Source organism: Medicago truncatula, chromosome 5 (genome assembly GCF_003473485.1).
Source record: "Medicago truncatula cultivar Jemalong A17 chromosome 5, MtrunA17r5.0-ANR, whole genome shotgun sequence".
In the NCBI taxonomy this organism is placed as follows: Eukaryota; Viridiplantae; Streptophyta; class Magnoliopsida; order Fabales; family Fabaceae; genus Medicago; species Medicago truncatula.
In genome coordinates, this window is record NC_053046.1 from 34,781,446 (window position 1) to 34,853,534 (window position 72,089).

A 72,089-nucleotide genomic window follows, 5' to 3' on the forward strand; every position below is an offset into this window, starting at 1 on the left:
AATAAATTATATAATTTATATTTTATAAAAAAAATATGAGTACAATTTCAACTCCTTAAATTTTAGTCAAAAATACTCTAATTAAAAAATGAAAATATTCAAAATTGAGATAGTCTACATCAGCCAACCTCATCCAAAAGAACAAGCATGCAAAAGACAGTAGGTACCTCCAAATATTTCTGTGAACTAACACACCCATGCCATGTCATCAATCCATGTGATATTCTCCAAAACACAATCTCAACCATTAGATCATCATAATTTTATTGATTCCTAGCCGTCCATTTACTTATTCAGATGAACACAAGATATAGGTTGGGAAAAAGAGGAGTAAACTTTTTTTAATATATTTAATTTCTTTCCAATCTTTAATACATTTTTCTTCCTTTAAATTCAATCCTCAGATCTTGCAACTATCACACACATCAAAAACACAATCTCATTTCTCTTAAAATTTTCTATCTCTCTTAGAATATTTTTCTCTCAATTTTTTTAGCTCTTTTTTCCTCACTATTTTCAAGCTTCAATGGCTACTCAAGAGGTTAATAAGCCTCTTTCACTTCCTCCATACCCTGAGGTAAATTCACCCCCCTAATTCAATATACACCCCTTTTCTTAGTTTTTCAAGAAAATTAACCTTTCATAGTAAAGTTGCAATTTTTTCACTGATCTGTTTGATTTCACAATTTTTACTCACTTGGGTACTCTTTTTTTTCCTCACAAAATTGTAATCTTGAGCTGTTTTTGTAATCAAATAAGGAAAAAAAAATTAGGGTTTATGAAGAATTTAACCAAACAGAAAAAAGTTCTTTTCATTAATTTCAGCTCAATTAATCTTGGAATTCTTTGTTTTTTCACTAACCCATTAACATGTTGTATGATTTTCTCAACATGGTATCTTTATTTCTGAAATTTTTTTGATTTTGTTCATGTTTTTTTTGTAGATGATTATGAAGGCACTGGAAGCACTGAATGAACCAAATGGTTCAAACAAATCATCAATTTCAAACTACATAGAATCAATCTATGGAGAATTACCAGAAGGCCATTCAATTGTTCTTGCAAATCACCTTAACCAGATGAAGGATAATGGTGACCTTGTTTTTGCAAAGAACAACTACATGAAGCCTGATCCAAATGCACCACCAAAGAGAGGACGTGGAAGACCACCAAAGCCAAAGGATCCATTGGCTCCACCACCAGCTGCTGTTCTGTCCCCACCAAGGCCAAGAGGTCGTCCTCCTAAGGACCCTAATGCACCTCCAAAGACCCCTAAGCCTGCTTCAAGTGGAAGAGGAAGGGGTAGGCCAAAGAAGGTTCAAAGGACTGAGAATGTTTCAAATCCAAGTGGTGGAGATGGTGATGGTGCTGGTGCTGGTGCTGAGGTTGATGATGATGATGCTGCTCCAAGTGTTGCTGCTGTTGCTGTTCCAACTACTAGTGGAAGGGGAAGGGGTAGGCCTCCTAAAGTTAAGCCTCAGATGACTGAAGTGAGTGTTGAATCATAGATGATTGATTAGATGGAGTCTAATTAACTCTTAATCTTGATGATTAAGTAGCGATTAAGTGTAGAAGTGGGTGTGGTCTTATTATTAGATTTTATTATTATTAAGTTTCATGTCATTAATGTAATTGCATTTGTAAAATCTCCATGTAGTCGTTAGTTTAGTCTATTAAGAAGAGAGAGGCTTTGTTGGGTTATTTTGTTAATTGTCAAACATGACAGTGACTTTGGGCTGATGATATGATAATATGATCTTGTTTTTCATTGTTGTGTTGTCAAGATCTTACTTTGGATCTCAATTTATTTTCTAAACTTATGCATAATAATTCATTTTGTGGAAAAGGGTGTTTTTTAGATCTCAATTTGATTTTAAAAATGGTGTTATAATTCATATTGTGGAAAAGTGTGTTTTTTTATATCTTTATTTCAAAAGTGTGTTCTTTAGATGTCACTTTGATTTCAAAAATGGTGTGATAATTAGGTTTCATTTAGATATTAAAAACACAAGGTGTTGCTTCAAAAAATGAAAATTGAATTATGTAGTACTGTAGCTTTGGATATTGAAAGAAATGTGGACACTGTTTGATATTTCTGAACAAAATTCTATGAAAGAACCTCGTACGCCACGACCTATATTTTCTCTAATCTTTGATTTGGTTTGACCTCAATCTTCAATGTCACCTTTCTTGCATTATTTGTGTCTTACACTGACATTGATTGACTCGTTTGGTCAAATTTGTTAGGAGGTGATCTACTACTATAATTTTGGAATGTAAATTGAGTGACCAATGAGTAAATCTAAACGGTATTTAAATTCAATCTTATAGTGTTTCACTACTTTTATCTTTTTGATCCAAATGAGATTCAATTTTATGGTTGGACATCTTTTAACTTATTTGGATTGAGAGTAAGGATTGACCTCATATTGAACGTAGCCATAATTTGGTATTTTTTTTTTAAAGTTAACATAGTTTGTTGAAATTGATGTTGAGAAAAATCTAATACGAGACATTGAGAAGAATATACTTTGAGGCTTCAAACTATAACCTTGTTTTCCATTTGAATTTTGTTGACTACCATGAGAATCCTTCGTCATCATGATGTGGATGTTGAAGAGTTCACATGGATTAAAAGATTTGGTGTTTTTCCCCTTCATAATTCTTGCGCCCAAATCAAATTTTCATCCGTTTTACGAAAACTATAAATTTTAATTTTGAAGTTAGTGTTAATGCGATAAATATTGTATATGACTTTCATTTCTCATATCAAATCAAATTTTCATCCGTTTTATGGAAACTATAAATTTTAATTTTGAAGTTAGTGTGAATGCGATAAATATTGTATACGACTTTCATTTCTCGTATCTCAATGCAAACTTATTTCGGTTTTACAGACGCTACAAGTTGTTAGTTTAGATTTGACGCGTGATAAAAATGTTTTCATCGGGAATATAAACATGCGATTAAATAGAAATCCATCTATCATCATACAAAAAAAAGAAAAGAAATTCATCTAACATTGTCCAATATTAGTTTATAAAAAAAGTTGAGAAAAACATAAATAAAAGAAGAAAAAAAGGTAAAAAAATAATAGAAATTACCTTCATAGCATCTACAATATCACCCATAATGTGTGCCTATACACTTTTTTGATGAAAACTAAACAAAATATCAATATCATTAATGTTATGAAAGTTAAAGGAACAATTTCGTTTGCTCAAAAAAATAAAAAAAAGGAACAATTTCAAAATAAAAACAAGGGTTAATAGGTATTTACTCCCTGTAACATAGGTCATTTCCGATTTCCGCCCTATAAAATTTTTATCTTGAAAAATAAAATAAAATTGGTTTTTGTTTGTCCTATTAGGGAGATAAATCAAAACAAAAATATTTTACAGAGAGGTGAATCAAAATAAGAATTTACAGAGGAAAAAACAAAAAATAACTTAAAGACCTATTAACCCTAAAAACAATAACTAATCCATAGAGTACAATAGAATAACTTCAAGAACTGTGAGATATTCAACATATAACTTTTTAAACAAGTAAAAATATAAAATTACAATACATTTTCTTTTTACAAAATTACAATACATCTTATTTGAGTGGATTTTTTCTTAGAATTAAAATAGAGAGAATATATCCTAGAATTAGGAAATTATATTATATGTTGTTTCAATTCAACGGTTTATCATATTTAGTGCAAGTTTGGTACGTACACTTCTATTTAGTGCATCCATTGATAGGATTATTGGTGACTTGTTGAGTTAGGGGTGGTTGTCTAAGGTTTTGGCTATGAGTGGTTGTAAAATTACAATACATTTTCTTTTTATAAAATTACAATACATCTTATTTGAGTGAATTTTTTCTTAGAATTAAAATAGAGAGAATATATCCTAGAATTAGGAAATTATATGATCCATGTGTTAGTTTCAATTCAACGGCTCATAATATTTAGAGCAAGTTTGGTATTACATTAAACTTTTATTTCTCGCATCCGTTTTACAGAAACTACAAATTTAACTTTGAAGTTAGTGCAAATGCGATAAGTATTATATACAACTTTCATTTCTCGTATCTCAAAGCAAATTTATTTCGGTTTTACAGACGCTACAAATTGTTACTTTAGATTTGGCGCGTGATAAAAATGTTTTCATCGGAAATAATCTAACATCACACAAAAAATGAAAAGAAATTCATCCAACATTGTCCAATATTGGTTTATAAAAAAGTGAGAAAAACATAAACAAAAGAAAGAAAGAAAAGTAAAAAAAATAGAAATTACTATTACTTTTTAGTTGTTTAGAACGGTAGAAATTAAATAGTAAGAAATGAAGTTAAATTATTCATAGCCTTTTGTTTAATTGAACCTAGAAAGTATAAAATATATAGATTTAATTTTATACACCGATAATTTAAAACTTTTTTACATACGTATTCAATTAAATCATGAGCCGTGAATAATTATGGAGATATATGAAGAAGTAACATATAAAAGTGACAATATGATGTGATTTATTTTTTGTGTGAATCATGTATCTGCGCGTAAATGTAGAGATTAATCCCTTTGATCTAGATGAGATCACAATGAGTGACAAAACTTCCACTCAAAAGATTTAACTCTCATAGCTGGATTCAAACCCAAAACCCCTGATTAACCTGAAAATATCCAATATTGTCTCATTCAACTGCTCTTGGTACAATATGATGTGATTTGATTGAATCCACGTGTAAATTTTTAACACTATCAATGTATAGCAATTAATGTCAAAACATAGAGTGGATAGACCGGTTCATCCTTTAATTTGTGACGATCCGTCAAGTTCATTCTTGAATTTTTCAAAATAGCCAAATCTTACTGTAATTCGCTTCACGTCTATCAAATAAGTTTCTCTCTTTCAAGTTCAATGTTGATGTGTTTATCCACGCTACCTCTCACATATGTAGGAACCAATTTGATATCTCAAATTTAAATCATCAAAAGTCTAGAAAACTCGTCCAAAAACTCACAAAACTTCATAAAAAAAAAAATAAAAAAAAAAACATCTTCTCAATTTTTTCTCTTATCAATCAACCTTACCACAAAGTCCAAAAACATCAAATCCTTAAATAAGAAACGCAAATTTTCACCATCTTTCATCAATCAAAGGATATTCTTAAAAGAGGGATAAAAAGTTCTATTAACCCTATCTTGTTGAGAACCTAACATTCTCATTACTGCAAAATTTAATCCCTCTGTTACTACCATATTGAATACATACTTTTTGGGCTCATTTGAAGAAATATCAGTGAAGTTTAATTCCTCTGTTACTGCAAGTTTGGAATTATGCCACGCTACCATATTAAAATTTACAACCACATATCTAGCCACTAGCCAGTACATTATCAGTGAAGATATATCATAGTGGTGAAGAAATGGATCATCAAACTTTTCTTTGCCAAGATTTTATTTTTTTATTTTTTATGATTGAAGCGTCGACCTTAGTTTCCTTGCCACTAACTTGCATCTTCAATAGCTAGTTAACTACCTCTGGAGTGTTTGACAAGAACTTTGTAAAGAACAATTTTGTTCATAGGCTTTGCAATCATTATTATTTGATCTCGAATAAGTTTAAGTCGACCTTTGTTCATATGTTGAGTGCTTGAGATTGTCTTCAAATCTTTAATCAGTTTGCAAGACTCCATTCCTCTGTGTAACTACTCCCTGAAAAAAGTTGTATAAACCAACACAACAATAGAAGGGAGGAGAAGAAATTCAAAGTTCTTGATTGAACAAGAACATCATGAGGAAGGGATGGATACAACTTTTTCAGATATGGTTTTCCCTCTCATTTTTTTTAAGATCCCTTGATTGATAAAAGACGATGAAGATTTGAGTTTTTCTTTGGGAATTTATGTTCTTTGAGTTTATGGTTTGGTTGATTGATGAGAGAAAAAAATGGAGAAGATGAATTTTTCATGAATTTCTAAAATGTTTTTACGAAGTTATGAGTTTTTGGATGATTTTTTTGAATTTTTTATGATGTCAAATTGATACCTACATATATGTGAAGTGATGTTGGACCTATTTTAACATGTCTAACATCAACTTGATGTAGAGACTTATTTAATTGATGTGAAATAAATTGGGGAACAATTTGACTATTTTGAAAAATTTACGAGTAACGTCGATTGATGATAAAAAATGTTGAGAAATATAACATTCATGAAAATAGAAAGAAAAACCTTATAAAGATATTGTATTGATGATAGTTAAAATAATGATACAAAAATGAAAGAGATGTATAAATAAACCACTACTCGAACTAATTACATTCTCTAACTAACATTAATTAACAATTGAACTAAACTACTACTGGTTATCATTATTTATAAAAATAAATTCATGCATGTACCAGCGTCTAAAATAGTCCATGTCTATTTGGTCTTTTCAAATTGTTCAATTTTTTTGTCTTTGCCATTTTTAGGAGTCCACGTTCCTCCCTTTTCAACCCAAAATGGCAAGAAAACTTCTGTTAACGGGCTGATACGTAAAATTAAAAGATATTCATTCATTCAAATTGATAGAATACATCGATAAAATAAAAATTCGCTAAAAACAAAAATGATGAATCTGTGAACAAACTCACAACATCCACGTTAATAGCATAAAACGGCAAAGTACTAAAGCCTACACATATGACCATATTTAAGTCTCCAGAATACCCATGCCTCCGGATCTGCAACGTTGACGACTCCAAAGTCATTGGTTTGATCTGCACTGGATCGAAGCTGATTTGACAATCTGAACCGAACAAATACTTGAACGAAACAAGAAAGACAAACAACGTCGCACAAAGACGACGAACAAAACAAGGTCGCACTAAGACGACGAAATCACAAAAAAAGAAACGAAATAGATGTGTAAATCACTTATTTCAATAAAAGGGAAATAGAAAAAACAAGTTAGATGGGTGATTTTGGGTCAAAAATTGACCCTAAATCACCCCTCTTTAGTGGATGAAGGTGAAGAAATTAAGGTTTTGGTGACGGCTCCCAAGAGAGAAAAGGGGGAAGAGAGAAGATATTTTTTAGTTACTATGTATATGTTAAATACTATGTATAACCACATATATTTGTTCAATGAACGTAACTATGTATATGTTTATTCTTTTGGTAAACTATAAAATACGTACATTTTGTTTTGGAGAGACAAAACATATTCTTTTTTATCGGATAATTGTTATATACTTAAAGAGTAAGAGCAGAACTCAAGACTTAAAAGCATTGAGAAATATACTTATATGGTTATGGCGGTATAGCTAAAGTATGAATCAACTCTTTGGAGGCGTTTGTTTCAACTTTCAAGTCATATTTGAAAATTCCTGGGAATATGATGGAGGAAAGATATATTTTTATGTTTATTTCAAATTTAAAATTTTATTTCTGTGAATAAAAGTTGGAATGTTGTTTTGTTCCTAAGAAAATTGGATGGAATAAAGTTCCCATGAATGTGGAAATAAAATCAATAATTACTATCCATAAATATCGCTTAATAATTATTTTCAGGAATACTTTAAAGTTTAAATGATAACCAAACACATTTTCTCAGTAAACCCGAGAATAAAATTCTAATCCTTATATTCCAAGAAAAATTATTGCCAGAATTACATTTTATAAACTTCAAACAAACACCCCTTTTAAAAAAATGAACCAACCTTCCTTGATAAATATTAGACTATTACTTTTCCCACCCTGTGGGTTTCCTCGCGCGCCCTATTTTTTTTTTTCTTCAAAAATGTCCTTGAGTTTCCGGATTTCATAATCCGGAATGGTGTTTTCCTTTGTTACAGGGTGAAAAATGGAGTTACGGGTTTTTCCGAATTTTGTAATCCGAAAACTTCAAAAAATAGGGCGCGTTATATGATGTTTTCGGGTTACATAATCCGGAAACTCCCTAAACACCCCTTTTCAAGGTAAAACAGTTCGGATTATATAATCCGAACTGTATCAGCACAAATTCTAAAAATGTTTGTAACATGGATAGTCATTTTAGGGACAATATTAATCTTCCTAACTCTCATCCTTCAGTTTTTGGGTCATTGTTACATGTTCTTAGTCAAAAATCGAGTTTTCGGGCTACTTGATCGATTTGCTCCGAAACTTCCCCAGAAAATCAGAAAAAAGTCAAGGATCATGACTCCCTTAGAAGGGACTTCTTTTGGGACCCCGCCCCTAAAAATCCAAAATTCCATCGTTTAGACCCATTTTTTTTTTTTTTTAAATTTTTCATATTCTCAGAAAAATCCGAAAAAATTTGCATTAGTTTTATTTGATTTTTAGAATTTTTTGGTGCTATTTTTATGATTTTATTTGACAGATTTTTAGCATTTTTTACTTGGTGTTTTTTGTTGTTTTTAAAAGCAAAACTCAAAACTGTTAAAATGTGAGAGAGTCTGATGGCTGATTATACATAAGAATTGTCCGGATTATAAAATCCGAAATAGTAAACATGAATCCGGATTTTAAAATCCGGAATGCACAAGTGCATTTTTGTAAAAATTACAGGGCGCGGGAGAAGGTCATAGATGGAAAAAGTAATAGTCTAAATATTAAATAGTAGGTGTTAGATGGAGTATTATACTTTTGGGGAGTTGAATCCACAACATCATTTTTACTTCAACTTATATATTCACCCCCTCAAACCACCAAGTCATGCTACCAAACTTATGTGCAAGAGTACTTTGTATCAGATAGTGAGATGAAATAATCTTGGTCAGAAAATTAAGAAAAATAATTAAATCATGTAAAGTAATGTGACTGTTTAGTCCCTCTGTTAAATGGTCCGTTTATACTCTATAAACTATGAAATGGAGTATAAACTCGGTTTGTTTGTAAGGTTCATTCCACACCTTCATTATAGCTTCAACTTCTTTATTCGTCCCTCCAATCACCAAGCCATGGTATTAAATCTACGTGCAAGATTACCTTGTATGAGATGAGATCATTTTGGTCACAACATCAAATGAAAAATAATCAAAATATACAAGAGACTGCTTAAGTCAATATTATATAAGTATTTTGTTTGTTTTGATAAAATATTTGTTAAGAAGAGAGATGATGAATGATTACTCTTGTTGCCACATGAGATTGTTACACCATCATATAGAAGAAATTCAGCTGTTGATGATGCTTCACTTTATGCACAAACATATGGATGAAGTTTCAATGTCAAGATTGCCTTTCGATTCCCTTCGTTGTAATTCTAGGACTAGTCCTAGAACTTTGCTACCTTCAAATGCTAGAATCCCACAAGGAAATATGGATATGGATTCCATTTAAATTCGTACTTTCTTTATATTTTACCTAAAGAAATATTGTGAACTTGACTTCCTTTCAATTATGGTCAAACTATGAGTGTACATGCATTCAAGTAGCAATGCCAAGTTTAGTATCTTAGATAACATTTATTATTATACTTGATATTCTAAAGATAACATTTTATCTAAGGACATAAAATGATTTGATGTACTTAATTTTCTTACTCACTCATGATGTAGTGCAATGGTTAGCACTACCGGGACATGAGTGTGGGTGTGCGCGGGTTGAAACCCACGACACCCCTCCCTATCCCCGTTTATCTGTGTGTATGTGTGGGATACCATGTCTAGAGCAAAATACAAATAATAAAAATATTATTGAAATTTTCTTGATTAATACGCGATTCATTCATTTGTACTTTTTTTTTTATATAATAAATTGTTATGTTTGTGTACATTTTTTTGGTAAAGCTTATGTTTGTTTGTGTACATTTTATCATTCTTATAAAATTAAAAATTAAATGCAGCAGTGACGTGATTACCTTTGTTGAAATCTGCTGAGGATTCGATGATGATAAAGGAAACAGAGTCTTCTTTGGTGTAGAAATAAAGGGTTTTTTTTGTGGTGGTGGTAGAAAAATGAGATTTCCGGTAAGAGGAAGAAGGTGGAAAGAATGAATTTTAAATTTCAAAATTTGATGATTATGTTTTTTAATTCCGTCCCTATGTAAAAATGCGTTTTTGGTATTAGTCCCTCTACTAAGACCAGTTGCCAACTCATCAAGTGCCACATATGCGTCCGTTAGCCAGCAATGTGTTTTCTTGACGGAAATAGACGGCAGGGGCCAATTTTAAAAAGTTAAGTAAATACAGGGGTTGTTTCGCAACAAAAAAAGATACAGGGACTAAAACGAAAAACGCGCTAACTTACAGGGACATTTTACTTATTTAAGCCTTCTTAAAAATATAATTTTGGGAGAAATTCTTGTGTAGAAACACACTTAACACTTATCAATTACAAACAACGAATAAGAATGTGACACATAATTAAAACAGACACAAATTGAAAAATGATTGCTTAGTAAAAAAATGAAAAACTGTTCCTTCTCTCTCCCATCATCCATTTTTTCTGGCATATATGGTTCCCCCAACAATACTTTGCTATTTTTCCTTGGGATACACCATGCTTCTAAGGAAAATTCATCTTGTTAATGCAGCCTGATAACCCATCTAGTTTTTTAATTTGAAAATACTATTATGTTATCTTGCCATTCAAAAGAGAAAATAAAAATACTGATGTTTTTTTTAGCAAAACGGGGTTAAAGAAATAAAACAAAAAACTGAAATCTAGAACAAATAAATAAATTTGTAAGTAAGTAATGGCTAAAGTAGCAACAATACAGAATAATGCTTATGTGGACTAAAGTTTGATCCATCGATGGGTAAGGTGGTTTTGGGTACCCTTTGCATGTGTAGCCATGGTTTTGGGTAGTTAAGGTCCCGTTTGGATAAACAGCTTATATAGATGCTTATAGCATTAGTGTTTATAACATTAGAGCTTATATCATAAGCTCTTATACTTGATAAGCTATTTATGTTTGGATATGTACACTAAAAAGTACTTACATAAATTGAAGTGTTTGGATGTGACATTACATACGCAATTATCGAAATTTTAAATATTTTTAATTTAACAAAAAAATCAAAGAATTGAACCACAATTATCAAGATTTTTTTTTGATAAAATTAATCAAGGCGTAAAAAAACAATATTATAACATATTAATTATAATTATATATATATATATATATATATATATATATATATATATATATATATATATACTATAATCAATATTTGTCCTTAAAAAAAATATTAATATTCATATAAGACAAAATTAACATTAGAGGTGTAAATAAACATATCATATATATTGATATTAGTGTGCAGTTTGTTACCCAAAAAAGACAAGTTAAAATTTTTTTTTTATTCAATTTCATTTTGTTACGTAACAAAAAAAATAATAAAAATCTTCTTAAAAAAAAAATCTTAGTTACGTTTGTTACTTTAGTAAGATAAGTATATAACAATTTTGTTATTGATGCACCGCCAAAGATAACTAACATTATAATTAAAATATTCCTTCAAAAAAAATTATAATTAAAATATATGTTTTGAAAAAGTGAATCCAGAGAGAATCGAAGGAGGTTACATAAATTCATAAGCTCCTTGTTAAGCCAGAGGGTAAGCTGAAAATTTAGGCTTATTAAAATATGGCAAAAGCAGCTTATGAAACTATGATAAGCTATTTTTATTTATTTACCCAAACACCTTTAAAAAGGCTTATGAGAGTAGATAAACCCACATAAGCTCAAAATAAGCCAATCCAAACGGGGCCTTAGTCACTTGTCGCTATGAACTATGAAGTGAACAATGCATATCGAAAGATTCACGCCCTCCCTTTTCATTTGCGATATATAGTATTTTCATGGTCAAATTATGGTCCTTTTAAGTTTTTGAGGTCTGTAATAGATTGATCTTTAAATTATTTTGATTGCACATAAGTCCTTTAAGTTTAAGGTTTGTAATCAATTAGTCCTTTAAGTTATTTTGATCACAGATAAGTCCTTTAACTTTGTAAAAATTTTCAATTTAGTCCTTCTGCCGCATCATCTTTTTGGTTAACAGAAGAACTAAATTGAAAACGTCTACGAACTTAAAGACTCATGTGTGACCAAAATAACTTAATGATCAATTTGTTGCAAACTTCAAACTTAAAGACTCATGGTGTAATTTAGCCTATTTTCTTAAATAATATTCATCTTCGGCATAATAAAGAAGGCTATATTGTCTCACTATTGTATTTTAATTCTTAAATAATATTCATCTTTGGCGTAGAAAAGAATGCTACATTGTCTCACTATTGTATTTTAAAATTGATGATATGCGTTTTTTTGGTCACTTAATAATCATTTGAACAATTTTATTATTTCATATTTTCAACTTTTTCAATTGAGTATTTTTATCATTTTCTATTTATTAAAAATATTCAAATTATCTATTAAAATTGATAACAAATTAAATTGATTGATTTAGAGTTTACCAAATTTTAAGAGAAGGAAACAATATTCAATTACACTTTCTTTTTATAATTTTAATTGAATTTTTTTTATCTTACCCTCATCAAACAATTAATCAATCTATAATTTCCAATCTAAGTATGCATCTGGATCACTCTTAATATGAAAACGAAGAAAAATTGATTTTACTTTTCTCATAACTATAATTACTTCTATGATATATAATTTAAGAAAATATTAACAGAGTTCAAATATTAACTATACTGAAGCGAAGAGTGAAGAAGGAATCAAGAACACCATGGAAAACTCCAAGGATCTGAAGAGAAAACATCAAGATGAGGAAGGAACTGCGTGTTTGACTTGCAAGGAAGGAGCTAATGAAAACAATCCTGAGGCTACATTGTTTAATATACAACTATGGGTACAAGAGTATGAAAGGATCTCTTCTTTGATTGAAGTTAAAAGGAAAAAAATTTCAGTTTTGTCTGAAAAGATTAGAGAGATAACTATGATGAAATTAAGTACTCCCATCAAAGACCTACAATACATTACATGTTACAGGAAGGCGCGTCACATAGATAAAGTTGACCGTCATTCTACGGAGAGAAAGAAAAGAGGAAGAGTTGGAAGAATTGGAAGGTGACTTGGAGCGATTGTGGAATGGCTGTGAAGACTCCTAGATTTATTGTCATCTTTCTTAGTTTTTTAGTAAAGAATTTTTTCAGTTCCTAGTCCTGGTAATTCATTATTATTTTGATGGGATTTTTGGTTGGATGACTATAAACCTGCAGCTGCAAGAGACTTGCATAGATTAGTAGTGACGTTTAGAACAATAGACAATTTTCCTTTTTCATTCCTTTATTGGGAATATGGGTGAAAATTGACTATATGAATGACATACATAATCACTAACATTATTTCACTCGTTTTTCAAAAAAAAAAAAAAAAGAAAGATATATAATTTATAGTTTTTTACTCGGATGTTTAGAGGTACAAATTTTTTTTGTACTCGCGTGCTTGTAAATGTGTCTATTTGATTTTATGTATTTGTGCAAAAATAAGAAAATACAAGTAGATGAAAATTTGATTTTATGTATTTCTGCAAAAATAAGAAAATACAAGTAGATGAAAACAAATGCAAGATAACTTTTTTGATGTTTATTGTCTAATTTTAAAGTTTTCAATGACATAATTTATAATTTGTTCATAAACTAATAGAATGTTAGAAAATGTTATGCAATTGCTTTAAAAAATCAATTATTTGATAGATATTATACATAATACATGTGATAAGATTTAAAATTTAGATCCACTTTATATTTATAACAAATATAATATTAATTTTTATATGATATGCATGACTAAAAACAAATAATATTTAATACACCAATAACGAATGAAATATGTATATATGCAAAATATATTGATGATTCATATATATAGTTGGTGGTGGTGTTTGCGATTGAAATTCATGACTGACTCCATATGTAATATTCAATACATAAAGAATGTTGGAAATATGTATTGTGTGCAAGATATACTTGTGTTTCGTGCATTTAATTGATGGCGTTGTCTGTGATGGAATGAAATGCATGACACCAAGAGTCGTGTTGAATCATGAGAAAGATGAAAAATCAATTGTGTGTTTATATAACATTCAAAATGATTTTTTAATTTAAAATTAATTATTATTTTTGTTTTTATAAAAAAACTGTTTTTTTTTTTTTTTTATCATTTCTTTAATTAATTATGCATACATTTATTGACGTTTGGTAGATTTATTTGTATGTTACAAACGTATATTTCTTTATTTTAACTGATTATACATGTAAGAATTTTTCTAGTGACACCTCAAAAAAACTAGTTACAACTCAATATGGCTAAAATGCCCATATAATAAAATAAACGATCCATTGATTATGCAATAAATTAAGTCCGCGTAAATTGAGTTTTTTTGAGTTTACATACTTGTACGTAAACTCAAATTTCATGCATAATCGTAAATTGAAGTTACATAAATTATACAATGAACAAATCAATTCACCGAAGAAAAAAATATGAGTCTACGTAAAATTAATTTATCTAATTCATATAAACTGAATTTACAGTAATGAATGTAAAGTGAGTTTACGAATAGTTACATAAACCGAGTTTATACTATACTTCTGAAATCAAAGAAAAAGAAAATGAAATTGAAGAGAATGGAAGGAAAAACATGATAATCATAAAATTATGAATGAAGAAGCAAAATTTCATTTAAATTGAGTCACACATCCATAAATGTTTGTGAGAGAGAGAGCATGAAGATTTAAAGTTAGAGATGAAAAAGAGGTTTTAAAAACTAGTTGTACAAGGGAAATTTTGGTATTATCAATAAATTTTAATGAAATATGGGTGTAATCGAAAATTTTCGGGATGCACGTAGGAAAAATTGTGCATGTAGCCATGCTTATGTGACATTATATCTTGCACACAATACATGTTTCAGGAATTTAAATGAAATAATATATAAAATAATATATTTCTTTCGGTATTTAGTTAGTTACACTATACTCCATATTAGAGCATCCACAATGGAGACCCTCAATCTTGAAGTCTTAAACAGGTCCTACATTGACACGTTATTTTTTTTTAGAATTTTTTAATAATAGTACCTAATAGGTACTCAGCTACTCCAATAGAGACCTCTAACAAAAAGGTCTAAATGAGGCACACCAATAACTCTTTATTATTTACATTTCAACAAAAGTAATTCAACAATGACTGTTTTATTAAAAAGTTGTGTGAGATCTACTTAAGAATGGGGTCTTAAGTGAGACTCCGGGTCTTAAGAGACTCCCAAATTTTCCCCCCACAATGGGGGTACCTAATAGGTATCGGGTCTTAAATGGTTAAGACCTCACCATTGTGGATACAATCACAAAACTCTTTTTTTTTTTTTTTTTTTTTTTTTTTCCGGCAAAGGCAAACTAATTCATTTCATTCATAAACAAAGAGTACAAAGAAGATGGTAAATAATTGAAAATGTAGGGACTAGAATGAGATAAAAATGCTCTAGTTATACTATGAGTAGCTCTATTTGCTTGCCTCTTAATAAGCAGCACCTTAAAGCCGGAATTTGTAATCAAAAGATTCCTACATTGAGTAACAAGATCACCAAACTCATTGTGGTGGATAATGATAGAGAGGATGGCTTTAGTTAGGATCTTACTGTCAGTTTCATAGTACACATGATGGAATCCAGAGGAGATTGATAATTTCATAACGTCAAGTAAAGCAATTGTGCCTCGGCTTCTAGAAGAGATAAAGATGAATGAATGATGGAAGATTTACCCATAAGGAGTTCGCCTCAAGAGTTTCGATAACATATGCCATATCCTGCTATTTTGTTGTTTTGAAAAATCGTGGCATCCGCGTTACATTTAATCGTGCCCCCACGAGGTTTAACCCAAGAGATATGATGATCCGGGTTTAGTGGCTAAGTTTTTGCTCTTTGCATGCAATTCCATTCATGAAGAGTGTCATTTGCTCGAGAGATGGTGATTGTGGTTTCTGTCTCCGTGGAATCCCATAATTTGATGTTGCGACTTTTCCAAAGGCTCCACAAGAGCATGCCGGCTGTTTGTTGTTGTTGAGAGGATAATCTGTGCGTAAAGTCAAACAACAATGTAGTAAAGTTGTTAGCAAGAGGGAGAAGCTCACTTAACACATCATATAAGCCAATATTCTTCCAACAATCCATGGCTTTTGCACAAACAAAGAAGAGATTAATGTGGGATTCCGCAAAAGTTTCACACATAACGCATGATTCCTCGCACTGAATTCCTCTTACATTAAGATTGACACGGGTGGGCAAGAAATGATGAGCTAAATGCCACATAAAGGCTCGAACACGGTGAGGAATATCGAGAGTCCAGATATTCATCCAAAGAGAATTATTGTGGGCAGAATCATGAGGGTGGAGTAGATCAATACAAATAAGGGTGTTGTTATTTCCATATTCTGGTGTCAAACAACAGACGGTTATGGAGAGGGATGGAGAGTATAGCAGCATCGTCTTGGGGATTGAAAATGGATGTAACTATCTATTGGTTCCAAGAGAGGCCTTCCGATTCAGCAAGTAATTCACTGTAAGATCTTCATGAAGAGACGGCATAGGAGTTGAAGGTTTGTGAGAAGAAAGATTACGTATTCATGGCATGGTACATAGATTTATTTTCGAGCCATCTCCAATCTTCCATCTATGACCCAAAGTGAGCAAATATTTGAGTACTCCATGGACTCCTCCATGTGTAGCTTGGATTATGACCAATCGGTTCGTCCAATAAATCCCATCTAAAAAAGTATTTAGCTTTGAGGACATGAGTAAGTAAGGAGTTCACAAAACCCTTATTTATATGAAAATGTTGACAATAATTGTACTATTTCCAACATGTCACAGATCTAACAAGTTCATCAACTGCCTGTTTGCTCATGAATATTTTATGGTCACATGTCATTCATAACCTTCTTCTCCACCAAGTTGAAATCGACTTCTGCCTCAACTCTTTTAAAAGCTCTTTTATCCCACATATAAACTTTCAACTTTACTAGGGCTTTTTCAGTGGAACTAAATTGTTGGTTAATTGGGAAACTTCCATAACTATAAGTTAATCTAAAATGAGCCTTTAAACTTGTAGTTTCTCATGATGCAAATGCAAGTATTGAATATATAAAGCAACATCCAATTTGAACTTTTAAGGAAAGTATCTTTATCGTATATATAATGAGAGAAATGATTCATTATTTTGTGTGAAGTAGTTTACTGGCTAAAATTTATCAGATAAATAAGTGAGGTGTCCATCGTTCAAACCCGACCCCTGCATATTACAATGAGTTGTCTCTACCAATTAAACTATACTCATGAGCGACGAAAGAAATGACTGATCTATTCAGACAAAAAAACATGACACATCCTTAAAAAAAATGACATATGTACCACAAGCAAACTTCTAATAAGATTAATTAAACTTATGATATTATAATCAAATCCAGTTAATTAATTATTTGGTTTAGAATAGAAATTCAGATCAAATTTGAAAAGTTAAGAGTCCTACTACATTAAGCAAACTTCTCTAAAAAATAAAGAGAGTACTGCATTAAGCTAACTTAAGAATGATCCCATTTAAAGGTCCGAAACGGTAACAACTCATTCTCACTCTCTAATATTCTATATCATATATTCTTAAATCGTAAGTTTTAAAAGCATTTCATTAAGAGGAAAACGCCAGTTCCAATTTAGTCAAAAACACAACAAAAGCAAAAGAAGCAAAATAATAAAACAATTTTCATGCTTGAAAAGCCCATGAAAATTCCCCCCATTTTTTTTTTCAAAAGCAGTCAATTGAATTAAGAAGATAAATCAACCTGAAATTCAAGGAACTGAACCTTGACAAAATGCAAAACAAGCTGGGTTTTCTAGCACCCATATCCCCAACCTAAAATTGAATACACCAAAACAGTTTAAAATTAGAAAAAGTATAGGTTCAATCGAAGTTTTCCTATTTGATTTCAGATTTTTTTTGGATTTTTTTTAAGGTAAAATAGAATCAACCATTGACACCGTTATAATATTAAAATGAGCATCATATGATTTTTTTTTTTTTATTAAAATTGAAGTGGTAGTTAGACCATTGCATATGTAACTATCGACAAAATAAATAAATTATAATGGTTACATAGTTGTCATTGAAATAATCAATTATATTATGAAATTATCTTACCTAGAGTTACACTCGAAGTAGACCTCTAGCAATCATTTTGCGAAGAAGTTTCTCTGTCTTCTCATTCTCATCTTTATGAAAGAGAGACCGGATAACAATTTCATAAGTTACACTCTAAGGAATGATAGCATTGTCCTCTATTTTTGACAACTAATCCTCTACTTCATCAAATAAGCACTCTTTACAAAGTCCGTTGATTATAATATTATACGTCCAGATATTTAGGCTATAAACCTTATTCAAAAGATCCTGAAAAACATCACGAATTAGTCTATAAAAAGATCCTAAAAAAAAGCATATATAATTATTTCAACAAAAAAAAACATAAGTATATATAATTATCAAGCTCAAATATTTTATTTAAAACTCATAATAATTAGTTTATAAAATTATGTTTATTGGATATTTATTTTTATTCTATTCTATGTGTTATTATTTTAGTTTTTGGAGTGACCGAGTCACCGGTTCAATCTGATTTAATATGATTAAATACCCTATAAAACTACTCCTCCGTCCTAAAATATAAGCAAAAGTTGGCCAACAAAAATCAATATATTTGGTTCAAAATTTGTACAAAATACATCAACTTATGTTTACAAAATACAAAAGTCAATGTATTTGGTTTAAAACTACTTCCTAGGAAGTATGGTTTTAAATGCTCTTGTCAAGTATTGCTGCATTTACCATTAACATAAATGCAAAGTAGAATATGTATTAAATTGAGAATGAAGAAAGTTGTATTAATTAGAGTTATAATTAGAAAAAAATAATTAATATTGCATTGAAAAGTAAAAAAGATCAGTTATTTTATGATAAAATTTTATAATAAAGACTTACTTATCATGGGACGAAGGTTTTAACTGAAGTTATAGAATTAACAAGCACGGAAGTGTAGTTGTTTGGACCATTCCCATTTCTAGCTCTTGGATTTGGAGAGAAGAGACAAAGAAAATTGTGTAATTTTAAAGGTACTAATTAAAATATCGTTAGATAAAATACAGCATAAAAGTTAGAAGTGCAATAAAAATGAACTAGTACTTCCCCCTACATTGAAGTACAAAATTGATTCATTGATTACATCTTTAAATTGGCTAAATATAGGAAATGCAAATTTTATTTTCCGTGAGCTTCAATAATTTTATACATCTATTTCCGAAATGATAAATAATCATACTCTATAGGAAAAGATTACTTGTCTAGTATATTGAAATTGATTTGATGAATGTGATGACGAACATTAAAAGAGCCTAAGAATAAAACAACAATGTCCGACTTTCATGTCTTGGATGTAAACGTGTCTTCATTCTCAGCTGGAAAATTCTAGTGGCAAAAATTGTTGCTGAAAATTTGTGAGATAAGAGAAAGTAGTTTTGCTCAACAAGAAAGAGAAAGTAGTTTTGATTATATACACAACATATTATATCTTACATCCAATTGTATAACCAAATCCATCTCTAATCCTAAGTCTCTAATAAAAGTATAAAACAATGATTATGAGTTCTAGAGACTACAAAACTGGGTGGAAAAATACTCTAACATCATCTACTGATTAGTTATACAGATGGCATCAACATGAATGTATTTCATTTGAACACTATAATTCTTCTACTTGGACTGAAAAACCACATTGGCATCGCTTTGTCAACAAAGAGGTCTCCTTATCAAAGCTCTCATACTCTTTCAGAAAAACATGCTCATGGTCTTTAACTGGGATACTTACTGAAACATCTAGATCGGTATCACATTTGTCTATCTGATGGTGTCTAGGGGTCTGACTCTTGTCACTACTACCAAATATTGTGGCATTTGACACTTTATCATTCACACAATGGACATCATTTGACACCTCTGGTGTCAAACTGTTATTATAACGATTGTTTAACCTTTGACGAGTTACAATAGATGAAAGAAGCTGGTACCACCTACGAAGAGCTTCTGTTTCATCCCTTTTCTTTTCTTCAGCTTTTTCTCTTTCGTCTTCTTCTGCAAATGCCTGAGTTAAGGAGGAAGAAAACAAGTTATAGCACGTATGTAATGAAGCTATACAAATAGGATGCAGTATTGACATACACAGACTTGAGGGAAGCTGCAATTTTAAGAATGATGAATATAAACAAATAAATCCATATTGACAAACTAAGCTACCATGATTTACACTGTGTAAAGTACATCAAATTCATTTCGGCAGATTTATGGAGGGAAATAAAAAATAATACAGAATAAACATTTCACAAGTCAAACTTGAGTTCATCTGCAAGACCGCAACAATGTAACTTATTCATCGGGAAAATAAATACCTCTAGCAGTATGTCCTTGAACTCGGCACACACGACAATACCATTATAGACGGGATGTGCTCGGCCATTTTTAAATTCAAAACCAACCATAGCAGGTGCAGAATCAATCTCTAGCCTCTTGGCAACAGAATATGCGCTTCGAAACCTTAAGTGCACTGTACCTGGTGGAAGACATTTCTCAGACCAGACATCCACTTGACCACGCTCGTTCTAGATGTAAAATAAGAATTGTAACTGTCAGCAGTTTGAAAATTTCTATAACAAGCAAATATAAGTTTGTTTAAATCTGCATTGTCCAGTTTGTTTAAAAATTGGAATTGTAATCAAAGGTTTGGACCTCAGGAATCTAGTTTCTAAGTTATTGCCTTGGTTGTGAAATTGTCATTGTCTTTCTTACCGCAACCTCATTGTCTACGGAATATGGTAATTCGGAACAAATGCAGTGTTCATTAGAACAGTTGTGCACTGGACCATGAGAACATGTAGTTAGTGCACCAAAATCTACCTTTCAAGATCCAAATCTAAATAATGTTCAACTAACTATTGTCTCAATCCAGTGTGCAAATCACATGGTGCACCGTGTCTATTTAGGAATTTTCCAAAGGGTGAAAAGTTGAATGCTGTCTTTCACACTTAATTATAAATTAAGAGCATTCATAGAACATAAAGACGATACCTTAGGAACTATTCCATTCACTGCGTGAGGAAGATTCAATGGTTCAAGTTGCCACTTCCCATAAAGTTTAATATTTTCCTTGGAATCAGTAGTGCAGTCATAGTCATCAGCTTCAAAATCTTGTACTTTCTGAGGCTTAATGGATCGTTTAAGCTCCTGGAAAGATATTTTTGGGTAACAGATCAATTACATGTGCATTATTAATAGGGGAAAAATGCAATGAAATCAGGGAAACAATATTGAGCAATGTCAACCAGATTAGACCTTTGCAGGATGTTCATTGGGTTTCACTTGTAGCCCTTCTCGGAGCCATCTCTCTTTGGTCATAACAGTTTGCACACAAGTCCTAGGGTAAACAGGGTGACCTGAACAAAACCCCAGAACCGGACCCTTTGGATGAAGTATTTGATACTTTGTAAGCCATTTTTCTATGACATAAAGTGAATGGTTTTTGTAGGCCTGCAAAGGGAGAGTCATGAAAAATAGTATCACTATATACAATATCAAACATCATGTTGGCTAAGGTTACTTTTGAAACTACCTGCTGGTTGGTTGGAAGAGGCTCAGTTAATGCCCTAGTTTCTAACTCAACGTCCTCAATAGAGCTCCTTGTAGGAACAAAAGAATCATTCATGTTTGCTTCTGTAGCACTGATTTGGTTTGTTCTCGAATGAACCACACCTCCAGTTGCTCCAGACTCTAAGTTTCTCAGTGGTGCTAACACTGATTCCCACCATGTTGAATTAACTCGCTGTGATGCTATCTTGTACCACTTCATACAGTACCTAATATGTCAATATGTACTAGCATCTTCAGGCAATGAAATGTAACTTTATCAGTGTAGTTAGTATCTCACGTATCCCAAGATACGTATCCCGATACGATACAAAAACAGCCATGGGCGATACGTATTACGGTCTGTATCCCAAATGACATTGTATCCTAGGCGTATCCCATGTATCGCTGGCATATCCCTCGTATCCCGATTCAATCTAGTATCCTACGATATTGTGACATTTGCGTTTCAGTTGTAGAAACCAGGTCAGATTGCACGACCCAGGCAAAAATTCCAAAAAATAATTCTGGTTTTTTTTTAGGGATCAGTCATGGAACCGGGTTGGGTTTTGTATGACCCTCCAGGAGACCCCAAATTTACCCGGTTTTCTTGGGTCGGGTTTTTGCTACCCATCAGATATTGCAGGTGAAAATTTTGTATTCAAGATCTTTGTTTTGTAACCTACCAATTAATTTGGAGCTATTCCCAAAAGCCACTCATCTTCTCTTCCTTTACGACTTCCAACACACACACAATATGTTTCTCTACACTCTATAGTCTATATGTTTGATTTTGAATGAATTAAGGATGTTTTATGTTATTTACTTTTGCTTGTGACTTTAGTTTTGAGGTATCTTGAAGTTTATATATGATATTTGAAGTATTTTGTAGATTACATATGATATTTTAAGCCATATTTTTTTGTTTATGTATCTTACGATACACGATAGGATACGATACGATATACAAATCAAAAAAGTGGTCGAACGATACACGATAGAACACCAAATAGAAAATATATATCATCAAAAAGCAAAAAATGTGTGACATATATTGCAAGTTGTAATAATTATTCATGTGTTGCCTTTCTGTTAGTGATCCATAATCTTTTCAATGGGGTTTTGTGACATACTTGCCTGTTATTCTAAAAATCTAAGAAATTTCCATAAACAAATAAAAAGGCAACTTAAGCAGCAAATAAGCAAGTGTTTATGCAAAGCTATCAAGAAGTTGACTAGTGTTAACAGAGTTGCAAACCATCACCGCATTCATGCTGAACATATATACAGAGTAAAAAATATCAAACCTGCGGGTCACATCTTTGGCCCCATGCCCAGCAAAAGCAACAACATATCTCAGAGATGTTTTGCATGCAGCAACCATGGCTTCAACCTTGTCTTCTCCATCAATAATCAAATTCACAGCATCCATATGCACCCACTTTCCTGTCAAATTTTCTTCACTGCAATATACTTCTGCCCAATACAAAGGAGATCCTACTTTCATAGATCCAACTGCTGTAGAAATTAGTTGGGGGGAGGTTGAAGATTCTTCAACTATAACTCTTTTTATTCTTTTTAACGGACAGGAAGAATTTGATGAATCAGTATTTTCACCCGACCCCACTTTACTCTTGGAACATCCAACTGCTGTAACAGAAAGAGCCATTTCCATCTGCATCTCAAATTCAAGATCCCCTTTCCTCTTTAATTTATGAGATTTGTCAGTTATATGTGATTCGAGGTTATCTTGTGCCTCAGAAGTTTGTGAGTTTGTCACACTATGATTCAAATTTTCAGGAACAGAAGGATCTTTAGACTGATCCATTTCGCTTGGTGCAGTGCGTTTCTTACTTTTCCGTGAATGACCAAGAGAGCTTTCACATAGTTTCTCTCTTTCATAAGACAATGATTTTTTAGGCGACTTAAAATCCAACTTTTGCTTAGATACCATTGGTGTTGAAGTACCAAAGATCCCCTTACTAGAACCACTTGCCATTGGTTTAAAAGATTGACCTGGTTTAAGAGATGAAACATCCAAAATGGACACAAACCTGAAATATGACCTCAATAAGAAAACTCCACATATTTGCTTAAGCAGAGGAGATTAAATTCTTCCAAACCTTATAGTAGACATATTTTATCTAATTTCTTAATTAAAACTATGCTTCTAACTTGATTGTAGACCTCCGGAGTCAGAGCTTTATACTACTACAAAATTTTCACAATGAAGATCACAACTTATTCGCTTTATTACTAGTATTATTCATCCTTTGTCATACTCATTTCATTACATGCAACGTCACTGTTAGAGTATAATCACCACCATCCAAAATGACAAAAAGTAAGATCCTGCAGGTGGTAAAAAATTAAAAGAAATGAAAGGATAACCATCTGTGCTCTTATCGAATACCTGGCTGTAAGATTTAAAGCTCTAAATAATGCCACCGACAAAGCTGCAATCTGAAAAACATGAAAGCAAAAAAAAACTTCTCTCTGTAAATAATATCAAACTACCAAAGCAATTATATAAAGTTAACAGATAACACAACTAACCCATTCTTAAGAAACTTTATTTTACTTTTGCTTTGGATTAAGTCAATTATAAGCAGATGAAGAGGGTAGTTAAAAGACCGTTACTTCATTCTGAGACATTAGCACAGATCCTGCACTTTCAACCATTTAATGCCTGATCGGAACTAGTATCTCTATTAGAAGAATTCGGAAAGAATTTCCCTTAATAGTTAATACAGTAAGAATACCTCTCCCTCTTCTTATTTATTGGCAACAAGCCTTATTTCTCTAATCATTCCATCCCGACAGCCCCCAATACCTAACTATATATTAATTATATCTCCCCCAGCACAAATCTATCAATGTCTTATATACCCCCCTAAAAATTTCACCTTCTCAAGATTGGATCGCTCTCTTCTGATATACAGGTTACGAGAAACTTCCTTCTGGATCATCATTTCTTAAGGCTTCAAAAGTAGAGGTAACCGTTCATGACTCACATGTTTACAAATGATAACAGTGACACCTTGTAAATGCTGCCTCGCCTGTACAATTTCTTCAACATCATCAACTGTACTGAGAAACACAACAATGGCAAGAAGACAGGTTGTTGTGCTGCTCACTCCCACTCTTGCTAAAACTGTATCACTTGGACCCTATTTTGCCTTTGTATTAATTGATTTCTTTTCTTTGCTTTACAGCCCACTTCTTGTCTCAAAAAGGATGGACTTGGCCCATGGGGCTAGAGATAATCAGTCCTACGTATCCTTCATACTCAATCAGAAATTTAGGGATTGTAATAAATTAGGTCAGGTGCCTTATGGAGACAAACTGATCCCGCCTCTGAATTTCTGATATTGCCCACGTCTCTTTTACGCTTTGGCCTTGAATCAGTGACACCGGTACTTGTTTAACCTCCTCTGTCATGTGAGCAGTGCCGCCAACGGAACCTGCAACACCACTATGCAGTTCAAGTGGAAAAAACTTACGTCCCCAGTTTTGTTGTCGCTGGGTGTGACAATCCCCTCAGTGGAAAACCAAATTCTGGTGGCATATGTCCCTTCCAGACCGTTTCTGCTTCTTTCATTTTTGAAGCCTTCAACAGCATCATCCACATAATGCCCATTGACACTTCAGTTGTCTCCTAGAAAAGGGGTTCCCCCACCCCTTCACCCTGACATGAATTATGGTAACCACTTCTGTTCCTCTCTTTGCTTCTCTGATTTCATTTTCTCTTTGTTTCTCCTCAGTTACGGGTTAATCAGCATCTTTCTCCCTCATTTTGTTATCCATTTGACTTTCTTTCCTAATGTCATGTACCAAGTCTTCAATCTTCATTGTTCTTCCAAATTTTCATGATTCCTCATATACTACAAAAACCTCTTCACTCACGTGCTTCGAGACTGCTAGTTCTGATATCTTGCTCTCGTCTTGATATGGCCCAGATTCTAATTCTATATCATTTTTTGCCTTTGCCTCCACTTTTTCTTTGGCTTCTGTTCTTGATTACTCTTATGGCTCATCAACGAATAATGTTCTTCTACATCAATAATGTAACCAGCATCTGAGACTTCGCTTCTCCTCATATTTCAAAGCTGTCTGCTCTAGGCCGACCGTTGCGGACTCCCAGCACCCCAATTCATCCTTCCACAACACTTCAAACTGTATCAGCAATTTTTGCACCATATACTCTCTCTCTCTCAAATGACAAGATACCTCTTATTCTCAACCCTCTTTTTATATATAGGCAGCATGCCTTATTTATTTAATCATTCAAGCCCCCCAACTACGAACTAAGTAGTTTGATCCCACAACTATCAAACCTTTCAAAACCTTACTAAAAGACAAACTAGGAATCTACTAAAGTATATATCAGATGGTAAATACAAAAGCAACAAAGTTTCTATTGAAAGAGATGTACCTCTTCAGGACTACCCTCGCGTAATTCTAAAGCTGATGCCAAAGCAAAGTGCGGTGACTTTTCACCATTTGTACAGTTTTTGGCATGGAAATTTTCATGGAACTGCAAGTGTTACAAACAAGGAATCAAACAAGATATAACAAGTGATACAGCATGAAGCCATCCATGACTGCCCAATAAACGAAACAACGTATACTAGTTAAATCAAACCATACCCATGAGATTAAAGGACATAGAGATTTTGAAGTGAGCTTTGTGACATTTGATAGCTGGAGCAAGTGCGCTGGAAGTAGAGAAAGCAGAGAAGCCTGCCATGATAATAGACGAACTTCGTGAAATCAAAAAAGATAAAAACAGAGTCTACACGAAAAATGCAATGAAAAAATTATCATCTGGAAAGCCCTAATTTATCAAACGATTTCAGAAACACTATGAAAGAAAGAAGATTTAAAAATTGAGCTATTGATTATCACAAAAATAGGGATGTTAGGAAAACAATGGAATGATGAAAACATGATATGACACATAATAGTAAAGCAATGCTTTTTATTTTATTCCGAAGATATTCTATGCATTTAAAAAATATCAATAATAGTTAACCTGAATAAGAGGATCGTCACAAGCCCTGTCTATTAATCTTCCACGAGCAAGTAAACAAAGCAAATGAACCTTGTGCACAAGTTCAGCCAATTCCTAAAAAATTCACAAAAATATAATTTTTAGTAACTAGCAAAAATTTATTGACATAAAGCCAACTCCACTCACTAATGTTTAAAGATAACAACTGACCTTGTCTTCAGCAGAAGCTCGGCGTATTTGTTTCTTTACAGATGAATCAGGGGTTACATTCAATTCTATTGTCATAGGATGATCATCCATGGCAACTGTCCCATCTTCCCAATCTGAGTCATCCAGTTCTTCCTTTTTATCAATGCAGCCCTCGTCTATACTTACATGACCACATTTCTCATCTGCAGAATCCTTTCCAATAGAATTTCTACTACAATGTTCAACTTCTGAAGTTTTTTGTGGGACAATCGGTTCCACAACTTGAGTTCCATTTTGTACTGGCTCAAACTCAACCTACAACAAGATCAGAAGAACTTGATTTTGGCCATGGTTATATGATTTCAAAAGCTAACAATGAAGTAAAATTATGTAACAAATTCACGATAAGAGCTGAACAGAACAAATTATGTAAAAGCAACGGGGAGTTACAGGGAACTAACCGTGGTCTTTTTCTTAGAAGTGCCACCTTTGTTAGCACGACGTAGCAGTTTTCCCACAGCACCCTTGGATATTTCGGTCAACGATCCTGAAATCAAGCATTAGCATCAACCACTCACGAGTAAAATGATTTTATTCAGTAATTGGCATTGGACATAATATCATCAAAACCATTATCACTAGGTGATTAAAAATTGTTCCCACCTTCGGTGTGTTGGGATTTTGTTTCATCTTCTGCAAATTTGACAGCAAACAGCCAAAAACAATATACCAGCATTAGAAATGACATCCTCAAAACAAAAACATATACTAAATGCATGCATACCATCAAGTGAATTAAAACTAAAAAAATATCACCATAAACATTGATTAGTTCATTAGTGTATGGAAAATCCAAGACAACGCCCTCCAATTAATTTTGGCTTTCAATTCAACTTAGAAAGTGATACTCGCTCGACTCACTCAAATAAAAACTAAACCTTCAAATTCAATTCCAAACACTAAAGTTGCATTATATATAGCACCTTCGGATTGAAGGCCTGTTTAGTGTCCAAGGTCAGAATATACCTATGTTGGGTTGTGAAACATTGACACCGACATTTAACACAACACTCACACCGAGTGTTGTGTAGGTGTTTGTGTCAATGTCAATGCACACAACCCAACATAGTAAAAAACAACAATATTGCATACATAGTAAAGTTAGAAGCATTTGTCTACACTTGAAACTAAAACTAACTCCCACATTTCCGGACATTCCTTACCTTGTGTTCTAATGAATGAAGTTCCATTTAGGGGAAAACCAATAAATATAAAATAAAACAAAAAAAATTGAAAAAATAACTACCCGATGGTCTCTTCTTCCGTTGCGAACCGCTTCCTCTGCGTGGCATTCTTCTTCTTCTTCGAGGAGAGAGAGGGAGAGAGGGAAATGAAATCGTCGCGCCCAAAACTGTTTGGTTCGTCTTCTATTGGGTGGAAACCTTCATTGTACTACCCTACGTGCGTCTACACCGCCACTATCTAATGGATGCCACCTTAAAAAGACCAGCATGCCCCTCCCTAAAACCATAAAGGACTTAAAACCCCCTAAACCAGCACTGCCACTCTCAATACTCACTTTAAAATTGGAAGACGAAAATGTTTTTAATTTTTTCAAAAATATTCAATCAAGTCTACATGAGATGTGTCACATATTAATATACGCATAAAATATGTATTTTAGAAAAGATTTAGGATATAAAAATGGTACGACTCCTTCAAAAAAAATGTTGCAACGATGTCGTGCGACGTCAATGTAGATTTACATAATTCGTTTGAAGATGATGGTGTACATTTTAAGTTGACAAAGTTATCGCTGTTAATTTTTTTTATGATGGTAATCGGAAAGAAATGTTCGGATCAATTGAAATTGAACATGATTTATTAAAAATTTAATTGAGTTGTCGTTTTTACATAGAGTCAAAATATGTTTTTAAGTTTTTTAATAATACTTTTTTGTTAATAATATTTTTAAGGTTAAAATATAAAATGAGTTTGCCAAAAGAAAAAAAAACATCAAATAATATTCAATTTTTTCATTTTAGTTTTTATAATTAGTTTGTGGGTTTTTGTTGTTGTTGTTTCACTCATATTCCCTTTATTGGAGGTACTAATATTTGAAGCTACAGGTTGGCATCTCTTTTTATTTTTTTTTGAAATAACATGTTGGCACCTTTTATATTGTACTCATTTTTTTGAGTTGAATATATTTTTAATTCTTAGAAATATCTTAATTTTTTATTTTATTTTAGTCACTAAAAATTTTCTTCAACTTTTGATCTTTTAAAATGTTTTTCGTTCACACCTTTGTTGTCTATTATAAAAATTCTTTCATTAAAATTTAGAATTTTTTAACAAAACATGAATTCTCGAGCCATTTAACAAAAGATGAATTAAAATCTAATTCAAATATTATAAAAGTCTCTAATTGATGACATTTATTAAAATGTTAAGGCTTTTCAAAAGTGATGTTGTGGTTCTGCCGGATGAGATGATGATGTTGGGGCCTTGTTATACCCTGTTTTTGGACCTAAAAATACTGGGCCCAATTTCATTTCAAACTTTGTCAATTATCAAATTTCAACTGCACAGTTCAAATTGTCTCTGCTACGCAGTGTTTTCAATCCTATTTTTACCTCTGTTTTTCTTGCATAAAACCTTTCAAAATGTCTTTACTTGTCTTGTAAGTCATTCGAAAGTGTCTCTGAATCATTACATTGCTTTTTCTACAGTTTATTTCAAAATTTGCAAAAAGTCATACAGAAGGGTATTTTGGTCATTTCCTGCAGTGGGACCCATTTTCATCCTTGTGACTGTCTCTGAGTCTTTTCAGATTATTTTTAAACATGTCATCAGTAAACTTTGTTAAAATTCATTTCAAATTTGCGTCTGAGTCAGCGTCAAGTCAATTTGAATCTGTTTAGGTCATTTTTAGCCCTAGGGGCATTTTGGTCATTTCACACGAAATTTTGGCATGGGGAGGTTACTTTGAAGTACCTCATTTAGGCCATTGGTTCGTTTTAGTCCGTTTTGTCAATTTTATTTGTGTTTCGCTTTACGTTTGGTCAAATTACCAATTTTATTTTAATTTTTAGTGTTTTTATTATTTTTGCATTTTTGTCCTCAAAGAGTTCCAAAATTGCAGTTCAGTCCACCTTTTTTTAATTTTCATTTCAGTCTTTTTTGTCAAATTGCAGTTTAGTCCTTGAAGTTTTATTTTTTGCAGAAAAGTCCAAAGTTCATTTTTCAGGTCCAGGCCGTGCCATTTCCATACAAATCCAGGTGTCACATTTTCATTGGCTCAAGTGTACACATGTCAACTATATAAGCATTGAGTCAGAATCAAAGCCATTTTGATTACACGCCACTTCACCAAAACAGATTCAATTTTTCTCTTTCTTGTCAGTTAGATCAAACCAAGAAAATCACAGAGAAATCACCAAGAACACAAGAACCCTAAGATTTCCAGAACCAAATTCATACACAAATTCATTGATTTTCACATCAATCCTCAGAGATTCGTGTGAATCTTCATCACCGGATTGAAGATTTCCCCTACAATTCAAAGTGCGAGCTCACATTGAAGCAAGCTCAAGCACTGATCATAGGGATTTTTCACGCAGATTCAAAAAACGTTGAAGCAAGCTCAAGCACGTAATCACAGAGAAGCAGAGAAAGAATCAGAGAAGATGAAGATGAACCGGTAAACCGATTTATTTTCGGTCCAAAAGCAAGCAAAATCATCAAAACCGTCAAGAACATTCAAGTTTTTCCCAAAGGTTTTCCTCCATTAAAGGTTTCAACCAAAACCTTAGGTAAAACTCATACTCTTTTTCAAAAGCAATATCACTGTTAAACCTAAAAATCACGCAAGCAAAACAGATCCAAAGGTTCCAGAATTCAAAGAAAACCATAACCGTAAACATCAAAATCTAGATCCGTAAGGATCAACGTTTTGAAAGCGAAAACAGGCGTCAAAAAGTAATCAAACGACGAAACGATGTAGATCTTTAAAGATCTAAATGATCTCATTCAAAAAAATCAAAAATCATTTCAAAACCGTAAAAGCTTTTTCAAGATCTACGTCGTTCCAAGCCGTTTTCAAAAAAACAAATGCCGGATTCGTGTTTAGGGTAAGAAGGCGAATCGTTTGATGTAGAAACTTTGAAGTTCTGGAAAATTAGGTCACCGGAGTGGTTTAGGCGCGCCGGAGAAGATGAAGCTTCCGGCGGACCTTCAAGGTCTCCGCCGTGGCTTCATCCTCACCGGCGGTGAGGGTTTAGAGAGAGATGAGAGAAGAGAGAAGAGTTAGAGAGAGAAAGGTGTGTGACAAATGAAAAAACCGGCGCGTTAGGGTTTTATATAGGGCGCTAGACCGGACCGGTTCAAGACCGGTCCAATCCCCTGCGTTGTGAGCCCTTAGATCTAGGGTTTGGGACCTTGGATCAATCCAACGGTCCCTGAGTATCCCTGTGAGATCCGTTTCCTCTGGTTTTGGGCTGGGCCTTCTGTTGTACGTTTTTTTGCTTCTTTTGCTGCTTGCACCATTTTCTTTGCTATTTGCACCTGTGGCCTGCTCATTCTTGTTTACAAAATTTCTAAAAAATCCTAGTTGTTTCTTGGTACATTTTTGGCATTTTTATGGTGTTTTCCTGCATGTAAAAAATATCAAAATGGCATGAACAAATTTCCATGTGTTTTTACACTTTTGGTATACTTTTTGCTATGTTTTTGTTCTTGATACTTTGATATGTGTTATGAATAAATGATACCATATCTTATGATGAATATGCCTCTGGACATGTGCTTCTTTTTGCTGTTTTGAATATGATTTTATGGATTTCTTGTTTTACAAGCAACAAATGTTTGTTTTAGAGAATAAAGTGTCAAATTTCTCTATGAATTTGGTGTGATACCTTGCTTGCATATGTTTCCATTAATTTCATGTCATGGCTTGAAACCAAATTTCTTGCAAAATTGCCATGATGTGATGATTATGGGTTGCAAGCACCTTTAGGTATCACATCAAAGTTTTTAGGTTCATTGCCACTTTATTACCTTTTCTTTGCCATTTTTATGCATTTCCTTTTGATTACTTCCTACTATTGTGTGCTTTATGATTACTAACCATTTCATCTCATGTGCCATACCTTTCATAGCATTCCACCACTCTCTCCACTTTCTTTAGCTTAGCATTTATTTTTTTTTACAAGTTTTAATTCATTTGGTAATGTAATTTGTTATCATTGGTTTGTAGCTTGGCAAAGGGGCCATAGAATGTATTTAGGCAATTTTTGTAATATGGACTATGGACACTATGGCGCACCGACACGCACACACTCACCTTAGATGTATGCATAGGATTGTATGGTTAGACAAGCGTTTAGGTTTTAAACCCTTAGAGAAAATCCATCCTTTTTCCAAAAAAAACAATTGAACTTCACTTCAAAAATTTTCATAATAAATATGAAGTCAACACTTCATTTTTTTCCTTTCTTTTTTTTCTTAAGAAAAATTCAATCCATCTTAATCATTTAGACTTCCTTTCTAATCACTAATCAAACCTCGCTTTTTTTGCTAAATCTAATGCTCATGAAGCCTCCCAATCTCCTTCTTCAAAACCTTTTTTTTCAAAACTTAAAATCAAACAATTAAAACAAAAACAAGTCTTTTTAGCAAGAACTACGAACGGTTTTGATCCCTTAAAAGGGTACGTAGGCAATGAGTCAAAACTCATCCAAGCCGAAATAAAATCCAATTCTACTTCTTCTCTCCCCCATTCTTAACTAAATAAACCTCCCATTTTCAAAAAGTAAGTAAAAATAAGCGTAGAAATTAACTTAGGAAAACGGCTCCTATAGAGGACTATAGTTACTCCGGGTGCCTAACACCTTCCCGTAGTAAAACCGACCCCCGAACTTAGAATCTAAGGGTTTTTTCTCAATTTTTCCCTTCCCAAGAAAAAAGAGAGATATCAACGGTCAAAAGGTTCAAGTCCAATTAATGGCTTGGCACCCAAAAACCATGATAACAGAAATGGCGACTTCACTGGGGATATCTTTAGCGGGTCACGCCTAGTTTTCCTTAGCTAATTTACGCTTTGTTTTATTGCTTACATATGTGAATACTTGTTTATTTTCATTTGACGTGTGGGGTGAGAATATCAAAAGTCCTATACCCGGGCTGAGTGAACTTATGTTTAGGTAGAGATATAATCGACAATTCGATCCGGGGGTTGCCTCGTGTATTGGATTATGCGATCAATCTCACATAGCTGAGGCATTTTGGAGGTGATATTGTCGGCATGTGTTGTCATGCTTAGGCACTTCACTTTCAATTGTTCGACGAAGCTATGAACCGTAGTTACCAAACCCATCCAAGCCTTTTTAGGGCGTAGTGCGGTGGCTAAATTGAGTGTTGTCTCAAACTTTAGTCGTCACGCGATACTACACTCAAACTAGACCTTCTCACAAATAATCATGGAACGGGTGTCGTCCTGTACTACCATGATATATGTGAGAGAGGTTGCAGTTTGGGAACTGTGTTAGAACCTTGGTTACTACTATCCAAAGCCTTAGTTCACCGGACGCCGTGTCCATCCGTGGCCCCGTTACTTTGAACCTCAACCCACATTGTAATTAAACAACACAATCATGCATACATGCATTCATGCATAAACATTTTTCATGCATTCATCGAAGGGTTTAAACAAATGGAAATTTTTGTAAATAATCACAGGTATGAAGAAGACTAAGTGCTACAAGTTCAAGGAAGTGGATTTGGTTAGTTTGAGAGAGTTGGCACTCAAGGTCAAGAGTCAAACAGGGTTCCGACTCCGATATGGGGGATTGCTTACTTTGCTCCGAACCGATGTGGACGAGAAGCTAGTGCACACTCTGGTGCAATTTTATGATCCGAGCTTCCGCTGCTTCACTTTCCCGGACTTCCAGTTGGTTCCTACTCTCGAGGCTTACTCCAATCTAGTGGGTTTACCTATAGCCGAAAAGACGCCTTTCACCGGTCCCGGGACTTCTCTTACTCCTCTGGTTATCGCTAAGGATCTCTACCTCAAGACTTCCGACGTCTCCAACCATCTTATTACCAAGTCTCACATCCGGGGGTTCACTTCAAAGTATCTTCTTGATCAGGCTAATCTCAGTACTACTCGTCAGGATACACTCGAGGCTATTCTTGCTTTGCTCATCTACGGGCTCATTCTCTTTCCGAACCTCGACAACTTTGTGGACATGAATGCTATCGAGATCTTTCATTCCAAGAACCCGGTTCCCCCTTTGCTAGCAGATACCTACCACGCCATTCATGACAGGACTCTCAAGGGCCGTGGGTATATTCTTTGCTGCACATCTCTTCTGTATAGGTGGTTTATTTCGCACCTTCCGAGTTCCTTCCATGATAACTCGGAAAACTGGTCCTACTCGCAGCGGATTATGGCTCTCACTCCTAATGAGGTGGTCTGGATCACTCCCGCCGCTCAAGCCAAGGAAATCATCATGGGTTGTGGAGACTTTCTCAATGTACCTCTTCTTGGTACCCGTGGAGGAATCAACTACAACCCCGAGCTTGCTATGAGACAGTTCGGTTTCCCTATGAAATCGAAGCCCATTAATCTTGCTACATCTCCAGAGTTCTTCTTCTACGCGAATGCTCCTACCGGACAAAGGAAAGCTTTCATGGATGCTTGGTCTAAGGTCCGAAGGAAGAGTGTGAAGCATCTAGGTGTGAGATCCGGTGTCGCTCATGAGGCTTATACTCAGTGGGTGATAGATCGAGCTGAGGAGATTGGTATGCCTTATCCAGCTATGAGATACGTGTCTTCGTCTACTCCATCTATGCCTCTACCTCTACTCCCCGCGACTCAGGATATGTATCAGGAGCATCTAGCTATGGAGAGTCGTGAGAAGCAAGTGTGGAAAGCTCGGTACAATCAAGCCGAGAATCTAATCATGACTTTGGATGGTAGAGATGAGCAGAAGACTCATGAGAATCTGATGTTGAAGAAAGAGCTAGCTAAGGCCCGGAGGGAACTAGAAGAGAAAGACGAGCTGCTTATGAGGGATTCCAAGAGAGCCCGAGGACGACGAGACTTCTTTGACAGATACTGTGATTCAGATTCCGAGTCCGATGATCTTCCGACTACTTCCTATGCTTGAGATCTCTATTTGTTTACCTTGTTGAAAATGTTGTGTAATTTTGTTTATTTGCAAGATTTCTAATTTGTTTTAAAATCCTTCGATAAAAAAATAAGTCTTTTGCATTCGCATTTGCATATCATGCATCATATGCATCATGCATTGGTCACAAAGGCTTCCAAGTGCTCACTATCTCCTGGTTCCTCTGCCGCAGTGTGAAAGGTGGCTCGTGCTCAGAGAGTTTACGAACCAGATAGAATTGATCGAACCAGAGAATACAGAAGAAAGAAAAGGGCTATGGAAGAAGAGAACGCTCAGCTTCGCACCGAGGTAGCCTCTCTAAAGGAGGAATTGGCTAAAGCTAATGACGTCATGACTGCTCTACTAGCTGCTCAAGAGCAATCAGCTACAGCTATCCCTACAACCACAGCTGCACCAGTAACTACAAGCGTGCTCCCTACCACTTCTGCAGACAATCGCTTTACTATGCCAGTGGGGTTTCCGTATGGGCTTCCACCGTTCTTCACTCCCGTCGCTACAGCAAGTACCTCGGGCACTGCTAACAATGTTTTGATCCCGGCAACAAATGCCGCCTCCGTCATTGCTACTTTGCCACAAACAACAGTAGCCGTCACTGAGCCTCTGGTCCACACTCTGCCTCAAGGTATTAACATCAACACACAGCGCAGAAGCATCCCCGTAACCAAGACTATGGAAGAGATGATGGAGGAACTTGCTAAAGAACTCCGTCACGAAATCCAGGCCAATCGAGGGAGTGCAGACTCTGTCAAAACTCAAGACCTTTGCTTAGTGTCAAAAGTGGATGTTCCTAAAAAGTTCAAGATTCCGGACTTCGACCGGTACAACGGGCTAACTTGTCCTCAAAATCACATCATCAAATACGTCCGGAAGATGGGCAATTACAAAGACAATGATTCCCTTATGATCCACTGTTTTCAGGATAGTCTGATGGAGGATGCCGCAGAGTGGTATACTAGTTTGAGTAAGAATGACATCCACACCTTTGATGAGTTAGCCACCGCTTTCAAGAGCCATTATGGGTTTAACACTCGACTGAGGCCAAATAGGGAGTTTCTCAGGTCCCTATCTCAGAAGAAGGAGGAAAGTTTCCGTGAATATGCGCAAAGGTGGAGAGGGGCGGCTGCCCGTATCACTCCTGCTTTAGATGAGGAAGAAATGACCCAGACGTTCTTAAAGACGTTGAAGAAAGATTATGTTGAGAGGATGATCATCGCTGCCCCGAACAACTTTTCGGAGATGGTCACTATGGGAACCCGTCTTGAGGAAGCAGTCAGGGATGGAATCATTGTGTTTGAGAAAGCTGAATCTTCTACGAGTGCATCGAAGAGGTATGGTAATGGACACCACAAGAAGAAAGAAACTGAAGTGGGGATGGTGTCAGCTGGAGCCGGTCAATCCATGGCTACCGTTGCTCCCATCAATGCGGCTCAAATGCCTCCGTCATACCCATATATGCCATATTCTCAGCATCCGTTCTTCCCACCGTTTTATCATCAGTACCCTTTGCCACCGGGCCAGCCTCAAGTGCCCGTCAATGCAATTGCCCAACAGATGAAACAACAGTTGCCGGTTCAACAACAACAACAAAATCAGCAAGCTAGGCCTACTTTTCCTCCTATACCAATGTTGTATGCAGAACTTCTTCCAACCTTACTCCAGAGAGGTCATTGTACAACTAGACAGGGCAAGCCACCACCTGATCCGTTGCCTCCAAGGTTCAGGTCTGATCTTAAATGTGACTTTCATCAAGGTGCCTTAGGTCATGATGTCGAGGGGTGTTATGCTTTGAAGTATATCGTGAAGAAGCTCATTGATCAGGGAAAGCTGACTTTTGAGAATAATGTCCCACACGTCCTCGACAATCCTCTTCCAAATCATGCCGCTGTGAATATGATCGAGGTGTGTGAAGAAGCTCCGAGACTTGATGTCCGCAACGTCGCAACTCCTCTGGTACCTCTACACATCAAGCTGTGCAAAGCTTCTCTGTTCAATCATGATCATGCCAAGTGTCTGGGATGTCTCCGTGATCCTTTGGGTTGTTATACTGTTCAAGAAGACATCCAAAGCTTGATGAATGATAATCTTCTGACTGTCAGTGATGTTTGCGTGATTGTGCCGGTTTTTCACGATCCGCCTGTCAAGAGTACACCTTTGAAGAAGAATGCTGAGCCTTTGGTGATAAGGTTGCCAGGACCAATTCCTTATGTTTCGGATAAGGCTGTTCCATACAAATACAATGCTACTATGATAGAAAATGGAGTAGAGGTGCCTCTAGCCTCCTTTGCCACAGTAAGCAACATTGCCGAAGGGACTTCTGCAGCGCTAAGAAGCGGGAAAGTCCGTCCGCCGTTATTTCAGAAGAAGGTAGCTACGCCAATCGCTCCACAAGTTGAAGAAGCAACTCCAACCGTTGTTTCACCCATTGCTACAGATATGAATCAGCCAGGCAAATCTATAGAGGATTCGAATTTAGATGAGATTCTGAGAATAATAAAGAGGAGCGACTACAAGATCGTTGATCAATTGCTGCAGACTCCTTCAAAGATATCTGTATTGTCATTGCTCTTGAGCTCCGAGGCTCACAGGAATACCTTGTTGAAAGTGCTGGAGCAGGCATATGTTGACCACGAAGTTACGGTAGATCGTTTCGGTGGCATAGTGGGAAATATTACTGCTTACAACAACCTCTGGTTTAGTGAAGAAGAGTTGCCGGAAGTGGGAAAGAGTCACAATCTGGCTTTACACATCTCGGTGAATTGTAAATCAGACATGATATCAAATGTGTTGGTGGATACCGGTTCCTCTCTCAATGTAATGCCCAAGACGACTCTAGATCAGTTGAGCTACCGTGGGACCCCGTTGAGGAGAAGTACTTTCTTGGTCAAAGCTTTTGATGGATCTCGAAAGAATGTGCTGGGAGAGATAGACTTGCCGATAACCATTGGCCCTGAGAATTTCTTGGTTACTTTCCAAGTGATGGACATTAATGCATCCTACAGTTGCCTGCTGGGAAGACCGTGGATACACGATGCAGGTGCGGTAACCTCTACCTTACATCAGAAGTTGAAATTCATAAGGAATGGAAAGCTTGTTACCATTCATGGTGAAGAGGCATACTTAGTTAGCCAGCTATCTTCCTTTTCTTGTATTGAAGCAGGGTCTGCTGAAGGGACTGCTTTCCAAGGATTGACCATTGAAGGTGCGGAGCCTAAGAAAGCTGGGACTGCTATGGCTTCATTGAAAGATGCTCAGAAGGTTATTCAGGACGGTCAGACTGCCGGTTGGGGCAAGGTGATACAGCTCTGTGAGAACAAGCGTAAAGAAGGTCACGGGTTCTCCCCGTCATCAAGGGTTTCCTCGGGAGTCTTCCACAGTGCAGGGTTTGTTAATGCTATCTCTGAAGAAGCCACTGGATCTGGTCTCAGGCCTGTATTTGTTACACCAGGAGGCATTGCGACAAATTGGGATGCCATTGACATTCCTTCAATCATGCATGTTTCTAAGTAATGTGTCTTGTTGCTTTAATGCTTTGTTTTCAAAATAACAATCCTCTCGCTCTGCCCAAAGCGAGAGTGATATTTTCTGTAAGGGCATGTTTGTTTCGACATTGCCGTTGATTAATAAAATTTTGTCGTTTCTTCCACGACTACTTTTTTTTTTTTTTTTTTTTAGTGCTTTTTTTTTTCCCTTGGAAACAATGGTAATGCCAGAAAAAACCAAAACGTCTGTATTTTCTTATTAATTTCAAAAATCTGCATGAAAAAAAAAAAAAAACCATTTTCTAAAATCATCCAATCATTATATGCAGGTTGAACCATAATAAACCCGTTGAACACAGTAGTCCTACGGTTCCTCCAAGTTTTGAATTCCCTGTGTATGAAGCCGAAGATGAGGAAGGTGATGACATACCATATGAGATTACTCGGTTACTTGAGCAAGAAAAGAAAGCCATTCAACCTCATCAGGAAGAGATTGAGCTTATTAACATAGGTACCGAGGAAAACAAGCGAGAAATCAAGATTGGTGCTACTCTAGAGGAAGGGGTTAAACAGAAGATCATCCGACTCCTCCGGGAATATCCGGATATTTTTGCATGGTCCTATGAAGATATGCCAGGTCTAGACCCTATGATTGTGGAGCACCGGATCCCTACCAAGCCTGAATGTCCTCCCGTCAGGCAGAAATTGAGAAGGACTCATCCTGATATGGCTCTCAAGATCAAGAATGAAGTTCAAAAGCAGATTGATGCGGGTTTCCTCATGACAGTTGAGTATCCCGAATGGGTTGCCAATATTGTGCCTGTGCCAAAGAAGGATGGTAAGGTCCGGATGTGTGTTGACTTCAGGGACTTGAACAAAGCCAGTCCGAAAGACAACTTTCCATTACCTCATATTGATGTGCTTGTTGATAATACTGCTCAATCTAAGGTGTTCTCCTTCATGGACGGTTTTTCCGGTTATAATCAAATCAAGATGTCTCCTGAAGATAGAGAAAAGACATCTTTTATCACTCCATGGGGTACCTTCTGCTACAAAGTGATGCCGTTCGGCCTAATCAATGCTGGTGCTACCTACCAAAGGGGAATGACTACTTTGTTTCATGACATGATTCACAAAGAAGTTGAGGTATATGTGGATGACATGATTGTGAAGTCAGCAGATGAGGAGCAGCATGTTGAATATTTAACAAAGATGTTTGAAAGGTTGAGAAAATACAAGCTGCGATTGAATCCCAACAAATGTACATTCGGTGTCAGGTCCGGAAAGTTATTAGGCTTCATTGTCAGCCAAAAGGGCATTGAAGTCGATCCTGATAAAGTCCGGGCCATCCGAGAAATGCCAGCTCCACAGACAGAGAAGCAAGTCAGAGGTTTCTTGGGACGTTTGAATTACATCTCCCGATTCATATCTCATATGACTGCAACCTGCGGGCCGATCTTCAAGCTACTTAGAAAGAACCAGCCTGTTGTATGGAATGATGAATGCCAAGAAGCTTTTGATAGCATCAAGAATTACCTGCTGGAACCACCTATCCTTGTCCCACCCGTGGAAGGAAGGCCTTTGATTATGTATTTGGCAGTGTTTGATGAATCCATGGGATGCGTGCTTGGTCAACAAGATGAAACTGGAAAGAAAGAGCACGCTATCTACTATCTAAGCAAGAAGTTCACCGATTGTGAAACTCGGTATACAATGCTTGAGAAGACTTGTTGTGCTCTAGCTTGGGCTGCCAAACGCCTGCGTCATTATTTGGTGAATCATACAACTTGGTTGATATCCAGAATGGATCCGATCAAGTATATCTTTGAGAAAGCTGCTGTTACTGGAAAGATTGCACGCTGGCAGATGCTTTTGTCTGAATATGATATTGTGTTCAAAACTCAAAAGGCAATCAAAGGTAGCATTCTCGCCGATCACCTTGCTTATCAACCTCTTGATGACTATCAACCAATTGAATTCGACTTCCCTGATGAAGAGATCATGTATTTGAAATCCAAAGACTGTGAAGAACCGTTGATTAATGAAGGTCCAGATCCCAATAGCAAGTGGGGTTTAGTCTTTGATGGTGCTGTCAATGCTTATGGTAAGGGAATTGGGGCAGTCATTGTATCCCCGCAGGGGCATCACATTCCTTTCACCGCTCGAATTCTGTTCGAATGTACCAACAACATGGCTGAGTATGAAGCATGCATCTTCGGGATCGAGGAAGCAATTGACATGAGAATCAAGCACCTCGACATCTATGGAGATTCTGCGCTCGTCATCAATCAGATAAAGGGTGAATGGGAGACACACCATGCTAATTTGATTCCTTATCGTGATTATGCGAGACGTCTTCTGACATATTTTACAAAGGTTGAGCTGCACCATATTCCTCGTGATGAGAACCAAATGGCTGATGCTCTTGCTACTCTATCTTCCATGTTTCGAGTAAACCATTGGAATGATGTGCCATTAATCAAAGTGCAACGCCTTGAAAGACCTTCGCATGTGTTTGCTATTGGGGATGTGATCGATCAGGCTGGTGAAAATGGGGTTGACTATAGACCTTGGTACTATGACATCAAGCAGTTCTTGCTGAGCCGTGAGTATCCGCCGGGTGCTTCCAAACAAGATAAGAAGACCCTGAGAAGATTGGCCGGTAGATTCCTGTTAGATGGAGATATTCTGTACAAGAGGAACTATGACATGGTATTGCTAAGATGTGTTGATGAACACGAAGCAGAGCAGTTAATGCATGATGTACATGACGGTACCTTCGGGACCCATGCTACAGGGCATACTATGTCAAGAAAGTTGCTACGGGCAGGTTACTACTGGATGGCCATGGAGCATGATTGCTACCAATACGCCAGGAAATGCCACAAATGTCAAATCTATGCTGATAAGATTCATGTGCCTCCGCACGCTCTCAACGTTATGTCATCCCCATGGCCGTTCTCAATGTGGGGTATCGACATGATTGGAAGAATTGAACCAAAGGCTTCAAATGGTCATCGTTTCATCTTAGTGGCAATTGACTACTTCACCAAGTGGGTTGAAGCAGCATCTTATACCAATGTGACCAAGCAAGTGGTAGCTAAGTTCATCAAGAACAACATCATCTGTCGATATGGTGTTCCCAGCAAGATTATTACCGACAATGGTACTAACCTGAACAACAATGTGGTGCAAGCTCTTTGTGAAGAATTCAAAATTGAGCACCATAACTCTTCTCCCTATAGACCTCAGATGAATGGTGCAGTTGAGGCCGCCAACAAGAATATCAAGAGAATTGTCCAGAAGATGGTAACCACTTACAAGGACTGGCATGAGATGTTACCCTATGCTCTGCATGGATACCGTACTACCGTGCGCAGTTCAACCGGGGCAACCCCTTTCTCTCTTGTATATGGTATGGAAGCAGTTCTTCCTTGGGAAGTGGAGATCCCATCTCTCCGTGTGATCATGGAAGCAAAGTTATCAGAGGCTGAATGGTGCCAGAGCCGGTATGATCAGTTGAATTTGATTGAGGAAAAACGTATGGATGCCATGGCTCGTGGACAGTCATATCAAGTAAGAATGAAGACTGCTTTTGATAAGAAAGTCCATCCCCGAGAATTCAAGGTAGGGGAACTTGTATTGAAAAGGAGGATAAGCCAGCAACCCGACCCAAGGGGCAAGTGGACGCCTAACTATGAAGGTCCTTATGTTGTCAAGAAGGCCTTCTCCGGTGGTGCTTTAATCCTTACACACATGGATGGTGTAGAACTTCCAAATCCAGTGAATGCCGATATAGTCAAGAAATACTTTGCCTAGAAATATGAAAAGAACAGCGTGGTAGGTCGAAAACCCGAAAGGGCGGCCTAGGCAAAAATGCGCTTCCCGGTGGATCGAAAACCCGAAAGGGCGGTCCAGGCAAAAATAAGGGACAAAAAAATATATATGAAAAGCTCGCTGAGATTGTAAACAACTCAGGCAAGAATGAGCGTCTCGATGAGCCGAAAACCCGGAAGGGCGGTTCATGCAAAAATGAGATTGAAACAAAAGGCAAGTAACTATATCTGGCTAACCACCGTCCCCCTTGGGGGGCATCTGCAGCTGTTAATGACCGTCTTCATCAAAAAGCTTCTGTACTTGTGGATTCAAAGTTCCCAGGAAATGTAATGATTGCTGTGTTCAATGTACCACCAACCAATAAAATTACCATTTTCCAAGCTTTGTGAATCCGTGGAGTCATGCCTTCGGCTGACCACCACTCTTATACATCAATTTGAGACTGTGCTTTTGTTTGAAACTCTGTTTTCTTTTTTACTTTCAAAGCTATATACAAAAACATTTTCTTTCTATTTTGATAATGACAATGCTTGAAACAAACATTTTGAAAATTGAAAACCTTTTGTCTATTTTGAAAAGCAAACCCGAGCAACAGGGTACAATCAAATGAAACATGCATGAGCGAGGGTATGTGAATGTCTATTTCAATATATGCTACAAGCAGGTTCTCCTCCAGGATAGTCTGTGGTCAATGGCAAGAATGAAAAAACAGAATGAAAATGCATGAAAATGAAAAGGCTCGCTAAGTCGAAAACCCGAAAGGGCGGCTTAGGCAAAAATGAGCACCCCGCTGGATTGACAACCCGAAAGGGCAGTTCAGGCAAAAATGGGGCATTGAAAAGAACTTATTTCCCCGGTGGATCAAAAACCCGAAAGGGCGATCCAGGCAAAAATGGGATGAAAAAAAATGATGAATGAAAATGAGAATATAACATGCAAAAGCATTGACCACAGATGCAATGTCTACAACATACCCAGCGCTGAAATGCCCAGCACAACGGCGTTTTCCCCGGTCGGGTCTTCCAAGATTCTATCCCCAGCAAGATGCATAGCTACCTGCCCTCAGCTATGGTTCCGACACGTCTCCCAACGACGTCATCTCCAAAGAGGATTTCCAAGAATGTGTAATATAGCACGAGCCACTACGTGCCCAATACTCTGATGTCTTGTCTTCCCCGTGAAGTCGTGCCTACAAAATGCCAACAGTCATGCATTACAAGCATTCATACATGCATAATCATGCATATTACGTGCCCATGCATTTAATGAAATTGTTATATCATCCATGCATATTGCATTTCCAATGTCAACATCAGTCTCAATTCAATACTCATGTCAGGTTCTCTGTCAAAACCTTGTGAGCCAATAATATCAGTCAATTTTTACCTTTCAATTCAAATCGACGTCAAGTCAATCTCAATCTATATTTTGTCAACAAACCAATCCCCAGTGAATGTGTTTCTGTTTGGTCAAGTTACTAGTTCGCATCCAAGAACGACTTGTACCCGTTTACTTTTCAATGTTATCGGTCGAGTGCCTAGCTCAATCCAAGAGCAGCTTGTACCTGGCTATCTGTTTCTGTCGGTGGAGTAACCAGTTCGCATCCAAGAACAAGCTCGCACCTGTCTTTTTGCCTTGCTTTCAGTCGAGTAACCAGTTCGAATCCTTAAGAACAACTCGTACCTGCCAATTTTACATGTTTTCAGTCGAGTCACCAGTTCGAATCCGTAAGAACAACTCGTACTTGCCAATTTTCTTTTTTTCCCAGTCGGGTCACCAGTTCAAATCCATAAGAACAACTCGCACTTTCCAATATACCCAAGTGAGTTACCAGTTCGAATCCATAAGAACAACTCATGTTTGTCCAATAACCTCTATCCCCTGTGGAGTTACCAGTTCGAATCCATAAGAACAACTCGCAGTTGTCTGTTTGTTTCATTCCCGGTCAAGTGGCTAGTTTGAATCCAAGAGCAGCTTGTACCTGTCCAACTTGTTTCTAGTTTCCCGTTACTCTGCTATTCACTATCTTTGTCAATGTCTACCAATCCCGCAATGGATACGACATATTTTGTTAATTCCAATCCCCATGAGGTCTTGCATTCATAATCCAAATGATGCATGGCATGCATATTATTTGAAAATGGGTAGGCGTATTTTTACGTCCAAACACGGTGCAAATGCTAATATTTAAGTATCTTCGTCCTGTCAAGCCAAAGACTCCGTCTCTTGACTCTCCAGACAAAGAAACTTCAATAGGGGCAGCTGTTATACCCTGTTTTTGGACCTAAAAATACTGGGCCCAATTTCATTTCAAACTTTGTCAATTATCAAATTTCAACTGCACAGTTCAAATTGTCTCTGCTACGCAGTGTTTTCAATCCTATTTTTACCTCTGTTTTTCTTGCATAAAACCTTTCAAAATGTCTTTACTTGTCTTGTAAGTCATTCGAAAGTGTCTCTGAATCATTACATTGCTTTTTCTACAGTTTATTTCAAAATTTGCAAAAAGTCATACAGAAGGGTATTTTGGTCATTTCCTGCAGTGGGACCCATTTTCATCCTTGTGACTGTCTCTGAGTCTTTTCAGATTATTTTTAAACATGTCATCAGTAAACTTTGTTAAAATTCATTTCAAATTTGCGTCTGAGTCAGCGTCAAGTCAATTTGAATCTGTTTAGGTCATTTTTAGCCCTAGGGGCATTTTGGTCATTTCACACGAAATTTTGGCATGGGGAGGTTACTTTGAAGTACCTCATTTAGGCCATTGGTTCGTTTTAGTCCGTTTTGTCAATTTTATTTGTGTTTCGCTTTACGTTTGGTCAAATTACCAATTTTATTTTAATTTTTAGTGTTTTTATTATTTTTGCATTTTTGTCCTCAAAGAGTTCCAAAATTGCAGTTCAGTCCACCTTTTTTTAATTTTCATTTCAGTCTTTTTTGTCAAATTGCAGTTTAGTCCTTGAAGTTTTATTTTTTGCAGAAAAGTCCAAAGTTCATTTTTCAGGTCCAGGCCGTGCCATTTCCATACAAATCCAGGTGTCACATTTTCATTGGCTCAAGTGTACACATGTCAACTATATAAGCATTGAGTCAGAATCAAAGCCATTTTGATTACACGCCACTTCACCAAAACAGATTCAATTTTTCTCTTTCTTGTCAGTTAGATCAAACCAAGAAAATCACAGAGAAATCACCAAGAACACAAGAACCCTAAGATTTCCAGAACCAAATTCATACACAAATTCATTGATTTTCACATCAATCCTCAGAGATTCGTGTGAATCTTCATCACCGGATTGAAGATTTCCCCTACAATTCAAAGTGCGAGCTCACATTGAAGCAAGCTCAAGCACTGATCATAGGGATTTTTCACGCAGATTCAAAAAACGTTGAAGCAAGCTCAAGCACGTAATCACAGAGAAGCAGAGAAAGAATCAGAGAAGATGAAGATGAACCGGTAAACCGATTTATTTTCGGTCCAAAAGCAAGCAAAATCATCAAAACCGTCAAGAACATTCAAGTTTTTCCCAAAGGTTTTCCTCCATTAAAGGTTTCAACCAAAACCTTAGGTAAAACTCATACTCTTTTTCAAAAGCAATATCACTGTTAAACCTAAAAATCACGCAAGCAAAACAGATCCAAAGGTTCCAGAATTCAAAGAAAACCATAACCGTAAACATCAAAATCTAGATCCGTAAGGATCAACGTTTTGAAAGCGAAAACAGGCGTCAAAAAGTAATCAAACGACGAAACGATGTAGATCTTTAAAGATCTAAATGATCTCATTCAAAAAAATCAAAAATCATTTCAAAACCGTAAAAGCTTTTTCAAGATCTACGTCGTTCCAAGCCGTTTTCAAAAAAACAAATGCCGGATTCGTGTTTAGGGTAAGAAGGCGAATCGTTTGATGTAGAAACTTTGAAGTTCTGGAAAATTAGGTCACCGGAGTGGTTTAGGCGCGCCGGAGAAGATGAAGCTTCCGGCGGACCTTCAAGGTCTCCGCCGTGGCTTCATCCTCACCGGCGGTGAGGGTTTAGAGAGAGATGAGAGAAGAGAGAAGAGTTAGAGAGAGAAAGGTGTGTGACAAATGAAAAAACCGGCGCGTTAGGGTTTTATATAGGGCGCTAGACCGGACCGGTTCAAGACCGGTCCAATCCCCTGCGTTGTGAGCCCTTAGATCTAGGGTTTGGGACCTTGGATCAATCCAACGGTCCCTGAGTATCCCTGTGAGATCCGTTTCCTCTGGTTTTGGGCTGGGCCTTCTGTTGTACGTTTTTTTGCTTCTTTTGCTGCTTGCACCATTTTCTTTGCTATTTGCACCTGTGGCCTGCTCATTCTTGTTTACAAAATTTCTAAAAAATCCTAGTTGTTTCTTGGTACATTTTTGGCATTTTTATGGTGTTTTCCTGCATGTAAAAAATATCAAAATGGCATGAACAAATTTCCATGTGTTTTTACACTTTTGGTATACTTTTTGCTATGTTTTTGTTCTTGATACTTTGATATGTGTTATGAATAAATGATACCATATCTTATGATGAATATGCCTCTGGACATGTGCTTCTTTTTGCTGTTTTGAATATGATTTTATGGATTTCTTGTTTTACAAGCAACAAATGTTTGTTTTAGAGAATAAAGTGTCAAATTTCTCTATGAATTTGGTGTGATACCTTGCTTGCATATGTTTCCATTAATTTCATGTCATGGCTTGAAACCAAATTTCTTGCAAAATTGCCATGATGTGATGATTATGGGTTGCAAGCACCTTTAGGTATCACATCAAAGTTTTTAGGTTCATTGCCACTTTATTACCTTTTCTTTGCCATTTTTATGCATTTCCTTTTGATTACTTCCTACTATTGTGTGCTTTATGATTACTAACCATTTCATCTCATGTGCCATACCTTTCATAGCATTCCACCACTCTCTCCACTTTCTTTAGCTTAGCATTTATTTTTTTTTTACAAGTTTTAATTCATTTGGTAATGTAATTTGTTATCATTGGTTTGTAGCTTGGCAAAGGGGCCATAGAATGTATTTAGGCAATTTTTGTAATATGGACTATGGACACTATGGCGCACCGACACGCACACACTCACCTTAGATGTATGCATAGGATTGTATGGTTAGACAAGCGTTTAGGTTTTAAACCCTTAGAGAAAATCCATCCTTTTTCCAAAAAAAACAATTGAACTTCACTTCAAAAATTTTCATAATAAATATGAAGTCAACACTTCATTTTTTTCCTTTCTTTTTTTTCTTAAGAAAAATTCAATCCATCTTAATCATTTAGACTTCCTTTCTAATCACTAATCAAACCTCGCTTTTTTTGCTAAATCTAATGCTCATGAAGCCTCCCAATCTCCTTCTTCAAAACCTTTTTTTTCAAAACTTAAAATCAAACAATTAAAACAAAAACAAGTCTTTTTAGCAAGAACTACGAACGGTTTTGATCCCTTAAAAGGGTACGTAGGCAATGAGTCAAAACTCATCCAAGCCGAAATAAAATCCAATTCTACTTCTTCTCTCCCCCATTCTTAACTAAATAAACCTCCCATTTTCAAAAAGTAAGTAAAAATAAGCGTAGAAATTAACTTAGGAAAACGGCTCCTATAGAGGACTATAGTTACTCCGGGTGCCTAACACCTTCCCGTAGTAAAACCGACCCCCGAACTTAGAATCTAAGGGTTTTTTCTCAATTTTTCCCTTCCCAAGAAAAAAGAGAGATATCAACGGTCAAAAGGTTCAAGTCCAATTAATGGCTTGGCACCCAAAAACCATGATAACAGGCCTCATTCACCACTTTCGTCTAAGAGTGTGGCTGATTTAAGGTTGGTACTTTATTAGGGGTAGCTGATTTGTTGTTTTTATTTTTTTTTTTGACAAAATTAGGGGTAGCTGATTTGTTGAATTTGATGTTATACCGAAAATGCTTGATAGCATATGAACAATGTTTAATTACTGTTGTATAATAACAATCGGATTTTATTTTGGAATAAGTGTGCATCTCTCTTAAAGTCATGATTATATTTGCAATTCATTATTGAACCCGAATGTGGTATGGCTAAACAACCTTCAATATCCCTTAAGGTGTGAGATAATTTCATTTATTATATCAAAATTGCAAACGAGTCATCAAATATCTTTTTATTTAACCATTTTGATCCTTGAAGTGTCTTTTGATAATTATTTTAATACTCAAATGAGTTTTTTGTTTGTATATTTTATCCATAAAATAATTACAAGTAAAAAGACATTTATGAAATATGTCCAATTTTGATACAACGCCTCCCACGTTAAGAGACAAAATGGTTGTTTATTCACGCGGTACCTATACAAGTGTACCATCAGTGATTAGAAGTGAGTTGATTACTTTTTGTTTCCATGTGATGTGAAGCTTTTTATTACTTCATGATCCGTTAATTCAATTTAACGATCCCTACTTAAGTGATAAGGAGAGGATGATATTATATGCTTATGACGAATGGTGTATGTTTTACTCATCACATATGATTGGCTGTTATTTTTTAATAAAACTATGTTTCAACTTTTTCGTTTGTCTTTTTAAAAAATTTCTTCAACTTTTAGTCCCTATAAATCGTTTTAATCGAACCGTTTTAGTCTTTTTAAAAATTTCTTCAACTTTTTTTGTTTTAATATTTCTAAAGAATTTCTTCAACTTTTAGTCCCTATTATGTCCTAATGTTATTATTAATTTGGTATTTACTTTTTTAGGATTAATAATTTATTAAAATTCTTTTTCATGAGATTTATGTGGAAAACTTGTAAGCCGAATTAGGACGTACGTTTTCATGATAATAGTTGTGCTCCCATGATATACTTCAACCAAGTCGCCCTTTCTTTAGGCATGTGACTGCTGACTAAATGGGAATTGGGGGAGGAGGGAGGAGAGCTGGTGTGGGAAGTGGAGGGAAATGGTCCTGCTTCCTCCTAGGTCATAGCTAGTATAAATATAGGAGTCAGGCTCCTCCAAAACACTCAGACCCTTGTTAAGCAAATTGTTGGTTGGGTATATACTATTGTGCTTACCACTAGTACAATATAATTGAATGGATCTTAAACAAGGATGATGATGGAAAATGCGACCGAAATCATAGGAGATGAGTATGCTTTCGAACAAAAGAAGAATATAAATAGGAATTAAGAAATTTCGATTAACACACTCTACATTTATGTCAGAAAATCAATGATAGGGATTTGTTTCCCTGTTCGTGGTTAATGTTCATGATTCCATCAGCCAAATGGGTCGTTGATTAATGGACCATTTGATGTGCCACGTTACAATATGGTACATGGGAGCAGTTTAATGAAAGCCCTTAAGGCCACACACACTGCTTGAGTACGAGCGTGACGAGACATATCACCACGACGACCGAATCAAAAGAGAGCATATTGGCCGCATGTATAAGGCTTATGGTGAAATTAGTTTCCAAAATAGACTTGGCTCATTGAGGACAATCCCGAAAAAAATAAAAAATAAAAGAGTCTTGTTTGGACTTGAGGTGGAGTTGAAAATTAAGAAATCGATCTCACATACGAGCGAACAAGAAAACCTATAATTAGTGGAAAGTTTGAGTCCATTTGTTGAAGCTTTAAAATTTGTGCCTCCACACCCTAACAAAAACGAGTTCATCTTTGCTCCATTTAGGAAGCTTCAATTTATCCCATTTCAACTCATAGATGACTGACATGTGGCAAACTAAAACGAAGGGCTGAGATTAAAATGTTAAAAAAAACCATCATGCTCCTCTCCTGTATCTGAAACAGCACACCAACCTCCTTCTTCTAAACATCATCCCTGCCCATCTGAATCCCTCTCACCGGTGCCGCCGCCGCATCAAAACAAACCCAATAAAGAACGTGACTGATCCGCAAAACATCAAAGCCATCGAAATTCCTAGAAGAAAGGAGGCAAAACCCGCAGGTGAGATTTGAGGTGGAGGTAAACGCCGTAACGGTTGCTCCGGTGGATGATTGGAAATATTCAACGGCATTGGTGGTGAACGGGGGAGGTTGAGAACGATTGCAGAGAGCTCGTGATTGTTCATCTTCACGTGTTCTTCTCATCATCTTTTTTTTATTTTTTATAAATTGGTTGAACATGATTTATTCAATGATTCAATCTGTAATAACGACATTTTTTTTAAATGCTGATTATTTTTCAGTGATGAATATTTGCGAATGTTTGTTTGAATAAGTTCATAATTTGTTCGGTGACTGCTCTTTAATTGCATTTTTTTGAATTGATAGACCTAATAATTTTAAACTTTGGAAGCCGTGAAATAGTTAGTTAGATAAGATGTATGAAATAGAAAAATTAATTTGTGTTTATGCTGTTGATTTGATGTCAATGGATCTGATTTTGTTTTCTACAGAGCAAATGTTTTGTTAACATTGGTGATAGTCTCATTTTGGATGAGAAGAGAGGGGCGGCGGCGGCGGCGGCAGCGGCGGTAGTGGTGGTAGAGAGAGAGGCGATGAGAAGAAGAGAGATGGGTCTGGTGTAACAGTGATGGGGATGATGAGAGGAATAAGATGGATAAGTGTTTATGTTAACCTTTTAATCTCAACCTTTGGATTTATTTTTACTATGTGTCACACATCTATGCATTGAAAAGGAATAAATTGAGGAAGGCTAAATGGAGCAAAGATTGACTCAACAAAAACTAACTCTCATTATATTTCTACACTCCGATTGAACTTGTGCGATAATGATAATCCAACAGTTAATCTCCCAAAATTTAAAAGAAGGGATCACAAAATAAATCAAGTCATTAAGCACACAAAAATTAGGAGAAGCATAAAAATAACCTAAGAGCATCCACAAAGGTGGGTACTTCACCTATTTAACATCGGAATTAATAAGCACCCTCATGTTAAGAAAATGTTTGGTGCTTATAGAGAAGGATGGCTATATAAGCACCCTCTCTCTCTCTTTAATTTTCGTGGGTCATATATGTAATAAATTGTACAAAAATCAATAAACTTTGTTGAAATACAATGACAATGAGTTATTAATAGGATCCATTTTATGAGGTGTTGGGTTGGAGAGATTGGTGCTTATTAAGTAATATCATTGAAAATTAAAAAAATAGATGATGTGTACATGGATGACCCACTTAAGCACCCAAAATGGAGTGCTATGTTGTAGATGATCTAAGTACCGAAGAACATGTTCAATGGTCCACATGCCTGATTTTGGCAGCAGTATTATCCTAGATTTATCCATAGCAAATATTACAACCCTAGATTATGAAAGAAAGCAATATTTTCGATATCCATAGAAAATCATACAACCCTAGATTTATCCTTCCAAATAGTTTCTTGATAAGAATGATTGAGAAAGATCAAGTTAGGTTTGAAATTCTTGAGCTTGCAAATTATCTGAGATGCCATAAGAATACAATTGTTCCTTAGTTCTCTAAACCAATAAAGCTGCATCCACTTGCATGTGAACATCTCCACAAAAAATCTTTTATTCCAAGTCTTGAGTTCACATTTCACTTAAGATACAATTACATAGGAAACCCAATAATAGGCACACTTCGATAATATCCCAAGTTCTGGATGATCAAACAACATTTTAAAATAAAATTAGTCAGTTTCAATGCCTTCTTATAAAGCACTTTGTCTTAGTTGAAGAAAAATTCTTTGACAAAGAACTTGTAAAAACATTTTAACTGAACCTTTAGCTTTAAAATGATTTCAAGTCTTTTCTTAGAACTTTTATTAGTGATCTTTGTTAGAGTGAATATATGTGTAATTTTGTTGGTGTGGTACAAGGATTACATGCATTCTTATATGCCTTATTTTTAATTCCATATGCAAAGAGTTTCATAGAGTTACCGTGTATGTTTGCAAGTATGCCCCTGTTGCCAATGCCTACCACACATGTAGCAGAAGTGAAAACCACACCTGAAAAAGATAAAAGCATTGAGTCGTTATAAATAATTTTTCATCAACATAATAGATATAATTAAACTTAAAATTAGTGAAATTAATTATTAGGGATAAGCTAGAGAAAGTATGATATCATATAACAATACAATACAACCTGCAGTGCATATGCATACATCCACCAGTTTTCTGGACATGCATTGAGCATTTTGGACATCTCTGCCACTTTTCTCTTTTAGCCAACTTCAAAAAATTCTTATCCAACTGGTTTTCAGACATTGACTTCTGAAATTGCCGACAATTCATATCTGTGTGCCATGGAACTTTACATTGCACACAAAATAACCTATGACAAGAAGAGCATTCACAACTTGTAACAGCACATGCCGCGTCATTCACCATCAAAAGAGAACAATTGTTATAAGGACAGTAAATTTTGTCCTTCAAAGAAATAGAATTCTCACAGTTTGCAGATTCCCAATCAACAATGATTTTTTTAGGTAAAATGTATTGCAAATGTTCTGGTTTCAGTTCAACGTACGGAACATTCTGGATCAGGACAATTCAGTTTCACCACTTTTTCTGTTATTTGATTCTTCACATACTTGCATATGCATTTAGTACAAAAGGGATGATTGCAGCCAGTTGAAAACATGTTAGAGTCTGTTACAGAATCAAAGCATATACCACAGAAGATTTTTGAGGATTGACCTTGTTCTATAACTGTCTTTGTTTTCCTCTTCAGAAGAAAAATTATCTTTATTTTGTTTCTGTTTCTTTCTGGCTTGATCTGTACCTGTTTGTTGTTCCCAGTGGTTGCTTTCTTATTCTCCTCGTATTCATCGTCAAGGTCTTGTGAAAGAGAGTTTCTCTTCACTGTGTTTTGAGATCCTTTTGCTGAAAGAGGTTGATGTTGACGATTAGTGGTTGCTTTCATTGGCTTCTTCTTTTCATTGTCTTCTGCAAGAGAGTGTCTGTTCACCGGAATCTTCTTTCCGTATGCTGAAAGGGAAATCGCAGGAAAGACGAGAGGACTGCTTTTGATTTTCAACATGAATTTGTGTGGAGGTTTCTTCTTTTTATCAGCATAGTCTTCTGCAAGAGATTCTCTCTTCATTGAGATATGTGTTCCATTTGCTGAAAGAGAAATAGGTGACATGGGAGAACTCGTTAGGGTTTTTTCTTCAGGAACTGCGTTAGGTTTTCACTTGTGTGGAGGCTTGCTAGGTATTGTTGTTTCTTTTATAGGGATATACTACTAGGTAGTTATATAACCGGTGGTGCAACTTTGATTATAATTTTTTATTTATTTATTGGAAATAATAAATTTGATAGATCTTTGTCAAAAAAATAAATTTGATAGATGATAGATCTATTGAAATATTATTTGATTTAAAAAAATGACTATTATTTATTTTTTTAAAAACTTTTCTCACATCAAATGAATATAGAATATATAGAGTAGATAAAAATTACTAGGAATTCATAAGCACTTGTGACACTGTTTTAGAGAGCTTAAGAAGTAGTTTATGACATATTCATAAGTTGTTTTCAACTTATTTCCATAAGCTCTCCAAGATAGCTTGTGAAAACACCTTATAGCTCTACTTGAATTTTTTTATAGAAGTAGCTTATACCTAAGCACACATATATGATAGACACCATATAAATGCTGTCTTGTTTGCGTATACTTTAGCATTTTCATTAGTGTATACCTTCCAACTAAACAGGATTTACTTTATTAGGAAGTAAATCTGCAATAAAAGAAGTCAAATTCATTTTCAACACGGTTTACTCTTTTGTCAAGTTCTCTGACAAAGATATATACTGTTTTGGAGTTTATGACTGGTTGGGAGCTTTTGGACAAAATTGTGAGTGAATGAAATCTTGTTTTTTTCTTCTTTTCAATTTCAATCAGTTCAAAATGGTGATTAATTGGCCACCTTTGGAGTTCATAAATCATGAGACTAATTTGCTTATTCAATCATCATTTCTTGGCATTCTAAGTGTTGTTGCGTTGGATCAGGATACATGAATTCCATCTTTAACAGTACAAGAAAAAATTTGTCTGTGTCTAATAATTTTTTTGTGGTGAAGGTAAACCATGGACGGATGATTGAACGTGAAGCGCGTAGGTATTTCCACCGGCTTATAAATGTTGTTGATTATTGTAACAGCAGAATTGTTCTATCACAAAGACCTGAAGGTAAGAGCCATTTGTCTGAAATTCATATATGCTGATGATAGCACAATTTATTGATATAATAAAAAAATATAAACTCTTAACATAAATTTCATTGCTATTAGATGCATACTTTAAAGTCTCCGATTTCTTACATATATACCGGTCCTTAATGATAGAGGCAATGATAGAGCAACTACAGAGTTGTGGTCATGTGGAGTGAACCTATTTGTATTGGTTGCAGGTTACTTGCCTTTTGATGATCCTAATCTCATGGAACTGTTAAAAAAAGTGAGCACGCACTATTCAAATATTATTTTTTCAATTTTACTCTTTCATTTGTTTTCATTTTATGATTTTCATTTCTTGATCCACAGATCTCGTCTGCTGAATTTACTTTCCCCCGTGGCTTTCTTTGAGTGCAAGGAAATTGATAACTCAGAAAATAGCGGTTGGTTCAAATTCTGCTACGCAACAGTGCTATAGCATCGCTATTATTTGACAACATTTTGTATTAAATATAGTATCGCGGAATAATATTGACTTGTTCAAATTACACTATGCTATAGCCGCTGTTTAATAATATAGTTGTAGTATAACTAATGTAAGGGCTAATTTGGCCCTCTGTTGTCTGCATCGGTTTGTAAATCACGCTACTAGATCTTTTAGGGTCAGTTTGGTTTAAGAAAACTTTATCTATTTTCATTTTTTTTCACTTTATAAATTGAAAAAATTGCCCTTTATTTTTACTATGTTTCTTGTTTTCAAAGATTTGTAATAGTGAAAACAATAGACAGTAAAAATAAGGGATAGCTTTGCAGTTAAAAGTGAAAACAGTAAATAAAAACAGTATATGTTTTCTCAACCCAAACAGTCGAAGCACATTTAGCTAATCCCCTACTCCAACAAAAGGCTAAAGGCCAACATTAAACTAATGCACAGCTCAAAGATAGAGATGAGAGGAGCTTCTTCTCTCTTGCTTGATAATAATGAGAATTGAATTGTTGGAGTTTATTTATGTTAGTTTTTTTTAGAGTCTTTCTGTCTGTGTATAATCACAGCTGTTAACTTGGACAATCCGTATCATATTAATGATCTCAACTGTTAAAACTTATAGCTTATTATCATTTGCCCCCTCAATTTTACATCTACTATCATAAATTATTAATTAAACAATTATAAGTTTGTTTAAATATTAATTTTATCAAACACTACAAATTCAATCAATTAGTTTATTCATTATAATTTATTAGCTATAAGTTCATCCACGATAAACAAACGGATTACTTTTTGTTCAAACAGTTCCTATGTCTACTTCATGGTGAAATTAATTTCCGAAAAAGAATCAGAAATTAGCCTTTCATTAAAAATAAGTTACTTTAGATACCAAAATTAAAAAATAAATAAATGACCTTATGTAACACCCGGTTACCCAAAAGTAATTAAATAACAATTATTCATCAGAGTTAAGCACCAAACGGGCATGCTACATTGCAAATTCAAAATTCCTTAAATAGAAAATAAAACTATTTAAATCGACATCATTCATAACCTAAAACATTATGCAGCGGAAAGTTTGCATTTCAAATAACCACAACAACGGTTAAAATCCTCCAAATAATATCTTGGCATAAAGCCTAACAACAATATCAACCATCAAAGGGCCACATCATCAAGTTCCAAAAATTGATACATAGGAAGGAAAAACAACAATAATATAAATAGTAATTCCCATCCCACGTATCAGAGCCCTAGACACGACATTGAGCCACCACCGACTACTCAGGATCACATGCAAGTTACCCATAGGAAAGACAACATTTTCAAGCAGAAGGGGTGAGATTCACAACAATAAATATAGATATCAAAATCTTCAATTGAATCTAACACCCTAAACATCAAATACACCATCTTGCAAATATAAACATAATAATTCACAAGCAACAACAACCATCATCAATATCCACACATCACCATATGTATATAAATATTTACATATATTCATCAACAACATCAACAACATCAAGTGGCATCTGCAACCAACAAATAAGACTCATGCAATGGACATGACAACACCGCTAAGACAACACCTTAGACTCCTCAAATATGCAAATATGCATGTGGTACCAACCATCCAGAGTTATGCATAATTAAATATAACTATGCTTAAACAACAACACTCAATCACTACCATTCATGCAAGCAAAACAACACTCAACAATGCACAGCTCGCCTCGCGAGCACATCTGCTCGCTATGACGAGTTCACAAAACCACTTGCTCGCCATGGCGAGTTCAAGGCGAACTCGAGGCGAGTGAAAATTAGGTGCTCTCGGGAAAAATGACATTTTCTCACTCAAACCTCAATTCTAAGCTCCCTATTCATCTTTTTAACCTAAAACTTGTTCCAGTCATCATTAAAATCATCTAGGTACCTTAAACCATCCCCAAAACATCTTATAACAACTTTTCAAAAATCAAGTTTTGTCCAGGCTTGCTCGCCATGGTGAGTTGATCTGCTCGCGAGGGGAGCGATGAAGTTGCTCACTCGCGAGGCGAAACATGGATGCTCGCGAGGCGAGCGATGAACTTCTGTACGGGCAGAAAACTGGTTTTCCCCAAAAATCCCATTTTTCTTCCATTCACTCCCCAAATTGGTTTACAGATGTAAATTAGCTTTCTGTATGCACTTAGAACCTATTTCTAACATCAAATTCACACTCACAACTCCAAAAATCATCATTCCAACATAAAACCCAAAATCTCCAATTTCCACCAAAACCTGTTAAACTCAAAATCAGAAATCAATAACTATACTATTGAAGTAAACCTCACCCTTACCTTAGAATTGCAGAAAGAAATGCACAGCAATTTGATTCCTGGGTTCTACTTGCTTTCTCTCCCTTTTCTCCCAACTTGACAGTTTCACGTAAAAAGCTTCTGACATCTATTTTCCTAACTTCCCTCTTACTTAACTCCCTTTATTTTCATTTAACTCCCTTTAATTTTATTAAATTATATTAACTCCCCAAACACCAAAATAATTATTATTTCACACTTATTCTAATTATTATTAAAATAAACTATATAATAAAATAAACACACCACATAAATCACCAAAAATCATATATATATATATATATATATATATATATATATATATATATATATATATATATATATATATATATATAGACTCCACATAAATCAAATAATTAAATATGACAACTAGGGCGTTACACCTTATGCCTAATTAATCAATGTTTAAAAAAAGAAAAGAGTTTTGACTTAATGATTAAGGAAATTAATTTACTCCCTCCGTCTCAAAATAGGTGTTTCCTTTACTATTTTTCTTTGTCTCAAATTATTTGTCTCTTTTATAATACCAATATAACATTTATTCATCCTTTATAAGATGATGCTTTGATGTGGCTTGCGGACATGAGTGGAGTCTATACTGTTAGGTCGGGGTGCAATTTTGGTATGAGATTAGCAGTGGAGGGTAAGAATCATGTCACCGGGGACTGGAGCAGTCTGTGGCATACTCGTGTACCACCAAAAACCAGGAACCTTGCCTGGAGGATTTGCAGACGATGCCTTCCAACTAGACGTAGGCTGCATGAGCGTCGAGTACAGGGTCCACTAAACTGTGCAGTGTGTGAGGATCAAGTAGATGACGATTGGCACTTATTATTTCACTGCAAAACTATGGCAGAATACTGGGATATTGTAGGATTGGCGCACACTCTGCAGAATCGCACACAGATACTTTCTTCGACTGATCAAGTGATGCTGGACATTTGTTCTAGAGAGACGGAAGATGTTGTTAGTTGTGCATTACTTCTGTAATGTAATAGTAGCAATGCAGCAATTCGATTTATTTTCTTTTCATTTTGTTTATTTAGGTCTTAGGAATAAATACTTACCACTATGAGAGGCTTATTACGAGTACTTTTTTCATCCACCCTATCATTTTTTAATCATACTATTTTGAAAACCTACTTTCATTAAAAGTTCAAAAGTTAGCTGAGTTATTTCTTTGTAATAATAGCATTCTAGGTGTGCTCTCTGTAACTTTTCCACTAACTCTTGCACCTTAAAATATATGAACATGTTTGCAATCAGAATTCAGACACCAATGCAAGATAGTTCATTCTTATTTAGAATAAATCAAACTCATTTCACTAGGAGCAAAACAAATCAATGTAAAGGTACATTTTGGAATGCTTTTCTAGGTCATTTCATAATTTGTGTATGTAAATTCCTTCTAGGTTCTAATGAATGAACTATGAATAAGACCTATGGTCCTTACAGTAATTCTTATGCAATACTTGTCAATCCCTTAATTAAAAGCGAGTCATAAAGATGACTTAGTGATTGGGGGAGTGAGATAAAGGAGCTAGTGTAAAACTCCCACTCTCAACTAACATCTTACAAATCTAATAATTTACCAACATTTGGATTTCCATAAAAAAAAATCCATTACTTATATGTTGTATGGCTCAGTAGGTTAGTTTCTATCTTATAAGAACTTCCCGAGTGAGTTAAGCATTTAGTTCCTAAAGAAAAAACTCTCATAAGTTACAGCTGCTTATGAAGAAGTTAGATAAGACAATTTCAATTTATACAAAAAGTTAGAGACGTTGCAAGAACATTTCAACATTTCTTTTTCTACAAGTTCCTGTTGAAAAATTTATCCAATCTAGCAACAGAAACAAAGCAAATGTGTACATTAACACAAAAATAGTAACAATAATATCGTTTGGTGTTTTGTAGAGCTTATATACATATAAAACAGTACTAACCAATAAGTGTTGGTTATTTCCAGCACAATTCAACAGTTTCAAATTACGAACCTTTCAGTCCAAGATTAATACTTTGTTGATGTCCAAGATTAATACTGTGTTGTTGTCAATACCCAACCCAGCTCGTTCTAGAGGTGGACAGAACAACTTAGAATAATCCGGTAAATCAGACAAATGCGAAATCTGACGATTATCCAAGCAAAAACACAGTATTCTTTTGTAGGTAAACTAGTATGTGCATTCCATGTTTCAGGTATGTAATATAAGCCTGTAGAGACCTAGGTTCTAATGAATGAACTATGACAAAGACCTACGATCCTTACAGTATTCGTATGCAATACTTGTCAATCCCTTATTTATATGTAGTTCAATGAGTTTCCCTTATTTTAAAGGTATTAAAGACCTACCTTCTTTTAATACCTTTAAAACAACTATCACTGACTCCAGCTTCCCCTCGAAGTCAGAGCATCAAATCAAAAGCCCATTTGTAGAAATCTCCGTACAAATTCAATAGTTTTCCATCTTCGTATTACATGCTCACAGATGCACTTACACCTGGATTCTTGTTACAAGTATGGACATTGTAGTCTTTGTGGCAGGATGCACTACTAATGTTAACTTAAGCTTTATGCCAAAAGGCAAGTTAAAGCAGATATCAGAATTGCTCCTAACTCACAGTCTTACTAACATTGCTCTTATCTTTATTACCTGACTGACACCAACAGAGATCAAACCGATCAATAATTTGTAAAGTCATAGACGCTTTCAAAATATTGATACAGCAAGAGAATATATATATATATTTCAGACAATTTTGAATATTTACGTACACGACTTGAATGGATATATTGATTACTTTTAAACTGGTACTATTCTTTTATAATTGCAGATCTGTTCCTTTTGATTATGGTACTAAACATAGTTCTTTGGGCTGGGAGAATGCAAATGGCATAGATCAGCAGATGAAAAGTAGGACGAAGAAGCAAAGCAAAGCAGAAATATTATAAGAGTGAGAGAATAGGAGGTTGGATATGTGTTAAACCTGATCACACTATCAAAAGTAGCAAAAAACAAGGTGGAGCATTAGGCAAATTATTGTGAAGACTAATATATTATATGGTCATTGTAAAACATTTCCATCTGACTCAACTTTGTAGATTTGTATACTCAAAATGTTTTGGTAATTAGATTATTTGGAAAATTTCTTAACCTATAGTCATAAAAATATAGCAACCCATCCCAGTAGAAAATTGTTGTTGTAAGGAGCCATAGAATGATTGTATGGCTATATAAGACTCCTAAGAACTACTTCAGCAACGTTATTTGGCCAGATTGATGTTCCTGCAGAGATTGCAAGTAAATAATATTTTTCAAATGTGGGGAAGCATCTTCTTAGTACCATGGTAAGTTATGCGTATCTAATCAAACTGAGACCTCATGATGTATATGTGTAACTCAGAAATTAGCGTACTTGCATCATAAAGTTTCTTGGGTATTAAATGACATATCTAGAGCATCTCATGCTATTCCAAGGGGGACTTGAAATAATACTAAAGTCCCTAACAATGCACAATGAAGAAAACCTCCAAAAGCTACATATGAAGGATGAACTATCAAAACCTGATCCTAAGTAAACTAGAAACAAAGAGGACGTAGTCAGTCGAAAATAAGTTATTTAGAACAGCATTTTCAAATTGCCTATTCCAACAAAGCAAGCAAGAAACTAAGAGTTTGTCGTCATAATTATGTAACATGTTGGGAAGTCAAACGCATAGAGCCCTTGAAGACAACACATCCTGAAGAGAATAGGATTCCAAAACTGGGAGAGGGTAAATTATATCCCAAAAATTATCTCTCTTAATTATAAAAACGTAAAGTTTGGTAAACGATGGAGCGGTACGTCTAATCCAAGTTTATAATGACCCTTTTAAAATTGGGAAGAGTTAAGAAAACGGCCTTTTAGTACATAGGTATAGAGCAAGTCACGCATTTTAAAGTCATTTGATAGAAAGATTGTAGACAATTAAATATAATATATTGAAACTGTAAATTCACCAGCCAGGATCAAGATTCAGTAAACTTAGTTGAGATATAAGTGTAACTGATGAATAAGTTTCAACTTTACAGCACCATAATAATGCAAGTGGTGAGCTTGAAAATAACATAACAAACACTGAATAATCACAACTTTCTTACAAAGGAGTGTTGAATAATCCATTAGAACGTTTATCCGGCAACTCAATCATTTTCTAGCATCATTACATGTGAACATGTAATTAAGAACTACTAGCTTTTTAGTAAACATATAGCTAATCTCCAAAAGGAATAATAAAATCAAGCCCATCAACATTGATTGTTGCGGCTAGTTTAGAAACTTGAAGTCTTGCACAATGCACAATAAGTACTACAAGTGGAAAATTTTATTCCAATCTAACAACATAAACCAAGCACAATAAAGCTATATCAAATGCAGGTTAACATACTCAGTTACGAATGCAGCTTTTGACGATCCACTCTGGAGGCTGCGGGAACAAGTTGAAATATTCCGGATAATCGGACAAAGGTGAAGGCTGATGTTTATCCAAGTCCAAGATACATCCTGTAGTTGTACTAGTCAAATGCCTTGGGCGATGGACAAATCCGAAGTGTTGAAATGATGGGAAGACATTTTTCAAAAAAGAGGACACAATTACCTTTGGCAACGGACAAATCAGAAGCAGATGCAGAAAAGGAACAGTCAGCCCCTAAGAACAAAACAATATCTCCTAAACTCTTTAACTTCACCCACTCCGTCTCCTTCTCATTAAGCTTAAACAAATGAATCCTTACAGGATTGTGACCAGGGAAGCCGATACGTGTACAATCATAAACATCCACTAACAACAAATCACCCTTGCTCTCCACTAAGAATTTGACGTCTCCACCACCAACCAAAGATTCAGCCACTAACTGAACAGTGGAGCCATACGTTGTACTAGTTCATGCAATTTGCCAAAAAAAAAATAGATAATTCATATAAAATATAAGGTGAGTGTATATATATGGGTGATACGTAGTATTTTCATAAAATGGGAATCAAAAGTTTGAGGAAACTAAACAAAAATGTGGTCCAAAATTCCTTAAATAAAATGTGGTCCAAGTTTAAAGAAGCAAATAGATGAGTTTCACAAGAAATGCAGTCTCTTCTTAGAGTTTTTTTTTATTACAAGTCTTGATAGAACTAATATATAAGAGAAAACTATAGAAAGATATATTACTCATTAGAAAGTTGTAATTTACGTGAAGAGATACAATATGGCATATGGTTTTGAAATGGCTAGATGTGGTTTATGTGAGTCCAGCTATCATTACCGATCAGTTACATCAATTCGGTCAATTAGAAGGATTTTTTAAACATCAGTGGTCAACTCGGCATCTCTTTTGGTTATCTTGTGTTTAAGTAATTTGGAGTGAAAGAAACAATTCAATTTTCAAGCATAAGGAACACTCTTTATTTAAGATGCTTGGCAAAATTAAGCTTCAACGTTTTAGTGGTTGAAAGTGAACTACGCTACTTTCTCTTTTAATTACCATTCTTAGTGGCTTAATCCAAAATTATTCTTGAAAGCAATTACTTAATTTGTATCTATCTTTCTCCTTTTAGCTCCTTTTTGGACTTACTAATTTGTTGACTTAGCCTTATTTTTTGGAACCTTTGTGCTCGAAAATCGAAGCTCTTTGGTAATCTAATTTAAGCTCTTAAAAACCGCTTATATAGCCAATGAGCAACTAACTAGTGTAACTTAACTATCTAGCGTAACAAATTATTGTAACTAATTATATCTTAAATCTTAGTTTTTTTTTAGATGATAAAAAAACTAATGACTTTAACTTTTAGTTAAGTATAGGCGATTTTCATTATGTAAATTGCGTACTTTAATCAATGTACATTTTCCAATAAAGTTTTTTTTATAGAAAAGTCCAAGAAAGTTTAAACTCATAATCACAAAATATATATAAATAATTTTGAGAAATGGTCTCTCAATGCACCTCTTATATACTCAAAAATAGACTATAAAAGCGTGCTTCTCATAAGAGAATTGATTTATGAACATTTTTTTTGACAACCGAAAATGTATTCTACTTTGTTATACAATTTTCCATTTTTTGTATTTTTTGAGCAAACTCAATTGATGTGGAATATTATACGGTATAAGTTTGGTTGTTATATGTGCGGTTATACAATTAACAACCCTCTTCTCATAAATTGCCACATTTTTGGGGAAGTAGATTGAGCAATTATCTTTGGAAAGTTGATGTTATCATTGTAACACAAGCAATCGAGTAGCTGATATTGTGACCAAACCGTTGTTGACACTTGATGTATTCCATAAATCAAGAGATCAACTTAGAGTTTCTGAGGTGCTGCCAAATTAAATTGAATGCATGCATGAATCAGTTTAGGGGAGGAATTGTTGGGATTTATTTTAATGTTGCTATTTATTTGGGTTGAGTTAATAAGTTCCTAGTTTCTAGGTTCCACTAAGTAGAATAAAATTTGTTTTCTTTGTATGATTGAGATTAAGCAATATAAAATAATGAAATTGAAGTTTTATACTTGTTGGATAAAATGATTGAGATTGTCCATGCATGCATGATTGTTTTTACTTGTTGTTGGACAAAAACTTTGCTTTATATAATGTGGATTATGAAATCGAAACTGAATAAAACTGGAAGCTTTGTGGATTAAGGTCTAACAAAGTTAGTTTTTCCATTCCGTAAAACTTAAACAAATTTAAGATGTCTTTGACAGGGGAATAAGGAGATATAACCAAAAGGGTCTTTGACATAGATTGATATGATATAACCAAGCTCATTACAATGTCGTCTTTGTCGTACTCTACATCCGCCACCGCTCCACACCTTTCATGTCTTTTTTAACGCAACATCAATTGGTTATGCTACCTTTTGATGATAAATTTATCATACATCATAGTAGTAGACTAGTAGTATTAAATATCAAACCATCCACAAACCTACCAACTCATGTCTACCTTTTTTTTTTTTATAAACAAAACACGCATGCACGCACTTGCGCGCACGCACACACATATCATGTGTGGTAAAAATCATTTTAGTAAGCTCTTTATGAACACCACGTATTGTTTCTGGTTTGAGGGATTCCAACTCGATAGAAGAGAGTTGAAGATCTTGGCAGAGATTGAAATTGATTCTTAAAGAAACGCAATTGCTCCTCAGGAACTAATTTGTCCTCTAATTAAAATATATGACTTTTTGTTGGTACCAAGTTGGACTACAAGAAATTTTTTAAAGACACAACACCGATTTGAGAAGATAGAGGACGTGTGTATTTTTTCTTCCAAATTGTTATTGTAATAGTATGATATATTGATGCAATTAAAATATAATTTTTTTATATATTACAAAAATAAATTTTTCGACAACTGGTAAAATGTACCCAATTACACATGGCTGTAAAAAAATGAACATGCCCATAAAAAGTCTTCAACTTTTCGAGGTTAGATACCACCAACACCAATGGATGAATCATGAAAAAGAATAGGAAAACATTTATGTGATTTTTTTCACTGTGTGGGGTATAGGTTAAGTTTGTTGCATTTATGTGATTTGAAAGAGAATGAAATGAAGTGATAATGACTTAAAAAGTACACTCTCCAACTTTGGATCTCTTTTTCTCACTCTCAAAATATATTTATATATTTTTCATATATAAATATATTTTTTAGAGATATCCGAATTTTTTCACGAAAGATTATTCCTTTTTTGGGTGGTGTCCTTGTTTATTTGCGAAAATTAGTCATCTTTTTTTCAAGGGAAATTATGTTGGAAAAAATAGGACATAGAATTATCATTAAATATTAAATCAAAAATAAATATTTATACAAATAAATTGAATCTGAATAAAATTAACCAGAGAAAAGAAACTTATTGAATTATTGACTGAGGCATGCAAAATACAATGAGTTTAAGAGTATTTAGGCACCATGGATGGATCACCTGATGTGGTTGGTCTCATAGCTAGTACTCTCCATGATACAGCAGTCACATCTTGCTAGCATCGCACGTGAATTAGAAAAATATCAGGAACAACTTCTTGGATGCTCAAGGGAACTTAGTGTTAATCTTATCAATGGAGTTTGTTGTAAGAAAGAAAGAAAATTAGACATAGTTTATATACAATGCTTCTACCATCTATTTTCATCCTCACTATATTTTCCTATATACATATATATAACCCCTTAATTTAATATCACACGTTGCAATCTTCAAAACCGTTTTTACCTAGTAAATAGAATTGACTAGGTAATGTAACGTTAGGAAAAGAAACGTGCATAGTGTAATATGACTAAGTCAAGATATAAAATAATTAATAAATATAATAATACTTTTTTTTGGTCAAGTAGCCTAGTGGCTAGAGAAATTCACCTTAAAGATGAATAAGGGGGTGTCCGAGGTTCAAACTCCGACCCCTGCACATATTGTGCATTATCCCATAGCAAATGAGCTAAAAACAGTATAATAATATTTAAAATGAATAATTAACCACTTAAAATTCCTACAAATTAATCATCTTTTTTAAGGGAAAAATTAATCATCCTATCCTATAGTGCCAACTCGTACTACTTGGTGTGGTAGAAAACCAATTATTCAAGTTACCATCATATCATATAGTAAAAACAGTATGATATTAATACACTGATTGCTTTGATGATAAATATAGGTGACATTTTTTTTTTCAAAATAAATAAATAAATATAGTTGACATTTTATTTTATTTTTGGCATAGAAAATAAATGACATTTATCTCTTAAAAAATTAACATGTGAGATTTAACATGTACTTCCTCCGTTTTTAAATATAAACAAAAAATAATTTTTTAGGTTCATTCATTTAATGATGTATGTAGTTCATAATATAGACCACATACATCATTAAACGAATGAACTTATAAAATTAATTTTGCTTATATTTAAAGACGGAGGGAGTAACATCTAATTTGTGAGTGATAATTTTTTTTGTCTTTTTGTGTATGATTATTATTATGATTATAATAGAAAACCGCGTTTGGTTGTTGAAAAATATAAAGAAGAAGAATTAATTGCTGCAATACTAGGAGTAGCATTAATAGGAGTAATATTAATTAGGGATAAAGTGTTTTAAAAAGTCAAATAGAACAAAAAAGAAACCTTATATTCATTCATAGTTTTGTGTATATATGCACAAAGAACAAAAATACGTAGTATTCTTCTTCTCTTTAGTTCCATTTACAGAAACACAGCATTGTTAGCAAGCAAGCAACCAGATTATGATTATGAAAGGTCAAGAAAAACAAAACCATTTTTCTTATAAATGCCTGTTTTGGTTGGAACTTGGACGCGCAAGTATAGTGAAATAGTGGTGAAGAAAAACAAAACCACTTTCTCTTATCATTCTCAGGAGGAAAGGGAGGATTTTGGTCCTCCCTCTCCCACCCCGATCGAGTAGACTTGATTGGTTGCTCAATCAAGGTAACAAATTTGTGTACTCGAGGCAAATAAATTTTGTTTTTCTGCTTATATCTTATGTTTAAAGTCTTCTGTTTAAACTTGGAAAAAATGTGGGAGAAAAAAAATGAAGTGTTTAAATTTATATACAAGGATGAAATAGATAGTTCATGCAATTTGCCAAAAAAAATAGATAATTCATATAAAATATAAGGTGAGTGTATATATATGGGTGATACGTAGTATTTTCATAAAATGGGAATCAAAAGTTTTAAATAAAATGTGGTCCAAAAGTTTGAGGAAACTAAACAAAATTCCTTAAACAAAAATGTGGTCCAAAATTCCTTAAATAAAATGTGAGTGTATATATATGGGTGATACGTAGTATTTTTATAAGCAACACACGCATGCACGCACTTGCGCGCACGCACACACATATCATGTGTGGTAAAAATTATTTTAGTAAGCTCTTTATGAACTATTGTTTCTAGTTTGAGGGATTCCAACTCGATAGAAGAGAGTTGAAGATCTTGGCAGAGATTGAAATTGGTTCTTAAAGAAACGCAATTGCTCCTCACGACTACTACCACCACCTGTCCCTATGGAGTAAGTTCTTTATATCATTTAACTATTTTAGTTGTATTTAAGCTTGGACTGAGAATCACTCAATTATTTCAACAATTATCTTCTCTCTAAAACCCTAAAACTTACTCTTAAATATTCATAACAATCGTTGCTAGAATCCATTTTTACCCTTGTTTGATTATGATTGAGCTTAATTTTTGTTTGGTACAGAGACCTCCCACCTTATGATTCTGGATCTCCGAGATCCTCTCCTTCCCTGCCACCTGTTGTCGTGCCGAGGCACCACTACTATCCCTTTCCAATGGGCATGGATGACTTCAACGGGTATGGTTGTTTTTACCAGATTTTTTTTATTTTTATTATTTTCAAAGAAAGAAGAGAATCTTACATTTCTGCGGAGCTTCTCCTTAATCTTCCTGAGCATAACCTCTATGGGGATCGGTGGAGGCGCGCTGGGAAAACAGCTCAGTAGAGTCGGCGGAGGAAGAAGAGAATACGACACATTTTGTGAGGGAGTGAAGAATCAGTGAGTGTGTGTGTGTGTGTGTTGATTTGATTTGCAGAGACTAAGAAGAGAATGGTTAGTGTCTGTGAGAAAGAGAAAGAGAAGTGAAATGAAATGAAGAGAAGAAAATATTACTAATGTTTGTTGGAGCACTTAATTTAAGAAATGTTTCAAATTTCATATGTATGATTAGTAGTGGACTAGTAGTATTAAATACCAAACCATCCACCAACCTACCAACTCATGTCTACTGTTTTTTTTTATATAAACAACACACGCATGCACGCACTTGCACGAACGCACACACATATCATGTGTGGTAAAAATCATTTTAGTAAGCTCTTTATGAACTATTGTTTCTGGTTTGAGGGATTCCAACTCGATAGAAGATAGTTGAAGATCTTGGCAGAGATTGAAACTGATTCTTAAAGAAACGCAATTGCTCCTCACGACTACTACCACCACCTGTTGTTTTCGTTGTCGTTTTATTATTTTTCCCTCCGCCGGATCCCTATGGAGTAAGTTCTTTCTATCATTTAACTATTTTAGTTGTATTTAAGCTTGGACTGAGAATCACTCAATTAGTTCAACAATTATCTTCTCTCTAAAACCCTAAAACTTACTCTTAAATATTCACAACAATCGTTGCTAGAATCCATTTTTACCCTTGTTTGATTATGATTGAGCTTAATTTTTGTTTGGTACAGAGACCTCCCACCTTATGATTCTGGATCTCCGAGATCTCCTTCCCTGCCACCCGTTGTCGTGCCGAGGCACCGCTACTATCACTTTCCAATGGGCATGGATGACTTCAACGTGTATGATTGTTTTTACCAGCTTTTTTTTTTCTTCTCAATTTTGTTGGTAAATCATTCGACTCAGTACTGTTTACTGAACCTCGTCTCTTGTTTGGTGGAGGGAGTACCCTCCAAGATCCTCTCCCTCCCTGCCGCCCATTGTACTGAAACACCACTCGCATTTCTTTCTGCGGGGCACACACCATGACCACCACCAGGGAGTTGTTTTCCCCATCATTTTTGCAGTTGTAGGTGCGATTGGATTTTTGATGTTTCTCTTTTGGGCAGTCCAAAAAGTCATCAAAAGTCTATTTCCCCCCACAACTGCTCCTACCCCACCACCTCCTCCTCTACCCCCCATCGAAATCGAGCTTCAGCGGATTGAGGCTCAGCTGGGCCGTAATGTAAGATGGGTGAAATCTTTCAACTTTTTTTATTTTATTTTTTTATTTTGCTTATAGATTATTAATTTCTTTGTTTTTTTATTTTATTTTGCAGTTTCCACATATTTTTTCAGCCTGGTGATGGAAGATATCTTATGAATTTTTTTTAGTTTCTTATTCTTGTCTGTCATTTCCTTTTAGTCATTGTATTTCTCCACACCCCTTTGATCTTGTATCGTACGTTTTGACATATGATGTCCTCTAAAATCTGTTTATAACAAATGATTTCAATATTTTTTAACTATTATAGATGATCATACTAGAAATGCATGGACTTTTCTTATGCTATTTAATCTGAAACTAGATTCCTTATTTATAATTTAATAACATATGCTTCTACTCAATTTTCATGCAAAAGTAAAACCATTCGTAGTGGTAATGGATCTGAGTTTAATATGCCATCATTTTACTCTTATGTGTACTTTACATCAAACATCTTGTGTGGAAACATTACAACAAAACTCATTAGTTGAAAGAAACCACCATAGACATTTATTAAATGTACACTAGAGCATCTGTGCTTTCATTGGAGTTGTCCTTGACATACTTACTTCTCTTGAGGTTGTTGACTTGATCCGTGGGAAGAAACCATGTTACATTGAGAAAATTGACATCTTTTGGTGTTAATGCTTTGGAAAGTATAATAAACTTCAGATTAATCTATCTTTTATTTTTATTTTTAAATAGGTTGACAAATTTTGAAATATTCGTTCCAATCTGCTTAGTTTTTTGGTAATTGTCAAAAGTGTTTTGATAAGTTACTTATTGAATAGTTTAGGGTGAATTTCAAAAAGCAATGTTTTGATAATTTAAGAAATGTTTCAGATTTCATATGTATGATCAGTAGTGGACTAGTAGTATTAAATACCAAACCATCCACCAACCTACCAACTCATGTCTACTTTTTTTTAATAAGCAACACGCATGCACGCACGCGCGCGCACATATATACGAGAAAGTTACTTATAATTGGTAGCAATATTTAAAAGTTCTAGGAACATTCTCATTTCTAAGTTGGTGAGGATTGAGAATAATTAAGCAACCACCTCTTCCTTGTTTATTCAACTATATCAATTTTGTCATACTAGTACTATCATGGCCATAACATATTCTTTTTCTACTTATTTATTGAATTATATCCTTCTAATTCTTCTAGTAAAAAGAACTATTTTACAAAATTTTAGTAGTGTTTTTCAATATAATAACAAATTCAAAAATGTACAATTCATCAGAAATAAGATGTATGACGGAGGATTGACACAGCATAAATAAAAAAGAAAAGCTGCTTGCATATGGGTTTTTTAGTCGGAAAAAAAGTAAAATTAAAATGAAAATAAAGACCTAATTTCGTCATAACAATTTTCATTAATTTATGTATCTTATATATTTGATGTATTTCATTATAAGTACTATCAAAAAGACAGCACTCACGTGTCCAGTCTTTCCGCTCTTTTTACTGCCCTAAAATTTAAAAATTATGAACTATATTTTTTTTATGAAAATTTGATTTTGATTAAAACTAAAAATATAAATGTTTGTTGCTTTCTAGATACGACATACTAAATTAAACATGATTATCTATTTCAATATATAACACCAAATATAACAAAAAAAATATAGTCTAAATTTTTTTTTTTACACCAACAACAATTTTATTATAGAAAAAGTTGTTTAACGGTATAATTTGAATGATGAAAAAGTAAGTATAAATATACTCATCTAGTTTGTTACACTTTTCAAATGATAAAGGAAAAAAAAACAAAAAAAAATAGATATTCATATCATGTTGGTTACATTTGTTTTGATATTTAAATTTATTCTTATTTATTTGTTACTTGTGTTATTTGTATAAAAAATAGAGGATATTTTTGGAAAGAAAAATCCAACTCAAAAGTGCTGAAAGTGGTAGTTTTTTTTTTTATATATATAGTATAGATGCATTTAAGCCACAAACAATTCGACTAGGTGTGACCATAAAAAACTAAACATAAAAAGAGATGTCAAACCACTAAAATGGTGAAAATTATACTCCATCTGGATCAAAATACATGTCGCAGTCAATCACTTCATATAAATCAATGTACAACTTTGATTATTAATATCTTTAATTATCTAAAGTAAAAAATTATAAAAATTTAATATTTTGAAAATATTTTATCAAGACAAATCAAACATCTTACATGTCAATATTTATATTCTTATATTAGTTAAAATGTATGGTCAAACAAGTTATATGAATAATGCACATTACAAAATTTCGACATATTAAGAGAGTATTGATTAGCACACTTAGAAAAATAATATCCTATATCATTTCCCACCGCCTCCACCTTTAGCCCCTCGATCTGAGCCTCCTCCACCATCATGGTTATTTCCATAGATGTCCACTATTGGTGGTGGTGACCACCTCCACCATGATGCATGGCCATGTATGTCAACCATTCATTGATTCATTCATTCAGTCACTCATTCATTCAAAGTCACTCATTCATTCAAGTATTCATTCATCATTCACTTATTCATTCATTTATTCATCCAGTCAGTCACTCATTCATTCAGCCACTTGATGACAGTCTGAATTATGTATTTTTATTATAAATTGAAGTTCACAAGTAAGTTTAAGCAGCAAGAAAAGCAAGAAAAAACTAAAGAAAGTGAAAAAGGGGATCGTGTCACGATTACTGAAAAACGTGTCACGATTTGGAGCTTTCAAGAAAAATGCATTCGACATTGGTGAAAACGTGTCACGATGGCAAAAAAGTGACACGATTATGAAAACCCTAATTTGGGTGGTTTGTTACACAAGAAGAAACGTGTCACGATTTACTTAAATCGTGCCACAATTTTAGGAGCAGTTGTTGCCTATTTAAGCTGAAGACTATTCTGAAAACAAGGGTTACGAATTGAGAAGAGCAAAGTGTGATTTTGAGACTACAAGACGGCTAGGAGGGCGATTTCTTCAACCTT

At 34.7% G+C, this 72,089-nt stretch overlaps 4 protein-coding genes across 5 annotated transcripts; 1 reads left to right on the forward strand and 3 right to left on the reverse strand.

The window, feature by feature from the left end:
* Positions 1-352: 352 nt before the first annotated feature.
* Positions 353-1,769, forward strand: LOC11426698 (HMG-Y-related protein A). The gene is made up of 2 exons (XM_003616245.3): positions 353-577; positions 945-1,769. The coding sequence occupies exons 1-2, from the start codon at positions 527-529 to the stop codon at positions 1,506-1,508; spliced, it is 615 nt and encodes a 204-aa protein (XP_003616293.1). The 5' UTR covers positions 353-526; the 3' UTR covers positions 1,509-1,769.
* A 17,757-nt stretch (positions 1,770-19,526) lies between these two features.
* LOC11436447 (DNA repair protein RAD4) lies at positions 19,527-28,381 on the reverse strand. Of its 2 annotated transcripts, XM_003616248.4 has the most exons (14): positions 28,182-28,381; positions 27,539-27,568; positions 27,337-27,422; positions 26,897-27,190; positions 26,708-26,800; positions 26,323-26,415; positions 26,108-26,209; positions 24,086-24,135; positions 22,980-23,726; positions 21,659-21,902; positions 21,382-21,576; positions 21,118-21,273; positions 20,442-20,651; positions 19,527-20,137 (listed from the first exon to the last, which is right to left on the reverse strand). In XM_003616248.4, exons 1-14 carry the CDS (start codon positions 28,225-28,227, stop codon positions 19,739-19,741), a joined length of 2,745 nt encoding a protein of 914 aa, XP_003616296.2. In that variant the 5' UTR covers positions 28,228-28,381; the 3' UTR covers positions 19,527-19,738. The 2 variants fall into 2 exon arrangements, with proteins under 2 accessions (XP_003616296.2, XP_039690215.1); XM_039834281.1 differs by lacking the exon at positions 26,108-26,209.
* Positions 28,382-52,833: 24,452 nt separating this feature from the next.
* On the reverse strand, positions 52,834-53,460 carry LOC11431639 (E3 ubiquitin-protein ligase RNF14). Its single transcript, XM_024784968.1, has one exon. It carries the CDS (start codon positions 53,458-53,460, stop codon positions 52,834-52,836), a length of 627 nt encoding a protein of 208 aa, XP_024640736.1.
* An 8,310-nt stretch (positions 53,461-61,770) lies between these two features.
* LOC120580684 (F-box protein At2g17036-like) lies at positions 61,771-71,500 on the reverse strand. The gene is made up of 3 exons (XM_039834742.1): positions 71,453-71,500; positions 61,981-62,236; positions 61,771-61,886 (listed from the first exon to the last, which is right to left on the reverse strand). The coding sequence occupies exons 1-3, from the start codon at positions 71,498-71,500 to the stop codon at positions 61,771-61,773; spliced, it is 420 nt and encodes a 139-aa protein (XP_039690676.1).
* Between the last annotated feature and the right edge of the window lie 589 nt (positions 71,501-72,089).

Coding starts and splice junctions, on each gene's coding strand:
- LOC11431639 (XM_024784968.1), bottom strand. CDS start 53,460: ATGTCACCTATTTCTCTTTCAGCAAATGGAACACATATCTCAATGAAG.
- LOC11426698 (XM_003616245.3), top strand. CDS start 527: ATGGCTACTCAAGAGGTTAATAAGCCTCTTTCACTTCCTCCATACCCT. Junction 578..944: donor CACTTCCTCCATACCCTGAG/GTAAATTCACCC, acceptor TTTTTTTTGTAG/ATGATTATGAAGGCACTGGA.
- LOC120580684 (XM_039834742.1), bottom strand. CDS start 71,500: ATGGAAATAACCATGATGGTGGAGGAGGCTCAGATCGAGGGGCTAAAG. Junction 62,237..71,452: donor CTCAGATCGAGGGGCTAAAG/GTGGAGGCGGTG, acceptor TCCACTGTTCAG/TTAGTGGCTGAATCTTTGGT. Junction 61,887..61,980: donor TGATTTGTCCGTTGCCAAAG/GTAATTGTGTCC, acceptor GTACAACTACAG/GATGTATCTTGGACTTGGAT.
- LOC11436447 (XM_003616248.4), bottom strand. CDS start 28,227: ATGCCACGCAGAGGAAGCGGTTCGCAACGGAAGAAGAGACCATCGG. Junction 26,416..26,707: donor GTGACGATCCTCTTATTCAG/GTTAACTATTAT, acceptor TTATCATGGCAG/GCTTCTCTGCTTTCTCTACT. Junction 23,727..24,085: donor GCTTTAAATCTTACAGCCAG/GTATTCGATAAG, acceptor GTCATATTTCAG/GTTTGTGTCCATTTTGGATG.